The 72,089-nt window shown below is 38.5% G+C and overlaps 2 protein-coding genes across 4 annotated transcripts; both read right to left on the bottom strand.

Annotated features, from left to right (window-relative positions):
• Positions 1-21,237: 21,237 nt before the first annotated feature.
• On the bottom strand, positions 21,238-58,428 carry bub3 (BUB3 mitotic checkpoint protein). 3 transcript variants are annotated; one of them, XM_052027833.1, is made up of 7 exons: positions 58,304-58,428; positions 50,394-50,588; positions 38,000-38,069; positions 37,277-37,428; positions 30,789-30,947; positions 28,542-28,719; positions 21,238-22,119 (listed from the first exon to the last, which is right to left on the bottom strand). In XM_052027833.1, the coding sequence occupies exons 2-7, from the start codon at positions 50,586-50,588 to the stop codon at positions 21,899-21,901; spliced, it is 975 nt and encodes a 324-aa protein (XP_051883793.1). In that variant the 5' UTR covers positions 58,304-58,428; the 3' UTR covers positions 21,238-21,898. The 3 variants fall into 3 exon arrangements, with proteins under 3 accessions (XP_051883793.1, XP_051883794.1, XP_051883792.1); XM_052027834.1 differs by lacking the exon at positions 58,304-58,428 and adding an exon at positions 57,993-58,268; XM_052027832.1 differs by lacking the exon at positions 58,304-58,428 and adding an exon at positions 57,616-57,660.
• Positions 58,429-61,649: 3,221 nt separating this feature from the next.
• On the bottom strand, positions 61,650-63,541 carry hmx2 (H6 family homeobox 2). The gene is made up of 2 exons (XM_052027835.1): positions 63,277-63,541; positions 61,650-62,188 (listed from the first exon to the last, which is right to left on the bottom strand). Exons 1-2 carry the CDS (start codon positions 63,539-63,541, stop codon positions 61,650-61,652), a joined length of 804 nt encoding a protein of 267 aa, XP_051883795.1.
• Positions 63,542-72,089: the final 8,548 nt, after the last annotated feature.

Here is a 72,089-nt window from a genome sequence, read left to right as displayed (position 1 = left end):
TTAAGGCACCTCTTAATTCTTTCAACTGTGGTTGCAAATTCCCACCATTATTTTCATTCCAGAAAATAAGTTTATGAGTGCAAGTTTTTGTTTCCTACTGGGTATGTCCAGTTCAAATTGGGCTGCATTGTCTTATAATCAAAAAAGAACAGAAAAATTTATTAGAAACAATGTTTTTTCTCTAAACAAGCTTTGCTGCAGTATATTAACAAGGTAATAAGAATAGTTCTTCTTGTCCAACTCAAATCTGCACAGCGCCCCAGACTCAATGCCAGCTGTACTAAATGACCTCTAACTCTTCCTTTGACTTTAATAAAATTCACCAATAAATCTTGACCGTTGAAATGCCTAGAAAAATACAAACGTTAAGGAACTTTGAATATAGCACAGTAAACTTAAATATATTGCATATATTTTGGTGACATGTAAAAAAAGGTCTTAAATTGACATGGATGTAGATATGGCATAATTTTTTTAAAATGTTGAAAGAAAGGTACTGTTTGATGTGATTGACACAGAAAGAATTGCATCTGTGACCATATTTAAACAGCTTTCAGTTTGCTTCATGTATATTGGATTAACTGTATAGGCACATCTGGCAACTTGCATCCAGGAAGATCCCGCAGACACTGATATGATGTCCAATTAATTTGGTTATGTGATATTGATTGAGGGAAGAATGTTATTCAATGCAGTGGAGCTGTTTTCCCTTCTAAAAATAACACAGATGCTACTTCTACAAGGGATCTCCCAACCTCCCATTGTAACTTTGCTGGAAGATCAGTGGAAACCATAGACAAAAGGCTTATCTGAACTTTCCATTGCTATTCCACTAAACTCACAAAGTCTTTGTGGCTTGATATTCCTTTGCACTGTCAAGCAACTTTTCAGCATTATTAAAAAGCATATGATAGGATATTTTCTCTATTATTTTTGCACCATAAAAATTAACTGTCAAAGCTTCAATGCAACCAGTCAGTTCCCATTACTGTGAGCCAGTTCTGCTGTGTGCAAATTGAAATGTGTGGCCACAACCAAGGTATTTCAGAATATCCTCCAATTAGCGTCCCCAAACCAACACTCAAAATCGTGCTGGTATAAAAATGGTGGTTGGGGTTGCGAAGAAAAAACCCTAAAGAAGTGTCTCCCAGTAGATGTCTTTGTTGGTAAGTGGCATGGTGGTTTTGTGAAGATGTATCTGAAAAAACTTTGGAACTTTATTTATAATTTTGGTGTGCGAAAATGGATCTTCATTGTCATGAAGAGGAGGGTGAAGAATAATTAGAGGAACTCAGAGTCCAGCATCACAGAAGGTATTTATTCCTGACATGGTGATACCTATACCACTGGAATTACAAATCTTAAAAGTCAGCCATAAATCTCCACAGGGAAATGTATTAGAAGAATGCTACCCATCTCTGTGGGTCACTTGTAGAGTTGTATCTGCCCCAGGCATGCACCTTACTTCACAAGAAGGATCACTTTGTCTCTGACTAAGAAATTGAATATTGTCCTGAACTTTCTTACCACTCGATCATTCCACATAGCCTCGGTCCAGTAAATCAATATGAGCCTCAAGACTTATCTTTTTTTCCCGATCTTGCCAAATAATGAGAATAAGAAATGAATTTTCAATAAATAATTGAATTTCCCAGCAAAGCATCCACTTGATGGAGTCTGTGTCGTTACATGTTCCATAAAAGGACCACTGAACATTATCAAGGAATTAGAGTCATTCTACTAATGTGAAGAAATTGTGTGATGCCAGTCACATAATTTTGAATTTTAATGCTATTAATCTAGAGCCTGCTTTGAAAATAAACCATTGCTGCCATAAGATGGCTGACTGATGTCCAGACTCTGCAGTGCTGGTCAGAGACATCTTTCTTAGCTTCATCATCTACAGTTCAGAACATAAATAGTAAGGCTCTGAAACCCATCTCAAGATTTTACAATTGGCATCTTGAAGCCTCATTGCAACTACATTCACAGGTCTTGAAAAAACAACCATCTTTTTCCAATATGCATTCATTCTGGCCTTCACTGGAGACACAAGAGACCAGGACTTTAAGCTTCCATAAAGGCAAATTGGTTCTTGGTAGTTCTGTTTATGGGCATCCTGGCAGGTGAGAGAATCATCTAGCATTATGGTTAATCAGGCACTCACATACTGCACTCATGCTATTGTTTCTCCTGCTAATTTTTGCCCCAGTAAAGGCAAGTTGTGTGTGTTCGGCATCATTCAAAGCAAGGAATGTAGGTTCAGATGTGCTGGTTCTCAACATCTCTGGTACATCCTGAGCTCTCTGGTACCTGTCTACATTGCTCCAATGACTACAAATCTGTGATTTTCATCAACTCAATGGTAGCAGCATTGTGCTAGTGGGGAAAATGGAGAACAACTTGGACAAAGAAACTTGAGATCATTACGTACTGGTGGGGGAAAAAAATTCAAGATTAAGAGAAAGAACCAGAAAAAATACTTCCCAATGCATTGCTATGTTGTTTAAATGAACTTCTGTAAATCTTGCAGTCCCTAGTATCCCTGAAGATTGAGCATCCAGCATCCTAGGAAAATGTATCTTGGCGGTCCCCAAACTATATCACTTAAATATCAGTTTAGATCATCTGGTAACATTCCCGTTTCCAAATCAAAGTACATGGGCTTAAACCACATACTGTCCTGAACTTGTAACTAAGTCAAATAGCCTAGTGCACTAGTAAACAAGTACAACATTGTTGGAAATGCTGTCCTCTGAAAGTAAAACAAGCCCTCATTTCCCTGCCTGAGTGGACATAAGAAATTTCATGACGGTATTCAATGACAAGCAATCAGTTCTTCTGGTGTCTTGGTTTAATGCTCTTTCTCTCAACACTTAAAATATATTTTTCAAAAGAAATAGTGAATGTATAGATTATTTCAAGAAACTACTGGCTGTCAGACAAATTACATAATGGAAGGATTTAATCAAGGAACTCAGATGATACCATATACCATTATAGAAAAGCTTAATCTATTTCTTACAGAGTGTATTTTTTGGTGGCAGTTAGAATATCAATGTTTTAATGCTTAGGGTTTAATTTTGCATTATTCTAAGTCACAGGCCAACTGTAGGTGCACCTTTATCCAGGATGATATTCAAACATAAAGAATAATGACTCCAAAATAATTACTATGGAATAAATATGCAATATTTTACAAATGACTATCAGAAATTGCATAATGCATATACATTTAATCTACATAATTATAAGAATGTCTGCTTGATGGATTGGTATGTGCAACTTTACATCTCATTCCATCAGTAGCTTCACACCATTGAGAGGACAATACCATGATAATGGTGACAGCAAATATTCAGTAGACGTGGTGCTTTACAGCAGTACTGCTGCATTGTCTTAGTAGCATATGAAAGAAATAATGCAACATTCTTGCTCTTAGCTGCCTTTCTCTTGAGGTTAAACTAGAAATACTTATGGTTTTGTTATCCTTCAATGCTTTTAAACATTGAAGCCTGATATCCAAGTATTTTCAGCCTCAAATATAAACACATGAAACAAATATAAAAGCTCTCCCTACAGAAAAATTCAATCAGATTTGATCGATTTCAGTTAAAATTTTCAACCCAGCCAATTTGGTTTACAGCTAGCAAGTTGTGGAAGACTGATGACTAACCTGAGAAGCAATCCTGGTTATATCCCTTGTCCCTTTTCAGATCGTTAAAATGGGGTCAAATCTGAAGTGTTCAGACCCATGGGCAGGAAGCTGATGTTCTCCATCCAGTGGAAGTAGTTGGAGGACTGAACCATTTTCACTGTTGAACTTCACTTGAATTTGTGTGGCAAGTTGCTTGCACAGTTAGAGTTGTTCGCCAATTGGAGAAGCTGGAAAAACTCAGTGCCTCTGCAGTGGCGCCCAACGGTCCTGAAAGTGGTGGCTGGGGTGGGGTTTGAATTTTAGTGAGGGTCTGAGTTTTTGCAGGCTAAGTACATAGATGATTCCCCAGCAATCCAGGCAATAATTTCACATGGATGGATGTTCTGCACTGGAAAATGGCCTGCATGAATGCCCCTGACTTCAAAGTAATATTCAAAGTAAATTCATGCCTGCTTGAAGAACATAACATTGTATAGAATTTAACGAGGTCCAAGAGAGCACTTTGGTCAGTTTTGAAAGTAAGGCAACAGTCTGCCCCTAGAACCCTTAACGTGTTGGGTAAATTGTGTTTTTTTTCAGTTGCAGTGTGAGAAAATGAGAATTTTGGACTGCTGACTAACAACAGGGGACATTTTCCCCACATTCACAAATAAATTGGCTTTGTGTTTGTAATATTATTGGGCTGAGCAAATACCTTTGCAACCCTTTACTAGACTGCCCTGAGTGCTCTATTTTTAACCATGCAATTTTATTTCAGAACAATGTACAAAGGGGTTTTCATTCTGACAATATAAGAGGCTATGCCCAGTCTTTTATGGGATTTCATAATTATACCAAGTAAAATGATATCTACAACCTCTTTCAAAATAAATAAAACAGTCCTTGGGATTACCCTCCTGTACTGCGTATGGTGACTTGTCATGAACAAAGCATCTCATGTCTGACCACAAATAAATTAACTCCTTCAGCAGATAATTGTCAGGCTGACCCTCTTCCAGTATCATTTCCGATATTCTGCCCATTTCACAAATGTCTGATTTTTATCAGGAGTTCTGGTCAAAAGGGCAAGTACAATGGACAACAAATGAAAGGTTCAAAAGAAGTGCACTGAGATTACCCACCTTCAGACAGACAGTATGACTAGACAAGTTATTTGGTAAAATAAATGGCAATGAGAAATTCTGAGATGCTGCCATTTTAAGAATGATCAAAGCAGTGCTTGTTTGTGACAATAAGGAGAAAAATGTTTAATTCAGAGTATATTAATTTATTCTTTTTAAATATTTCTTCATTTTCTTCAGAACTGTAGATAATAACATGACAAAGTTAATCTCCAAAGGCCAAGTTTAGAATGGCCCAAGGTAATTCACGTTTTATTTTTAATTTCCTTTCCACTTGAAACCACCTTTGACTGGTCAGAGCTGTATACTGATGGCATAATAGGACTTGTGGGAAAACTATTTTGGGAATCATAGCATAATCAACATGTTGTTTCGCCACTACTTTTACCACTGAATACAAATAAATCTAATGAGGCAGAACAGAAGGAAACAATGCATTGAGGAAGTAAAAAAAAAGGACATTTTACATTCAAGGTAGCGAATACACATACCAAAAAGGTCTTTGAATATCAGCGCAGTAGAAGCTCAGCAAGTAAAAGCTTATCAAGTAGAAGCTCATCCATTGGAATGGATACCACGATGCATCAAATATCATGACACAAATTAGAAATATCCCATGTTCAAAATATAGATCTCGTGCAGGTGATAGAGGGGGAACTACAATTAACTTCACTGTTTTTGAGTTGGGGGCTATCAGTAAAAATTCTTCCTCCTGATCACAATCTAGTGACTCCTGTTGAAAAGTGCGTATGTGTAGGAATTTGGTGAAAATGGAATCAGCCTTGTCTACAATGTCACTATTGTTAAACTTCCAGTCAACAAGCATGACTACCCAGGTGAATTAGCAATTGGCCTGATTAAACCATACTCCAACAGAAGACAAAAAGAAAATATAATTAAAAATTGTAAAACAAAATGTTGAAGTCCAGCTTGGGAATTTTGCACAGTAGCATAATTGTTATACTAAACAGCATTTTCTCCTTAAAGGGATTTATACTATCTCCAACTATCATATTCAAGTTTTCAAATACATATGTTAATTAAGCATAAAAATTGCTGACCCCTGAACTTCAGTTATGATGATGGGGGAGAAGGCTAAAACCCTATTCATATTGCTTGGCATTTACATGTTGGCCTTGCTCAGTAATAGAATTTTCATCTCAGAAGCAGAATATCATGAGCTCAACTTCCAGCAGACATAATTTAAGTTGATATTTCGAGCTGCCTTTTGGATGAAATACTGAACCACAATACCTTGCACACTTTAACAAGGAAAGCCATTTCAGTGCACTGACATTTATCTTGCAATAAGTAATCATCTTCATTTTCTTTAGTGAAGACTTTCCATGTGCAAATTATCTTAAAGTATAAAAGACATGCTTTATATTTGCTCATTGTTACATCAGAATGATTTGAAAAGAAGTTGTGCCACAATCAAATTATTTTAGAAGTAAATTCAAATTCCATGGTGTCCATTTGTTTACCATAAAGCTAATGGTTGTAGATGTTGTACTGTTCTTATCATATAATTATTTGCTATTGTTAATAGTGGAGTTGGAACAGTGGCATATTCAAACAACTTTTAATTGTATTTAAAAAATAGCTTTGGTGTCAGTGTGAAGCCATTTTGCTTCATGCTATTGTTAATAAATTGTGTGCATGTTTAGAGTAAGTGTTAACTCAACTCCAGGGTAAGATGACAAGAAATTCTCTTATCTTCTATTGGAATATAGTTTAATCTGCTGCAAGGTTCTCTCACTAATACCTTCTAGGTCATAGAAGATACTTCCAGGTTTCTACCTATGCAGCTCATTAGGTAGTTCCTCTAAGATGCATAAAAACAATCAATGAAAATTTAACTTTTCTTACAACACAGATTCCCTAAGATGCACTTTTTTTTAAACAAACTTGCTTTTTTTTAAACTAGGCTATCAGGAAAGCAAACATTAATAAGGGAGCTGTGAAAGTCAGATGTGTTTGCTTTATTACAACACTAGAACTAGTTTTGAGAGTCTGTTATCACACAAAAACAACTTCAAAGCAACATTAGTTGGAATTTGAATGTACATGACTTGTATATGCAAAAGTGAAACAACAACTGTGGGTCCCTTAACAACATAACAGGACATCGTTGTCATGGAAGCTGGAAACTTATTTTTAACACATGATTAATAGAGATCTCTAAAATTTCAGACTAGCAACTTTTACGTGTTAATACTGCTCATGCTGATTGGACTAAACTGAACATATGGTAAAATGTCAACATTAGATATACTTTACAGCAGTAGTGACACAAAAATTGTTCTGACTGGTTTAAGCCATATATTAAAATAATAACTTCAATAACAGGAATGAAAAAAGAGCCATCAATTCCTTTCCTTCTTTTTCTTCTGCATTTCCAAAGTGGCAGGCTTTGTGTAAGAATGGGTATTTATTTAAAATAAAGGCAATAAGAAAACCTTAAGACAGCAACAGAGATTATCCATGGATATGATGTTTGTTACTTTTTTCAGACCACAGATAAGGTGGTATCCAAAAAAAAACAGACTGCAGATCAATATCAGCACTGGGTCACTTCACTGCAATAAGACATTATAACATCTCTTTGTTCACTCAAACTGAAATATGGAGCAAAAAGGGGTTATTGTTACTTACATTTAGCATTTAGTCAATAGAGTCGGTTAAAAAAATGAAAGAAAGATTTATTTTAATGTTTTATTCATTGATTTTGCATTCTTGTCAACAGTGCGTTTAGGGAAATTACTATTCTGTCAGATCCACCATGTGCAGGACGCCAACAGATGTCTTTTCAAAAGAAAAGAGAATTTCAAGTTTCAGGAAAGACTGCCAATTCTGTCTTTCTCATTAATTGAGCTCAACCTAGAAGAACAAACTCCAGACAGAAGGAAGCTAGAATCTCAGAAAAAAAATATTTTGTGACTGCATTCTCTAGCCATAAACAATGGCAAATGAGATTAAACTGCTAAGTTAAATTAATTATATAATTAAACACTCACATCTAGCTGCACTGGTTGACAACATATGACAAGCGTTCCTCCATCTATAAATATAATAACATAATAATCATTTCCTCTTCATCTGCTAAACCAAATAATTTTCTTCACAATTTCAATTAATTTCCCAGTTGATTTAACTTATTCTAAATGCTTAGTCAAAAGCTACACTACTATTCAGTATTCCAGATTGAATTAAAATGTTCTTTGTGTGGACACAGATGCAAAGACAAAAAGTTATGCATCTGATTCTTTAAAAAAATTATGCTGAATTGTTTTTTGATCATAGAATGCTACAATACAAGCAAATCTTTGGCTCCACATGCTGTGCCACTGTTTGCTTCTCACTTAATCTGTGCAGTCTAATCTCACTTGCCTGCTCACTCTTAATTAACAATAAGATGCCCCTTTTTTAAAAATAATTAAAGACTAGGAAGGCCATTCAACCTATTTTAATTCTTCTATATATGTAAAGATTCTCATTCTTCCCTTTTTTTAATTATTCTGTGCTTTTGCAATTCCACTCCTCTCTCTGCAAGTTCATTGCAAATATTGACAATTTTTAGGTTAAAAATCTCCTGACCTGCCTATGTACTTCTTTTACGTTTAACTTAATTCCAGATTTACCACTTCTGTACCCTAATTACCTTTCAGTCCCTCTGTAAGGTGATCTCTCAGACACTTCCACTCCAGACTCAAAGAGAACAAGTCCTACTGTATTGATTCATAATTCCAGATCTTTTACCAGAGTGGTAAGTCTCACAGTTTTATTTACTGAACTTTTCCATCAAGATAAGATATTTATTTATTAGTCACATGAACATCAAAACACACAGTGAAGTGCACCTTTTTGTGTTACTGAGAATGTCACCACTCCTCCAGCGCCAACATAGCATGCCCACAGCTCCTAACCTGTACATCTTTGGAATGTGGGAGGAAACTGGAAGACCTGGAGGAAACCCAAGCAGACACGGGGAGAACAGACAAACTCCTTACAGACAGCAGCGGAACTGAACCCGGGTCGCTGGTGCTGTAATAGTGTTACGCTAACCACTACACTACTGTGCCGCCTCAATTGAATGCCTCCCCTACTTACTTCAAACAAAATACAGAATTCTAATTAGTGTTTGACCAGAGCAATGTAAAATTTATTGATGACCTCCTCTGACTTAGTTTTTCATTTAACATTCTGTTAGATTTATTAACTGTTGTTCTGCATTGGCTGAAAATGTTAATTGCAAGCAAGTTAATATTAAAAACAAATGAACAGTTAGCCAGTAACCATGGAGTGGCCAAATGAAAGTTTCAGATGCTGAGACCATTCAGAGCTAAATCCACTTGATTATTCCCTTCACAGATGTTGATTGGCCTGTTGACTCTTTCCACAAATTGATTGAAATTTCAATCATCTGTTTCATTTTACTTTTAAAAGCAATGTTTTTAATTTCATTTTGCCAATTTTACCAGCACTTTATGATGCTGTCACGTAAGTTTTCTCCCTATAGTACTGTTTCACCTGCCATTTTCAACCCTATTTACATATTTTCAGTCCTATTTTACATATTTTCCAACTCATGCTGCAACTTTTGAACTTCCTCCTTTCATACCACTTCCCTTCCTATTTTGCTATAATCTCCAAATCTGACTAATTTACATCCAAAGAGTTAATGTAAATAAGAAACAGTTGTCATCCTGATACCGGTGCCTGGGACACCACATTCTTTACCTCCCATCTTAACATACCTCCTCTATCACACTGCCATCATTTACTTTGTGCTAAGCCAGCTGCTATATTTTCCTTAAAATGCCTACACTTCTATGGTAACTCATTAGCTGTTGAGCAGTCTAGAAAGCCTCACTTTATAATAGGTGCAATATAAATGTAGTTTTCTATCAGTGCCATCACAAACAAGGAGAGTGGCTGCAGCTTTTATATCTGCCATTCACAGACCAGATTAGAACATTCTCTACAAAATGTTTCTTGACATATTGACGTTATACAGCTCTTTAAGACCACTAAGACAATGGAAAGTTGAGATATATTTTCCATTATGGCATTTAGACTTAATCCAATTATATCAGTAGGATTCACTTCTGCTTAACGATTTTTTTTGCTACTGTGAAGTTAAAGAGAAATAAAATGGACAGGTCTTACAGTGATTAAATTAGATAATTCAGTTGCTGGACAGTCTGTAAATCCAAAGAGGCTTCAACAGAGAGGAAGTTAGCAGAACTCAGTATGTGGAGCATGGAATATGAATTATTTGAATAAGTTGTTTAATTCTTTAAGTTGCTGTATATTGTGGAGAATTTTACTGAAGACGAAATTGACTTGCAAACACTGATTTTACTTAATCTTACTAAAACTAATCACATTTTGTAAATATAAACTGAAACTTAATAAATGTTCAAAGCTGTGAAGAAGCTCATCTACACAGCAGTTACTGCTCTAGAACCTCAGACATACTTCACCCTATAGACTGGCAACAAAATTCCCATAGGAAGCCCTGATTCTGGCTATCACAATTCTCACCCTTGTGATAGCAATTAAGTACATCTACACCCAACCTGGATTCAGAAACAAGTTAATTGATCCCCTTAAAGGGAAGCATATGCTAACAGAGGAGGTACTAGAACTCTACATGGACATTCATAGGAAATAGTCTATCACTTCAGCTTGCCGCAGCAAGTTACTTTATCTGTTTCAGAACTGTTATTTAAATCTCTTCTCTGCCTACTATACATTCTTTGGGGGGGAGCTGCCACAACGTTAGGATTTTATCATTATATGTTAAAGATCATGATTAACTTATACTTGGATGGTTATTACTGCAACAGGTTTAGTCACAATGTACAGAATTTAGTTTCATGTACAGAATTAAATTTGGAAATACAGGATAGTGGGTGTACCTAAGACAAATATCTAGTAACTTCTGCACCCAAAAGCTCAGTCCAAATTTCACTAGACACTTGTTGACAAACAGAAACTCTTCTTTGAATTAAGAAATTAGATGTGAGACTACAGGCTATGAAGTTACATACATCTGTACCTAGATCATTTGCATGGAGACAACATGAACTGAGTAGAAACATCCATTTGTATTGTCAGTATTTTCATGTCAATTGAGATCCAGCTATTTCTAGGCAGTTAGTTACAGACTAATTGGTCTGTAGTAGGATAGATGACCTGAAACTTCAGTTAGAATAAATTGCTATAAATCATACATTCATTGTTTACAGATGTATAAACTTAACATAAAGAGAGACATTTGCCTACATGCTGCAGGAAGCAACAGATGGCCAGAACAAATATATTCATAAATAGGAAAACTCATCAACTTTATATTTTGATACCTAAATGGCTCATCTTACACAGTCATAATAATCAGATCTTATGATTGTCTCATAAAGTAGATGGTAACTTAAGGGTTATTTTATGCAAAATAAATTGTTGTATTGCAAGTGATTTGCATCTGTGAAGAAAAATCCAAACTGAAATAAATTGTGTTAACAATAACACCATAGACAATTTCCTGTTTCAGTATTTCTGCCAAGTGAAATCTGAATTTCAAAAGTCTACCATCTTCAAGCATAAGAATACTGTATGAACAGCTGTTGATGATGAGAAAATAATTTTCTGAAGACTGCTTACCCTGTTCCTGCAAGGTAAGGCAATAAATATTGCACATGAAGTTTTTCGTTTGGATGTGCTCATTACATTTGTTTTCATCATTTTAAATTTACATTTCCCACCAGAAACATGACAATGAAGAATACAAGTAATAAATGCCTCAGTGAGCATATTTGCTAGAATTGTGTTGCCAAGAAACAAAAGCCGAAAACGAGGCTCTAAATTTAAATTTAAATTTAATTTTCATTGTATGCTTACTTACCATCGAGTAGAAAATACTATTTTGTTAAATGAACTAAATCCAACTCTATTAAAAGTGTGATAAAGTTATTGCAATCCTCAATGATACTCCATTAATTGTGATTTAAAATACACTAAGCATCATCCTTTTGACCAGCAGAGGCCTTCAGACCAAGAGATTCCAGGTTCAATGTCTAGTTCCGCTGAGTTAGCTGATCTACGATCTGGGACTTTGAGAGTCAGAAAGTTGATGATGATGTTTCCTTAACAACTGCTGCTCTGTAGGTTGGAAGCCAAAGCCCGAATACAATCAATAAGAATCTCAAGGCATGGGTAAGAACATAAGAAATAGCAAATGCCTTAAGGCCCTGAAGCCTGCTTACAGATTATTGCTGATCCTGAGCCATCTGCTCTCCTGCCTCAACCCCATTCCCTTAGAATCCAAAACTTTAACATTCTTAGCCTTGAATATATACCTTGAAGATGAAAAATCCAAAGGTTTATAACCCTGTATCCTAGGACAATATTGATGAGCTCTTGATTCTCCAGCTGGAGGAAACGACCTCTTGGCATCCCTGTCAAATCCCCTCAGAATCACAAAGAAATCGCTCTCATATATGGGGAGAGAGTGAGAATTAATTGGCCTATGGTCAACCTTACTTGATCTCTCACCACATGACAGCACCATCAACCCAGAATAGACCATACTGCTCTGACTCCAAGGCATAAATGTCCTTCCTTAGGAAGACCAAAACTATACACAATGTTCCAAATGTACAATTTCAGTGAGGTTTTTTTGTTTTGCACTCCAACCTTCTTACCATACTCCTCCCATCAACACTGTTGGATCCTCATCTCTACTGTTGTCTTGATAGCCAACAAGAGAATGAAGGCCAACTTAGTCAGCAGACATCTCCTGTTTACATCAATAGTGCTGAGGTGGAGATGGTTGAGGGCTTCAAGTTCCTAATGTAAACATCACCAATAACTTGTCCTGGTCGAACCACGTACACCCCATGGCCAAGAAAGTGCACCAGCGCCTCTACTTCTTCAGAAGGCAAAGGAAATTCAGCATGTCCCTGTTAACCCTCACCAATTTTTATAGATACACCATAGGTAGCATCCGATCCGCATGCATCATAGCTTGGTATGGCAACTGCTCTGCCCAAGATCGCAAGGAACAGGAGAGATTTGTGGACACAGCTCAGCACATCACAGAAACCAGCCTTCCCTCCATGGTTCTGTCTACACTTCTCACTGGCTCGGAAAAGCAGCCAACATAATCGAAGACCCCTCCCACCTGAACATTCTCTCCTCCCCCCTCCCATCAGGCAGAAGACACAAAAGCCTGAAAGCATACCGCCAGGCTGAAGGACAGCAAAAGCATCTATCCCACTGTGGTAAGAGTATCAATTGGACTTCTTGTATGATAAGATGGACTCTTGACCTCACAATCTGCCCCATCATGGCCTTGCACCTTATTGTCTGCCTGTGCTGCACTTTCTCTGTAACTGTAACACTTAATTCTGCACTCTGTTATTTTCCCTTTGTACTGCCTCGATGTACTGATGTGGTGAGATAATCTGTATTGGATGGCATGCAAAAACAAAGTTTATCACTGTACCTCGATACATGTGACAATAATAAACCAATTACCAAACAGAACTTCTTTCAGGCCCTTGACACCTTATATTCTGCTGAGCATCAGAGGGAGTGGTGAGTAGTTCAGAAAAGTGTGACACAGAGAAACAGAAAGGGTATGACTGTACTGCCTTGACCTCCTGGTCATTGGATGGGAACACAGCTCTTCTGGCAGGCTGGGTGTCTCCTCAGGTTGCCATACTTTAGAAATTGTGTCAGGAGACTCATGCACAGGTGTCACATTGATTCAGATTATTGTTTTCACTCAAATCACTGTTGAATATACTGTGGTTCTGACTGCTTCTCTTCCTAAAAGAATATGTTCCTGAGTATTTTACAGTATATTTGCTTTAGTTTTGTATTACTTTACTTTCGGTGTGAGTTTAGGAAAGCTGTTGTAATTAGTAAGTGCACCAAAAGAGTAATGGCAGAGTAGAGTCTTGTCTAATTCATGAGTGTTATTGTGAAATTGTATTTTGATATGACAATATACTTACAGTTTATAATTAAGGTTGCTTAAGAGCAATTCAACCTGATATATTATGCAATCCACAGTTAAAGAAAATAAATTTCCAATGAGTTTAAATAACCATGGTCTGTGTTATTTTATCAATCTAAGAAAAATTAAAATAATTTTAAATGTTTTAAACATATTATGACCACAAACATGTTTTGTAATGCATATTTATAACATATTGACAGCATCATTTTGTTGTCATAAAATTGTCAGTGTCATGCTAAGGAAACAGTTGGGGAATGCTCAGCTAGGCTGAGGGAAATTAGTAAAAAATGTTAGTATTATGAAACAAAACAGAGTACTGGAAATGCACCAGCTATTCAGTGTGTGTAAAGAGAATATAAGGGACTACAAATTCTTTTGCAAAGTACATTGGTTTTGTGCACCATGCAAGCAAGTTTAATTGAAGACCCATTGGGTGAATATGATTGGGTCTTTTGTGCAGGACACCCACTCCAGGAAATTCTACCCAACCTCTCACATTGGAGGCCCAGAAATAGCACAAACCACTCTAATTTAAGGAGGCCATAATAGCCGAGTTGAGACCTATCTTCATTTTAATTAGAGGGACCACACTTGTACAATAGCTGAAGTGTACAAGGCAGCAAAGTTTATGCATGAAGGTTTATGCTTGGTGTTTTCTCCCACCCAGTTTCCCCACTCCATATCGCTCCGGACTCCAATATCCCTGACAACATCTTCATCCCAACCCTGGTCCTCTCCAATCCCAGCTCCCTCCTCTAGACCTTTTTCTCTACCACATCTCAGTGATCCATGGCTTGCATGATTTTCTGCACAATGCTGGAGCTAATGCAAGACCTTTGTGCATATTTGCATGCAAGTCCTATCAAGTATAGTAACTTGAGCTTCATATACAATAAAATTTTGGCTTAAATTTCTGCGTACCTGTTTAGAAATAAGAATTCAGGTTGGGGAACAGAAACCCCAATGTTGGAGAGCCTCACCAGAGCCATGAATTACTCAGCTTTAAAATTTACCTCAGATAGCATTTCTGATGATTGATCAAGGTAACAAGGCCCAATTCTTCAAGCAAGACAAGAATGCAGGAACTGGATAAAAACCACTAAGAGATCAAATAAGAAGTCTGTTGCTTCTGATTACAGTCACTAGTTCATATTGTTCTTACATCAGTGTCTGAAAAGGTTCCTGCTTTACCAATTATAATGATCACCTGTGAATGCATCTCCAATTTGCAGCTGCAATTAAATTTGGACTACTAACCCAAAACAAAATTAATAATTTTCAAATAAAAATATCACGTTTCAGATCTTTCTTTCTTGAGATCTGGAGAAATAGAGACATACCTCAATGTTCAGTTAAACTTTAAAAAAATACAAGCTTAAATTTATTTGGAAATACAAGTAAAGATATTCAGACAGCTACATTTTATGAGCCCAGTTTCAAAAATGAGCTGAGATTGGGATTCTGTATAGTCTTCTGTTAATAAATATATTCTATCATCCAAACTCTGATGCACCAAAAATGAATAATCATTAAGCTATTACACTCAATTCCTGGTTTAGGGTATTTCAGTTAGTTGCTGGAAATTTTCCTAACCCATTAAACTCATTTTTGGTTTGTTCATTAAATTCAGTTGAATAAAAATTGTCTGAGTCGACATTTGCTCTAATGCAATGCAATTACCATTAAAAAAAAATTATAAATAAGTGGCTTAACTCTGCTTTTGCCTGAGTATTACGCAGTTGCAGTCTTCCCACAGGGACCAATTGTTTGCCAATGGCCAATTGCTTCCAGTCACGAAATGATGCCACAATTACTATTAATGGCTATATTTTTGTTACCTAATCAAATTAAAATCTCAGTAATTCCCAGGAGTCCATCCTTAACCATACTTCTCTGGAACTATCCAGGAAATTGCAAGCCATCTGCTACATAGGGATGTAGAAGGCCACTTGCAAAATATCTCTGTAAATACAGACTAACCTTGTCATGATAATATTTTGATTTCAATAACCAATTCCAACAGCACAAATTTAATCATCTTTTACAACTAATTCCAAATCATTCTTGTGTATTTTACCAGAAGACAATTCCAGCTAGGAGAGAGTATCAAATTTACTGAGTTTCATGAAAAACTTACAAGCTTGTGGAATGGATGGATACATTTTGGTAAGGATGCAGAGAGGCAATGGACCGAACTGCCCTGACTGTGGCCAGCAGTTTTGTTCAGAACTATCAGTTTGCAGCCATTTAAAGTGAGGCAGTTTTCAATTTTGTTCACACGATGAGAATCCAGGTGTTGCTAATAAATTTGAACTCCTGTAAATTCTAAGGTGGGGCCCACTCTTGTTGAGATTCCCCAGCATCACAGTGTAGTATTACCAATCAGATCCTATGCCTGATCCCTGCTGATGTAGGGTCCAAAACCCTGTTGATTAACATAACTTTGTTTTTACTTCAATTTTAATAGTTTTCAAAAACCTTTCAATGACAGACATTTAAAAATAAACTCAGTATCGTATTTTCTTTGTGCTGGGGCCTTGTCACTGCTGGAGTTGAGTGCGCAGAAGACTAACAAGACAGGCCAAACCCAGCCTAGGTAAGTGTGGATGTGAGGGGAGCAAGGGCAACAGTGCCAGTTCTGCACATTCTAGCCAAAAGTAATATGAAGAGTATAATGTAGTGTGATACAGAAGACAGCAAGAACTATGTAATTGGTATAGAATAGTGATATTATACATCCTACTTAGTGTATTAACAGTGTGATATGTGCAACTAACATCGTTAAAAAACACTGATGTGGTAATGGCTAATGTGTTAAACAGCTTAATTAAGGCTTGTTTGCTATAGTGATGTCATGTGACGGGAGGCTGACTGTCTGTATATAACATTTTCCACTGATGGAGAGGACTTTGGACTGGGATTGTGAGTGGTGCCAAGGGCCATAAACCAAAAAGATACTCTTATATTCAATGTTACCAGGAGCCCAGGACAACAGAGGGAATGAGAGAACACTGATTTGATGGAGAACTGTTTGTTTCTTGGATCAATTGAGCGGACTTCCCTTTTGAACTGGTCACAAATGGTTTAAAGGGCTATTAACAACTCTTACACTTGTTGTCAGCTGGGGTCTCCTCTAACAGAAGGTCTATGGGAGTTGTGTTTCCTTTAATAGGAAACTGTTTTCTGGTCGTTTAATGAAACAATTTTCTCAAAGGCATTGAATGGATCAGATTCGTAGTGTAATAAACCCGCATTTTGCGACATCTAATTCTAATGTAATTGAGAAACAGAGACCTTCAGGCATATGTGCACAGATGTTTAAAGGTGTAAAAGTTTCACGAGTAAAATTATTTTCATGCAAGACATAAATATGATCTGGAATTCACTGCATTAGAGTGGAAACTATTCAACCATGACTTTCAAAAGGAATTGGGTAACTGCAAAGGACAAACATTGCAAGGCCATGGGAAAAGAGCTGCAGAATGGGATAAACTGGATTAATCGTTCAAAAAGCTAGCACGCGCTCAATGGGGCAAAGAGCTGCCTCCTGTGCTTGAAGAACTATCATTCTACAGTGAATTTTAAAATCAAGGCACATTGCAATTTAGCCCCACTCCTCAACTCAGATACGAACAATGGATTATAATTATGCCATTGTTGGGACTACAAAGCAATGGATTTTGTAAATGGCAAAAAGATGTTCTGTTTATCTATGGAGTCAAAACTATAATTTTCAAATAATTCTACACCATTATAATCTGCATCACATCTAGATTTAGTGCAGCAAATTACTTGTCAGAAAAGGAATCTTTCAATAGTATGGCACATTGAATGTTTAATGCAGGTGGCACTTGGGAAGTGATAATATGCTCCATGACTGCAGAGTAAATGAGTCAAGCCTATACCTTGGTACTTAGATCAAGAAAGTAGTTAATACTTAACTGCTGTCCAACAATGGAGATCAAGGAAGTGATTGCTCCTCAGTTTAGGAGAGAGTGAAACAGAAAGACACTTTGTGATCTCAGACATCTCAATGTAGCACAGTTGAAGTAAAGTTGAGGCAAAGGATGCAGCAGTTAATCTGGACACAGAATTCCCCCATCCCCAGAGATGACAAGGTAATCTATTTAAATTATGTTGGCCGAGGGGTAGCTATTGGTCAGGGCACCAACATTAACAACTCACACTTTACTCCAGCAGTAACCAGGCCCAGACAGCAGGTGAATTTCCTCTTTAAAAGCAAGCCTCTTACCGTGCATGGCTTCCAATACTGCACTGAACTACTACCTTAGATTATGTATTCTAATCTCTGGAACAGGACAAGTTCACAGTTATCTAACTCTGATGCAAGCACTAATCAGAGCAAACTGCTTAGCAGGATGCTTAAAAGCTACATTTACTATTGAACAATCAACATTCATAAACAAAGAAGCCATCTTCCAGCAAAAGTACATGACAAGACACCTTTGGCTAGAATTCTACAGTAAATCAAGCCAGATTTATTAAGCTTCAAGCCAGGATCTGTTAGATAAGAGCATATTTTGAAACATGTGACATCCAGTCCTAAATACTGCAGAAGCAGTAAAGCATCATGTAAAATATTCTTTTAAAAGCTATGAAAGGAATACGCCAGATAATACCTGCAAAATACTCACTACAAACATCTGGATGCAATAGCAATAAAGGCACTTTATGTAATGAGCCTTACTGGAACTGTTCTGCAATTAAAACCATGGCATCCAGTCTACATGTATGTTAGGTATTCTTATTCACTAGAAGCCATTTAATCTCAGGTTTGGGGGCATGAGTAAAGATATTCATATTGATAAAAATATTCTTAAAATTTTTATTCATATATTCCTCAGGACAAATTTCTACATCATCTTCCTTTCTGAATTATAATAAGAGATGAATTGCACCCACTCCTTTGATTGCAGTTGACCTCTTGCTTTCCTCTGGAACTGAACTAAAATAGTTTCCAGGGGAGATACTTTCCCGCTTCTTATCATTAGAAATGTGATTGGTCAAAGCAACTGCCAATTTAATATTGGGCACTTCAAAGGATCCTGGTCAGCAATCTCCAGTTACCTTTCTACAACCTATTTACATATTCCAAACTGTTAACTCATGCTTTACAGCTAATCATGCCCATGTCTGTCCCTACTGTAAATTTAAGAACACAATGTAAGTATGTCATCCAATCCATTAAGGTTGGACCAGCATTCATCAAGATCATGGCCGATCTTCTACTTTAGCGACCATATCCGCTGATTTTCTCAGTACCCAAAAATCTATCACTCTCCATTACCAAACGAGTCATTTTGAATGAACAATCTTGAAAATACAGCCAATTATTTTTTAAAATGGAGATCAACCACATCTACAGACAGCAAAATAAAACAATTCTGTCTCTAAAGACACATCTGACCAATGGAAAGAGACTGCAAATAAAGAGATCTCGGTGTTCCTGTGCATGAATCACAGAAAGTTACCAGACAGATGCAGTTGGTTAAGAGGGCAAATATTGATCTTTATTGCAGAGACTGTTGTTTAGAAATAGAGAAGTTTTGATACAACTGTACAGGGCATTGGTGAAGCCATACCTGGAGTACTACACACAGTATTAGTTCCCTTAGTTCCCTTACATTGCATTGGAAGCAGGCCGAAAGGGATTCACAAGGCTAATTTCTGGGATGAGAGGATTGTCCTGTCAAGAGAGGCTAGACAGGTTGGGTCTGTATTCAAGTTTAGAAGAATAAAGGGTGATCTTATTGAAACATATAGATCCTAAGGGTGCATGACAGGGTAGATGTCGAGACGTCTTCACTACTGGGAGAGTCTCAAACAAGGGGACATTGCTTCAGGATAGGGGGATGGTCATTTAATACAGAGATGCACAAATTTTTCCAAGGTTAGTGAATCTCTGGAATTTTCTACTCCAGAGAATTAGGAAGGCTAGTTCATTAGAATTTAAAGTGGAAGTAGATAAATTTTTGGAAAGATCAGGCGAGGGTTCTGGCACAATGGAATTGAGGCCTGGGTATATTAGCCATGATCATATTGAATGGCAAGGCAGGCTTGAGGGGCCAGGTGACCTACTCCTGCTCCTACTTTGTGTTCTATTTTTAACATTACAGCTGGCTATATTCTAGATTTGTCTTACCTCAACTGTGAGCCCATAATAAATGTGCAATAAATCAGTATCAAGTTCACAGCCATTTCCCTTCTTTTCTCTCCCACCTTTTAGAGTTATCTATTCTGTAATTTGGTAACCGACTTGAAACCACACTTTACTCAGGTTACACTAAAAACTCTCCCCAATTGCAACCTAATCAAAGAGCAACTACAAGCTGCTTGTTTCCCCAATGTTCAAAGCAGATGTCTAGAATACAAGTGGAAACTGCTAACGTCCAGGCTGCAAACCAAACAACAGCAAAATTTGCAGATGCACTTTCTGCTTATATAGAATACACTGCAACCCACCCATCTACCCACCACATCTAACAAGCTGAGAACCCAGATACAGCTCTGTAAAATGCTGTTTTGGGCAAAGGGGTTACCAATAAAACAAGCCTTCCAGCAGAATAACCCGTCTCCTTCAAGAGCTATCATCTTCCAAGTAGTTGTGTAAAGGATTAACCAAGATTTGAGTGCTTGAGACCAAGAAACATGTCTGCTCTTTCAAGTCCCTTTAAAAACTATGCAGACTATAGAAATCTGTAGCAGTGCTTCAAGGATTACTGATCAACCTGGCCAAAAATAGGATATGGAGTCTGCTACACTGATATTTTGATTCTGATGTTCCTTCAACAGATAGATCTTGAAGCTGATCTAACCCCAATAAAATTCCACTCATCTTCCCTTTTGTTTCTCCACTCCCAACTGGAAAGTAACTAATTGGTCACTGAGAGATCTGAAAGTGCCTAGTTCACTAAGCTATCCTGTGCAACTTCTTCCAGCATCTCAACAAGAGTGCTCGGGGTAAACAGAGCAGCTGTTAAGTTACCTAGAGGCAGGATACGAAGCTAGGCTATCTTCTGAAGTAGCTCCAAATAATGAAACCACCACACAATGTGTTCTGGACGACTGGCATTGTTACCCATTATGCTGCTCCAGTGGCTTCTGGTATATCCTCATCAAAATCCCAATTCTGTAGACATGTTTTTTAACTGTTATTTTCTTTCTCCCTTTTCTATTAACTTTTCAATCTTTCAATTCCTAAAATGTATTGACGTTTAAGGAGGTTTCATGGAGATTAATCCTTGACTATTTTTCAAGAAAACCTTGACAAATTCAAAACTTTCAATCAGTATGCATCTGGCAAACTGCCAATTGTTTTATTTTATATCTCCTTCCCCAACTCTGTCTCAGCTGATATTATGTGTAGAACCCAGCACTTAACTCAGTAATACAGACTCGCTCAAAAAAAATCATTTTTTATTAATTTCTTTATTGAATTTTAAACATAAAGTTTAAAATAAATGCATACAAGTGAACTTAAAAGGAAAAGTTGCATACACATTAACTACAGAAATGGGTTTATTTACAAACATTGGTTAAAAATTGTAGAATTACGGTAGATCGCCATTTGTCATCTTTTCGATCCTTTGCCATACAAATTCAGATTGGAAGTCTGATGAACTTTCAGCTAGACCAAGAATCAGCATATCTGAGCAGTTGAAACATTTCATATATTACCGTTTTAATTGCTGTTTATAACAGATTATTACTGCTGAAAATTGCACAGATCTCAATATTTGAGTCTTCCATAATTGAACAATGTTACACAGAAAAATGAAATTTTGAGAGAATATTTCTAATGTAAAAGACCAAATGTTTGTTGATCCAAGCAGCACTGCACAAAAAAGATACATTTGACATGCCGTCTGAGAAAACAAGTAGGCACATTTTTATCAATATGACGTCTATCATCCAACGGATATTGAAAGCTTGGGAGAACAAGATAGAATCAATACTAGCTCTGCTAGCAACTGTGTTATCTACTCAACATCAATTTCTTTCGTGAAATTAGAAAAATTAATAAATGTTTGGACAAATGGTAGAAAGGATAAAAGCCAGCTGAGGAGAAACTCACTTGGGCTTTGTTTCCGCATCTGTCACTTGCCGAATATAGATACTGTCTTCAGGGTGTTCTATTTCACCTTTTTCATACATGTATGATGATGCTATTGCAATAACAGAGCCATCGTTGCTGAAGGCAAGCGATGCAATACTGGTGGGGTAGCGGTGGAACTGACACAATCTTTTCTTATTGAAAGGATCCCAGATATTCACAAATCCATCAGAGCCACCTAAATTTAAAAAAAATGTTTACTGTAACTTAATGCTACATTTCTTATACTTAAAAAAACTGCTTTAAATATTATGTCTGCTGATTCAATTTGATGGTCACCAAGTCGGTAAGTTTTTCAATACATTTAAAAGGTCAATATATTAAATAAGCTCAAGTTGTCCTTCATTTGAAATCCCTCTCAGTCTTATTTGAAATCAGGTGCTCTAAACAAATGGGGTTTTAGTATGGTATTAGTGGTTGAATACAGGAGATAAGGACTTCAGCTTGCAAAAACTAAAAATTTCTACCAACTCTGCATAGTTCATCAGTTTTCAACGTAAACCAAGCACGCTGCTTTTTAGCCATGACTGTATTGAACGGCAGAGCAGACTCAAAGAGCCAAATGGCCTATTTTTCTCTGATTTTCTGTATTTCTAGTAAAATATACACGTTCCCACTGATCTTGCTGCTTTCCATTTCAGACCAAGATCTATAATTTATAACCTTTAGATCAGGGGTAAAAGCACAGAAATACAGCCTAAAAAGGCTTTTTAAATAGATATTAAGCTACTGAGCAGACAACATCTCCAAGAGCAACAAGGATAAGCAATCATTCCAATGAGGTCCCCATTCCATGAATGAATAAATACAATATTTCAGCCTGAAAGTGTTCAGAAATTCCCCAAACTGTCCCATCTCCTATAATCTATTTTGATTTCCAGATCATTGGCATCAAGATCCATCACTCCTAAAATTAAACAAAGGTTACTTTCAAAGTTATGGGCCTTTTGTAAATGCTCAAGATGGTTAGTGGTCAAGATATCATTGTTCACCTATTCAGACAAGTAATGAAACAATAGGGGAATGCGTTTCTGCTCAGGGTGCAAACAGCAATCTAGGTGCATAATACGTCAGATTTTAGGTGCTCTTCTCTCCCGTTTCCTTATAGATCAATTTGTATAATATTTTATGCTCAATTGTGCCAAAACCTAGCACAATCATGCAGCATCTCTAATTTGATTTATTTTAAGAATTTACTTCAGCTAATACATCAAATGGCTTGGTGCAAATATATCTGAAAATGAATTATCTTTTAAATAACTGAAAATTTAAAAACTACACTGCCATTTGCTGGTTACATTGCTGAAGTCTGTTTCCTAGGAAAACAAAAAAATAATTCTAAAGCTTTTAAATATTGCTCATTAATGTCCTTGGAGCAAGAACAAGCTTCATTTTGTGAGTCTTCATAAAAGTTCATGATTGTCTAATTAGCATAAACACTGCAATATGATTAATTATTTCTGGGTACAAGGCCAGTTGCTTGCAGAGAGCCATTTCACAGTACAATGTTTTTTTTTGAAAACCTTGTGCTGGATAATTAGCACATTCTTATATGCTGGCTTTTGCCCATTGTCAGTAAATTGTGTATAAACTCTTTAAAAACCTCTAGTCTGTGGTAATATAATTACAATATTGTCAAAATAATAAAATTTTTAAAACTGCTCTTTAATTCCCTACATTTAAAACTTCAGCGTTACCAATATATCTATTTTTCCCTATTATTCTGCTGGCTATTCATCTGCAATATTAACTGTTTTTCTCTCTCCAGTCTGCCAGATCTGCAGCCCATTTTCAACATTACCCTTTTAGTTTCAGTTCTCTGCAACAGCTCCGACCTGCTTTTCACAGCCTCTACATATCCTGCTTTCTCCCTCATTAGACTATCAAACAGATGGCTTCATTAACATCACCATGGCAACCCTGGCCTCGTCCTACCAGAGATATTCCCTTTGTCCTATCCACCTTTTCCTCTATAACTTGAAATCAGTTTACTTAATTTCCCAGTTCTGATGTTTCTCTTTCCACAAGTGCTTCCTGACCTATTGAACGTTTCTAGCATTTTCTGATTTTATTTCAGATTTCCAGAATCTGCAGATTTTCATTTTCTATACTATAGTTTCCAAAATGAAACCCTAAAAACTTTGCATTTATCTTGTTTCCTGGTTTTCAGAAAATTGAGGAACTTTCAAAATATTCCATCTACACTTTTTTCCATTAGATCAAAATTCCATTAATGGTTAGCCATCTTACACCATAGATTTCACAGGCTCAATAGCTGGATTAAACTAATCCATCAAACATGGCAGAGGTTTGCTGAACATGTCTTCACAGCACGCTATAGGCAGAGATAAGCAATCATATAACCTCTGTGCTTCTACTACATCATTTTTGGGGTTGAACAACTGGACACCTAACAATATGAGATTCCATAAGCATCCAGTACTGTATGATTGCAGAGCTAGTAAGTGCACATAACAAGGCTGAGGAACTTGCAACCACCTTCATCTAGATGTGCCAACTCCATGAAGCCCATCACCCTCCTGAGGTCCCCATCACAGATCTTCAGTCAACTCTTACTCTGTACAAGTACATCAGACACAGCAAACACTATGGACCCTACAATATGCTGACTTTAAGCAAAGACATGCTCCACTCCTCACCCAGCAGTTCCACAACAGATACAACACTAGCATCTACTCTAAAATGCATAAAGTTTTGCAGGTCACTAATATCAATCAGGAATAACCCAATTCAACCAACAACCACCCCATCTGTATATTCTCTTATCAACAAAGGCATGGAAGGAGTCATGGACAGTGCTTTCAAATGGCAATTTTTCACCAACTTGTTGATAGATGCCTGATTAAAGTTCTGTCAGGACTACTTGGAACCAAATAGTCCCAATGAGCACAAATAATCAACCCCAAGTGCAAATTATTGCCCTTTCCATAAACGTTTCTATTAAAGACGAAGTCAATGGAAATCAAAATGAAACTTCTTCACTGGCTGGAGTCATATTTAGGATAGTGGGGTATAGATGTGCTTGTTAAAAGTTGATTGTTTCAATCTCAGGACTGCACATGTTCTTCAGAGCACAGACCTATGCCTAGCTACCTCTTTCTGCTTCATGAGTTTCCTTCTAACAGAAGGATCGGAAATGGCTATATTTGCAAATAATTAAGGTTTCAGTTCCACTTGCAAGTCTTCAGGAAATGAATTAGTCTCTGCCCATGTGTTACCCTTGTTGCTATATTTCCTTAAAACATGGGAGGCTATTCAGCTTATCAAGGCTATCTATGCATGCTCACAAAATAATTGCATTCCCCCACACATTTTCTCTGATCCTATTCTTCCTACGTATTTGTCAACTTCCCTAGATTTCACCATTTACCCATGTGCAAGGGGAAATTAACCTACTAATCCACACGCATTTGGGACGTGGGAGGAAACCAGGGGGTCTATACCCATGTGGTCAACGGGAGAATGTACACACTGCTTACAGACAGCACTGGAGGTCAGGATTGAATCCCGATTGTTGGTGCTGAGGCAGCAGCTCAATTAACTGCTATTATATAACAACATGGAAGGTGACCATTCAGTCCATCAGGACCATGTCAGCTCCCAGAGGAGCAATCCCATTAGCCCTATTCCTGCTCTCCTTTATTTTCCTGTACTGCTGCAACTTATGCTCTCATATATGCCCATCAACTTCCCTTTGATTTATTTTACCATTTACCCATGGGGTAATTTATCTACCAGCATATCCTTGGTACATGGAAAGAAACCAGAGGATCTAGGAAACATACCCACTTATGAAGAACATGCGCAAATTCCTCTCTCAATAGTGTTACCGTTCCCAAAATCTCTATCAATATTTTGGAATTACTATACGTCTGAAACTTAATTTTGTCATACATTAAGCACCTTTCTGATGTTTTCCAAATGCTCACAGGCTCAACTCTGAACCAGCATCTAAGGCCCAAAGTTCTATTCTCTCCCTAACCAACCCGCCATCCTGCTACTAACCTGGCGTTCACCGGCACTCTCCTCCAAAAGTCATCTACAATTAGTCACCTTACATGTTGGAAAGGAAAAACAAGTCCAAATCACCATACAGCTACTCCAATCTATCTTCCATTTGATGGCAGCTTCACCTGTTACGGACTCAGTGAATGTCCCTTTAAGATAGTGTGTGTGTGGCGTGCTTACGTCAATAGAAGATAAAGGACGTAATGACGTTGTTGAAGAAGTCAGAAGAGGAAGAGAGAGAAGGAGAGAGAGAGAGAGAAGGAGAGAGAGAGAGAAGGGAGAGAGACACCAGCCTGCTAGTTTTCTCTATCGATGGATGAGAAACTATAACTGAAATCCATGTATGGAAGTTGGAAGTAATCCGGTGGAGTTCACTTTGTTGCTGACCTGTAGAAGGAAACAGGTATTTGTGTGTGGACGACCACGATTCGGATGCTTTTCGGGGTGAGGAAGTCACTACCGAGTAAACACTGGAGTATCGTTTGGGTTCCACTGTGGAACATTTGGATTTCGTATTTACTCTCTCTATGCTTCTCTACGCCTACGCCTTATCTTCAGACAACAGTGGTTGTTGAAGAAGCCCTTGCTCATGTTTCACCTTATGGCTTGCGGAACTGAACTTTAAGAACCATTCCTGAACTTGGAGTTTGGGACTTTGTCACACACACACACACACAAAGAGTTTAGTTTTGGGGTTAACGTTCAAGGTTTAACATTTTTGAATTCTAACATACTAACATTTTTACTTCTATTTTACATATTATCATAAGTAGTGATTAATAAAATAGTTTTTAACACTGAATCATGCTCAGTGTGTTTCTTTTGTTGCTGGTTCGTGACACACCCAATTTGAAATCCTGGTGACTTATTCTTGGCTTGTTTTCTACACCTTCAAGGTCAACAATTCTCCACAAAATTCAAAGCAAATCTCAAACTCAAAACATTACTTATCACTCACTTTTTTCCAAAATCCCGTAACCTTTTCAAAAGCTGGATTTCCTGTCTGAAGTCTTCTAAACCAGCTTCTACCCAATCCTAAAACTGTACTGACCAAAATCAAGAACTACATCTTGTAATCAACATGGATTGCATTTTAATCACCCACCTTCTGACTCACTTTTTACTGTGACATTACATCGCCAATCATTTCTCTTCCCATAACCACATGCTCACCTCTGATATTGCATAGCTTCCATCTCATCTCACAATTTTAATCATGTATGTGCTAAGCCCTCAGTCATGATCCACAAACATGTTCAGGTTCCACATGCAGACTAAGTGAGGTTAGGTGGGCAGCTTTAGTTTGCTACCTCCACCTCTCAACTGGTTCAAAAGTCTGTTGCTTAAAGTTGTTTAATTTCTTCACATTAATGCCAGGAAAATCAAATCCATTCTCTACAATTACTACCAGCAACTACATTCCCATTTGATTTATATCAAGAAAATTTGAGTCTCATCATAGAACTCCCCCCCCACACCCCAAAGTGAACTTTACCTACAACTGTCGACAAAAATGTTATACAGTGCTTTAGCATGGTGAAAATTTGCCTATAAGTATTGCTCAAGTTTCATCCATTTTAAAAACTAGCTATTGCTGACAAACTTCAATGTATTTAAACTGAACATTCAGAAGAGAAAATGAAGAACTTTTTCTTTAAGCAAAGCACACGAAGTATCATGGCTAACTTTAAAATGCTCTGCTCAATCATAATTAGATGCATTTTAGCTACTGTTCTTTGTAAATAAACTTCTAGTGTAAGAATTGGAATATTTAATGTAGCAGAATGTAAAGTGCCATTCCAGTACTCCAGTGGCAAATTACTAGCCAACAGTTAATTTATTGCGTATTATAACAAATCATCTGATCCATCAATTTTAAACTCTGCTCAATTTAAGAGGTCTTGGTTTATAGCATTGTTAGAAAGAAAAAAAATCACCATTGAAAACTGCTGATATGAAATCTAACGTCTCTAAAATTAGAGACCAAATTTACAACCTTGAAAAACATCCACAATCATGCACTATTGTTTATATTTTACATCTTTGAGATTAAAGTGCTTCCAAATAATTTTAAAGAGGCATAATTTCCCAAAAAGTAGCAAATTTCACAAGTCTGGGTTCTTGTACTTACCAACATAAATGGAAGACACATTGAGATTTGATATCTCTAACATAGTTGGGACAACAAAATTCAAAAAACAGAAAAGTGTTAACCATTCCATCACCTGACTTTCTGTTTGCTGGGATTCGAAGAAAGCACAGTAGATGTTGTGGGAAGTGACACCAGAAGCTACAAAGTTTTCAGTATACAGGTCAAACCATTTCTGCCATAAATCCTTTAATAAAAAACACTAGTTGGGGAGTCTAAAAAAAGAATCAGGCCTGGGACAAATAAATGTTTGCACATAAAATTATTCACGCATTGAAATTGTAATGGTATAAAAAATTAACTGCTTATGTTTTTTTTTAAAACCAGGCACAATCAATCTAAAACTTGAGTCTTGAGACTAAAATAGGAGTTCATATTTTAGCAAAGTTCATGAATACAGAACTTTTTAAGTTATATCTTACCTGTAGCAAAAGTATTGTGAACACTGTGAAAGGAAATGGCATTGACTGGATAGATTTGTTCAAGGTTGTTCTCTTTCAATCGATGACATTTAAAAGCATACTTTTTCTTCTGTACTTCTGGGTTAGGATCAAGGTACTCCACTGCAACACGTCCTTCAATTGAACTAAGAACATAGCCCTAAAAAGAAAATATTACATAAAATCCATAGATTACACAAACAAGGTTAAAAATGTCTGATTAGTCAACAGCTGTTAATCCTCCCAATATCTTATGATTTCAAGAAACTGCAAGAGAATCTATTCATAACTTAGCTCATCTGCTACTGTACATAATTTAGTCTGAATATAGAGAAGTATGAGAAATACAGGGAACTATATCTATGAAGTATAAGCAAGTAGGGCAGGACTGCTTGAAATTTTGTTCACCTGCACACACAAAGATCTGTTAAGTACTCCTCTTAATAGCAGATGCTCTACACCATGTCTAAAAGGTCTATTGGACCATGGAGGCACCACTGGCTTATGTAGGGCTGGAATTCCATTTCACTGCTATTAAGTCATGATACAATACTAAATTTCATATAAATAATATATAAATCTCACTTCCTAACTGTAGTACATTAACAATTTAAATTGGCTTTGACTTTCATATTACATATTTGCATCAGTGAAACTGCTTTGCATCAACTTGAAATTTCAATGTAAATAACACTGTTAAAGCGAGGCATCATTTGGTAGTTTTTCTAATCTAATAATCAATTTAGCTTTCCTTTTAATAGAAAATGTTGTGAAAGCAAAAAAATGAGTCAAATATGGCTATCACCAGATTGGCAACATAACTTTTAGCTTTCATGCGCATCAGTATTAAAAACCAATTAAAAAATTCTCCTACCTGCTGCATCCACAAGTCTGATTAAATACATCAAGAACAAATTAAGATTAACTGCAATTTTTCTAAGAGAAATTGATGGTGTCAAAACTGTTGAATTGCTGGTAACACTCGTCATTTGGCCAATCACCTCAATAAAACACTATTGCCTTCCAAGCAATCAAGTGAAACTATAAAAATAACCACACTGAAAAAAAACAAAAAATGGATGAAAGTGACCTATTGGTATAGGACACAAAATCCTAAAGTGGAAATATGCTGGAATACATTTGGAAAAATATATTGAAAAAAAACTTAAGAGTAACAGTCGATCTTTCAAAGTTATAGGAAAAGCAAATTACATTTTTAGTATAGATAGGACCACTGAGTGTAACACTGGATTGCGCAAAACTTATTTACATATGCATATGAAAATATTTTTAAGTTTTGGTTCTCTACCAACCCCCCACCCCACACACAGTTAAGATGGCAAGGGCTTGGAAAAAGGTGCAGAACTGTACAAGATATTAGTTAGATCACAGTTGACTAATGTTTTGTGAATAGTTCCAATCACAAAACAGGAAGGATTTGATAGCATGATAGGAAGTGCAGAGACAATGTATGAAGATTTTGCAAGGCCTGGAGAATTATAATTAGGAAGAGAGCCTGTCTAGACTGGGTTCGTTTACTTAGGATGAAAGGAGACCGAAGGGCGATTTAAGTGTATAAAATAATGAGAAGCCTATGGAGGGCGAATAATAAGGATCTATTTCACTTAGCAAAGTGATCAATAACTAAGGGATATGAATCAAAATTGATTGGTAGGAGTACAGAAGAGCTGAAAAAATAATTTAACAAGAGATGGGTATCTGGAAGTCACTCCCTAACAAAGCAGTGGAATTAGAGATCTCCATCACATCTAAAAAGTAACTGGAAGAACACAAACTACTGTAACCCGCAGGTTATGCAACTGACTGCTGACAAGTGTGATTAACCCATTTTAAGCTGGGGATATGGGATGAATGGCCTCCTTCTGTGCTGTAAGTGAGATTGTTATTAGATTTCAAAGCGAACATGGTAGATCACAAGGATAAAGAATCCCTTGTAAGATGTAAGATGAAAAAAAAGCTTGATTTCTTTTGCAAAGTTTGTTTGGGCTAGGTTTTAGCCAGGTAGTAGCATGATACGGGAAGATGGAATAGCATGGGTAGTTATAAGCAGCTGCATACACTGATCTTAAATGGTCAAAATATTGCTCATCATTTCCCAAGAATATTTCAGATGTCAAATATTCAGTGTACATTCAACTATAATATAACAAAACCATAGAACGTTATACTCAATGAGTACAAATAGCACTGTTAAACATATATAATTACCTGCTTATTTGGAAATGCTCTAATGCAGCGGGTCTGATACTTCAGACTAGATTCTCTCCTTTGCTGTACGTAGCCCATGTTCCTCAAGTCCCACACCAGTACACGACGACTAGCTGTTCCAACAATTAGACGATCTCCAGACACAGAAAGAGTGTACACCTAAAATTGAAGGTGTGGGGAGGAAGCAAAAAAAACTCAACTATTATCTCTAAGATTACACACGTGTAACAAGGATGAAAATGCTTTCACATTTTATGCTGGGTTTTAAGCACCCAGAAAGGTAGGATAGTTTAGCATCCTCTTTACTTAATATTGGTGGCAGCCATCTTAAGCTAATTAACTTTTAGCAAGTCATACAATACAAAGGTCCAACACATGAAGTAAATTATACTTGATAGCTTAAACTCGGAAATTATTGCACACCATACACCAAATGCATGATACAAAATAAGATTTCTTTATTAGTCACATGTATATCGAAATACACAGTCAAATGCATCTTTTTGTGTAGAATGTTCTGGGAGCAGCCCGCAAGTGTCTCCACTCTTCCAGCGCCAACATAGCATGCCCACAACCTCCTAACTCGTACGTCTTTGGAACATGAGAGGAAACCGGAACACCCGGAGGAAACCCACACAGACACGGGGAGAACGTACAAACTCCTTACAGACAATGTCTCGACCCACTTATAAAATTATGTACAGGCAAAAACCTGTGCATTATAAGCCCTATTTAAAGTGACATTCAGTTATTCAGTACACAAAAATTGCGAATCTGTCCTTTAAGAGTCCATTTTTCAATTAAAACAACACTTGAAAAATATTGAGTGCTTAAGATTTTTGACATTAGTGTATTCAGCTTGAAAAAGTCTTCAATGAAAGCAAATTGAACACACATCCTTAATGGTCTTACATTCCACTATTTTTCTGCCACATCTGATAACATTTCTTGTAGATGATTTTCCATTACTTCAATTTATGCCTTCAAATGGGAACATCAAGGGGTCGTTGCTTTATTGATAAAATTTATCATTTAATTTTCTGTAGAATATTGCAGAACATTTTTTCTTTATTGACCCATAATTTGGATTTCTACCTAGAGATTGCAAAGTTGATGGGACAGTTGCATTCTGGGTATCATGAAGAGCAGTATGCTCAACAAGCCATATGATTTGCTCCTGCCTAACAATTTTATACATTTGTGGGAAAGTAGGGCACAGGGCCCTGTAAGTTAGCAGGGTATCTGTGTCAGACTGTACATAAACCAAAATAGGAGTAGATCTGCTCCCCTATGGAGGCAGCCGCAACACTTTCTCAGCCCAGAATTTTAACATAACTTCCGCACCATGCCACACCCCACCCTTAAATGTCTCTTTTAGACATTTTACCCTTTATCTCCTGAAGGCATTCAAACCTTCCCCACACTAGAGGGCAGAGAATGTCAAGCACTAACAATACATTTAGATTTTTAAACTGTGATGTTTCCAGTAGTGGGAGAATCTAGGACCAGAGGGCACAGCCTCAGAATAGAACGATGTCCCTTTGGAATTGAGATCAGGAAGAATTTCTTTAGCCAGAGGGTGATGAATCTGTGGAATTCATTGCCACAGACGGCTGTAGAGGTCAAGTCATTGGGTATATTTAAAGCCGAGGTTGATAGGTTCTTGATTAGTAAGGGCATCAAAAGGTTACAGGGAGAAGGCAGGAGAATGGATTGACAGGAAAAAGAAATCAGCCATGTTTGAATGGCAAGCAGACTCAATGGCCTAATTCTGCTCCTATGTCTTATAGTCTTATATTTGATTGGGGAGGATCCAAGCAATGGTCAGTAATGCAATAAAGGGAAAACCATAACCAAACCATAATCAATTCTTAATGTCTCCTCATCAATGCTCATTCAACCTTGTGCTGTACATTTGTCAGAAATCAATAGGTATTCATTGCATAAATATCAAAAAATATTTTAAAAAGCAACAATATATAGCTTCAGTCTTACAGATTACCAACACTGCCAAACAATTTGATGGCTTCAGTGAATTTCACAAATTGTCTATTTTGCTGCCCTGTAAATCATTAAGGAAGCTTGGGAACCCTACTCATGACTGAACTACATTGGGGACAAATTTTCTACTTCAGTTCCCATACCAAGAAACTCAACTTCCTCAAACAATCTTGTAGCAGTGTCACAAACCAGCAACAAAAGAAACACACTGAGCATGATTCAGTGTTAAAAACTATTTTATTAATCACTACTTATGATAATACGTAAAATAAAAGTTAAAAAAAATGTTAGTATGTTAGAATTCAAAAATGTTAAACCTCGAACGTTATCCCCAAAACTAAACTCTTCGTGTGTTTGTGTGACAAAGTCCAAAACTCCCAGTTCCGGAATGGTTCTTAAAGTTCAGTTCCGCAAGCCATAAGGTGAAACATGAGCAAGGGCTTCTTCAACAACCACCGTTGTCTGAAGATAAGATGTAGATGTAGAAAAACATAGAGAGAGTACATACGAAATCCAAATGTTCCACGATGGAACCCAAACGACACTTCAGTGTTTACTCGGTAGTGACTTCCTCACCCCGAAAAGCATCCGAACCGTGGTCGTCCACACACAAATACCTGTTTCCTTCTACAGGTCAGCAACAAAGTGAACTCCACCGGATTACTTCCAACTTCCATACATGGATTTCAGTGGCAAACACAGATATTGTTTCTCATCCATCGATAGAGAAAACAAGCAGGCTGGTGTCTCTCTCCCTTCTCTCTCTCTCCTTCTTCTTCTTCTTCTGACTTCTTCAACAACGTCATTACGTCCTTTATCTTCTATTGACGTAAGCACGCCCCACACACACATACACACACACTCTCTATCTTAAAGGGACTTTCACTGAGTCCGTAACAGCAGCATTTCATTCATTTTAGCTAACACCTAGGGCCTCCCAATACCTTTCACTAAATACTAGACTTATTACATCAGAGGAAAGATTAGCAGGCTAATAAATGGGATGTACATGAAAATAAGATGTGTGATGATCAAGCGCAGAATGTTTCTAAATCACTCAGTTTCAGACGATACAGTCAGAAACTAAATGATAAGCAAATATCTACAATATTGTAGATGCATGAACATTCGTGAACCTGAATGCGCAATTAATCAAAGCCTAGCGATGGATGGTGAGCAGCAAATATTCTCACTACAAGCTCAAACTCAGTTTCATTAAAACTAGCAAATTCTGTGCAAAAATAGAAAAATTAGAAAAAACTAAATGGAGAAAATAGGGGCGGCACAGTAGCGTAGTGGATAGCACGACGCTACTACAGCGCCAGTGATGGGGTTCGATTCCCGTCGCTGTCTGTAAGGAGTTTGTACGTTCTCCTGTGTCTGCGTGGGTTTCCTCCGGGTGCTCCAGTTTCCTCCCACATTCCAAAGATGTACGGGTAGGTTAATATGGGTTTAAAATGGGTGGTGCGGACTCATTGAGCCGGAAGGGCCTGTTACCACGCTGTAAGTAAAATGTAAAAAATTTAAAATGTCATTCAAGTGTGCAGATGGCAAAGGAAACAGGATTAAAACTGGTGATCTCATGGACCTTGATGTTTTTCAAAGACTTGTACAACGCTGTTGGCTTCAATTAAGAAAAAGAGTAAAGGCAAAGGCGATAGCAGGAAAGTAACTCGAGGGTTGCCAACAAACATGGAGAAATGGTTTCCAAGTAGAAAGGCCTAATGAAAAATAACCAAGATGTGAGCCCGCAGAAATTGATGAGCATAGAGTATAAATAATGTGCTACAGCAGTAGTCAAAAGAGTGGAAACTTTACAAAGGATGGAAGGCAACTGAAAGGACTGAGACATGTTAACAAGCATGTGGATAGGATACTGCAAATACCCAACTCTTCTACCCCCCAAAATATCCCTGCACCTTTCTTACTGTTTCATTTTATTTTTGATGTAATAAAACATTACAAGGCAGCACTGCAACTTCAAGCCTCAATACACACAGCACCTTCTATTTTACTGTTCCCAATTAGTCACTCATTTACCTGATATTGATGAACCATGGTAAACAATTTCAAAACTTACTTTTAAAAATCTACAAAAACTAAAAGCTAGGCAATATAATAGTTAAGTCAATCTTATATGTCTCCTGGGACTTTGCAAATATCTAAAATATCTACTCAGTGAAAATTATGCACTGCATCATCCGTGGATAGCCATTTTTTTCTGTTGATTTCAAGGTGGCACTGTACTTAATTCTACCTCCCTTGGTTATTTGTTATTGTCACTTTAGCATTTCTTTTTGCACTACAATCTTTGCACCATTCTGCTACTTTGCACTCATCATTGTATTTATTGTTGTATTTATGAATACCATGCATAGTGTTTACTCTGTGAGCTTCATGCTAGCAAGTAATTTGACTGCACCCTGAGGTTTATGACAATAAACTAATCTGAACTGGAAGCTTGCACCAGGTCTATCTGACAAATCTGAGAAAGTCTGCCCAAGACCACCTCAGCTTTAAGTTTGCTGGAAACTCCTCCAGTACAAAGGCAGGTAAGCTAGGGCTGATACTTAATTGGACCAGACTAAAACCACATAATACACTGAAGTTAAGATAACATACACATCCTGGAATTCCAGATGGAAAACCAACAGTCTTTTATATCTATATATATATATCTATATATCTATATATATATATATATATATATATATATATATATATATATATATACACACATACATACATAAGCAGTTTTAAAGAAGTGATTTTGCTGATTTCAAGCTTGCAATTTGTATCAAGTTTAAATTACATATATTTCACGTGCATTTTTGAAATACTGGTTGTCAGGTATTTTCCGCATTGCAAGTTTGATATTCCCAACTCCTACGCACTCATAAATCAAATGATAGAGCTGATGGGTCATGCAGATTCTGCCAGTCTACTCTGTGCACACATTCATCAGGAATAGTATTACTCAATCAGATAAAAAACCTGATGCCATAATGAATCCTAGTGAACCAATAAACAGTTTCATCGACAATGCCTGTCTGTTCCACTCCATTCTGTCACAGATTCATCACTGGCTCTTGAAACCTAACATGCTATAAATCATACCCTCATTCACCACTACCCATTTTCACTAAACAAAGATCTTACTAAAAAAAAATTAGGCTTAGAGTAATGGAATAGCTTCATGGCCAGTTAGTAGATATTGCAGTAAATAATGATGTAGTAATAGGGTGCTTAGGGCAGGAGGTTAACTTCTGAACATTATATTATAACCATTATAACTACAAGATTTGAACCTTATCTATATATTACAACTTGCAAAAGGTGAAAATTACTTCAAGACAATTGAAAATGCATCTGTGTGCTGGTAACATTTAAGGTTCTACAATGCAAATACCAATTATACCCCAATTTGGAAAAAAAAACCTAGAGGAACAATAAATAATGTAGAAGTTTATCATGTTTCCACTGTTGCCTCAAAATATACAAACTATGTATAATAAGACTCCACGTGGACACAGGTTAAATTCTCCCATCCTCTAGACAAAGGCATTATTCAACTCACCAAAATGCCAAAAAGATACATGAGGATAGCTTAAGTCTAATAAACGTCGTCAGTGTCAAGGACACCAAAACCTTATCTTTCTTTTTGTAGATACTGACCGTTTTCTTCTGCGTCTGCAACATTTTCTGCATGTGTTCAAATTCCCAGCATTTTACTCCCATATGCAAAATTATTCAACACTCGGAAACAAAACTTTACCCCATTCTAAAACAGATTTCAGTAATCAACTTGGAAAAGATTTTACATATGAAAATGGGAACATAATCAATTATCCTTATTACTCGAGGCAAAGACATGGATAAATTTCAATATACCAATACAAAACTAAGGCAAGTTCATTGCAAACAAAATTTTACATAGAAGGAGTAGATCATTCAGCCTCCTCAAGCCAGTTTGGCCAGTGAGTTACATCACTGCTGATCATTAACAGCATCTACTCACATTACATGTATTACCCTTAATAATTTGTCAGAAGTGTGTTTTAAAAATGTCTATTCATCCAGCTGTAACAGCTTTTTGGGTGACAAGAGTTGTAGATTTTCTTTACCGTGCAAGGAGGAATATTTTCTTGCATCATCCCTGAATAACCTAGCTCTAATTTCAAAATTGTCCATCTTTGTTCTGAATATGGAGGACTCAGTTTGTCTAACATACCAATTCACTTAATATTTTAAACACTAACAAGTCATGAATTTACCTTCTGCACAAGGGGAATATACACTTTTGGACAAGAACAGATTTATAAATAACAATCCAACTTGCACTTCCAAAGCCAGGTTTCAAAACACTGCATTTTGAATAACCTGCATTTTTTGGTCTAAGAAATGCTACAACCATATATTTGCTTATATGGTGTTCAACAGTCAGGTTTTATTTAAAATATTTATTTTATAACAATAGCACTGCGTACCCTTTCTGGCTGTGCAAATGTCCCAGCATTGCACGGTGTTCTAGGATCCCACAGCTTGACTGTTTGATCCCAACTTCCAGTGACCATTACGTTCACTTCTGGACAGTATTCAACACAACGAATCGAAGCATCATGGGAACCCACAACAGATTCTATTTGAAAGATAAAATTAACTGACATGAGCATCACATCAAGGAAACACAATATTTGTCCCAACACAAACTGTGACTATTTTGTTTAACAAAAGCAAACTTTAAAAACTCATTTGTATCATGGATGATATTCTGAAGGTTCTTGAGATAAGCCCTTCTAATTAGACAATGTACAGTACAGCATTCAGTTTTCCCATCTGCACTAGCTATACAGATATATACCATGGGATCTCAAAGACCAAAATTAGTATAAACTAGTCTTCCATTATTTTTCCACTCACCTCAAGCTGCTGATACTAGCAGATGTTCTCATTCACAAATTGTTTAGCACAAACCAAATAAGCAGCAAATATGAATTGCAGGTGAACAGTGAAATTGATTTGGATTTGGAATTTAATTAAAATAATTTAAATAATTTTTGCTCAAGTATTCTTTCCCCACTTTAATTACATTAAAGAATAACCTCATGAAAGGCGATTAAATTCATTGCTGTCCCTACACCACTTCAAAAGAGTATTCTATCACATTATGCACCTCCTTACGCAACATGTTTAACACAAACATTTCTCACCTTGGTCCGTGTTTAAGTCACGCATTTTCAGTGAAAGGTCCAATCCACCACTCCATGCATGAGTTGGATCCTGTTTAGAGTGAATAATAAAAAATTAACAATCTGCCTATTACCTAAATACAAAACCAAATTCTGTAGGTGCTGGAAATCTGAAATAAAAACAATGCTGGAAATTATTAGCAATTCAAGCAACATACCTGTATGTGGCGAGAGGAACAATTAACATTTCAGGTCAATGATGTTTCAACAGAACTGGGAAATCAAACATGTTTAAAGTTGCAGACAAGGGAGAAGGGAGGTGAGAACAAAAGAGAATCTCTGTGATAGGCTGGAGATCAACAGAGAATAAATAGCAAAGGTGGTATTGGCAATGCCAGCTGAGAGGGTAATTGCTAATCACAGTTGATGTTTATGGAGGAGATATAAACCAAAGATGAAAGAGAAGAACAGGGAGGTGGTAAAGAAAACCATGCTGAAATTGAGATACTAACTGCTTGATATGCAAAATAAAACAATGCTAAAATACTCAACAGGTAAGGCAGCATTTATGGAGAAAGGAACAAAGTAAACATTTCAGTTTGATCAACTGGAAAACTGATTATCTGAAACTGCTGAATTAAATTGAGTCCTAAGGGCTGTAATATGCATAAAAGATGAGACATTGGAAAAATGCCAAAGGCCAAAAAAAGATGTAGAAATGAAAGTAGGATGAAGAATTAAAGTGACAAATAGAAGCTCAGGGTCACTCTTGAGAGCTAAAGGGAGTTGCTCTACAAAGTAGTTGCCTAATCTGCCTTTGATTTTTCCAGTGCAAAGGAAGTAATGGCATGAAAAGTGAAGTGAATGTAGGCAAAAACTGTAAGTACCAACAATGAAACACTGCTTCACATAATGGGACTATTTAGGTTCCTCGATGGTGGGAAGAGGTAAAGGGATAGGTGTTGCATCTCCTGCAGTTCCAACGATAAGTGGGTGAGGAGCAGCATTAGCAGAAACATAAGAGGGAACCACTTGAGTTGTAGTAGGAATAGTCCCTTCAGTATGCTGCAAGTGGGGGGGAGGGGAAAATGTATCTGGTGATGATAGAAATTAGAGGAAGAGCCACAGAAGCAAGATGGTGGGAAGGCAGGAACAAGTAGAACCCTTTCCTTTCCGTGATGGTGAAGGGAGTGAGAACAGAAATGCAGAAAACGGAAAAAACACAGTTGAGATCTCTTTAAATATGAAGGAAGGAAAACTATAGTTAAAGAAAAGACAACATCACAGAAACACTAATATGGAAGGTGTCATCATCAGGTGAGATATGACAGAGCTGCAGAAACCACGAAAATTGTACTGAGGTCTTACGGGAGGTAGGTTGGGAGGAGGGATCACAGCAAGGGTCTCCCTTGTCACCATCTTCCACCCCAATAGCCTACACATTCAACAGATTATCCTCCAATTTCTGCCATGTTCAACCTGATTCCACTGCCACATCCCCTAGGACAGTTTAAAGGGAAGGGAGGACTATTCCATCCACAACTCCAATAGTACAGTGGTGCAGCTAGTAGAGATGCTGCCTCACAATGCCAGAGACACAAATTAAATCCTGGCCTCAGCTGTAGGTGCATGGAGTTTACACATTCTCCTGATGAGCACATGGCTTCCTCTGGTTTCTTCCAACATCTCAAAGACATGCAGCTTGGAAGGTTGATTGGACACTAATTTGCCTCTAGTGTGCAAGTCAGCAGTAAAATCTGAGGGAGTTGATGAGAGTGTGGGGTGAATTAAAAAATGCTATCAATGTAAGATTAACATATGTGCAGACTCAGTAGGCCCAAGGGCCTATTTCCATTCTGTGTCTGACTCACACTTCTATTTCCACCAATACCCAACTCCTCTTTTCATAGAATTTTCCCAACTGCAGGAGAAACACATTTGCCCTCTTATCTCTTCCTTCTGACCACCCAGGAATCCAAACTTTCATATAGTTGAAGGAAAACGTGACTGCTCCCAATTCAGTGAAATGCATTCACTGCTCTCAACATGGTTCCCCCTACACCAGAGAAACCTAACACAGATTGAGCGTTCACTTTGCAGTACACTTCCATCTTGTCTTGTCAGCTTTCAGTCACCTGTCAATTTAATTCTCTGCCCCACTCTCTCTGACCTCCATCTTCGACTTCTTACATTTTGCCAACAATGACCAAGTACGTGGAACATTTCACCTTCCCACCAGGCTTTTTACAATACCAAGGACTCAATTTTAGATTATTTGTTTTCTAGTCTGTACAGTCATCAACCTGTAATGTTAACTCCATTTTTCTTTCCTGACCTGCTGAATATTTCCAGCATTACTTTGTTTCAGATTTTCAACATCTGCAGCATTTTACACATCATAGAATTGGCCTGGGAGATGATAGAGCAGCGGGTCCCAAAGAGGTACGGACTAAGTATTTAAAAAGGCTTGAGTGTTTGCGCGGGCTTTTTCCCATAGAATCGGCCCGGGAGACGTTAGAGCAGCGGGTCCCGAAAAGGTACGGACTAAGTATTTAAAAAGCTTGTGTGTTTCATGCGTTTTTGCAGACTTTTTTGTTCTTGCAGAATTTAGGAGGGCAAATAAAAAATAGGTATTGTCAAGCGGAGCGGCCATTGTCGGAGTGGACAGAGTCAGAGTGACTGGCTTTGGCACAACAGGCTTCAGCATCAAGAGGCGGAGACCATCTGCAACAACACTGGTGAGTAGCTGGTAAGTAAGTGTAAGGTTTACTGTTATTGTTATAACTTTTAAGTAGACTACAGCTAGGTAGGAAACATAGTTCAGATGGAGGGCAAGGCAATGTGCTGCAGCTGCATGATGTGGGAGCTAGTGGACCCTGCTGGGGTGCACAGTGACCACATCTGCAGTATGTGCTTGAAGCTGGAGGAACTCTGGCTCAGAATTGATGAGCTGGAGTCGCAGCTTCAAACACTGCAAAGCATCAGGGAGCGAGAGAGTTATGGAGATGCTGTGCATCAGGAGGCAGTCACCCCATTTAGAGCAGGTACTTCTAGGGTCCAGGAGACAGATAGATGGGTGACTGTCAGAGGAGAGAAAGAGAAAGGGAACAGGCAGACAGTGCAGGGGACCCCGGAGGCTGTTCCCCTCAAAAACAGGTATTCCGCTTTGGATGCTGTTGAGGGGAATGACCTACAGGGATCAAGTGGCAATAGCCAGGTCTCTCGTACTGGGACTGGTCCTGCTGCTCAGGAGGGAAGGGAGGAGAAGAGGAGGGCAACAGTGATAGGGGACTCGATGGTCAGGGGAACAGACAGGAGGTTCTGTGGACATGAGCGAGAATCCCGGATGGTATGTTGCCTCCCAGGTGCCAGGGTCCAGGATGTCTCTGATCAGGTCCATAGCATTTTTGAGCGGGAGGGAAAGCAGCCAGAAGTCGTGGTACATGTTGGTACCAATGACATAGGTAGGAAGGGAGATGAGGTCCTGAAAAGTGAGTTTAGGGAGCTAGGCAGAAGGCTGAAGAACAGGACCTCAAGGGTAGCAATCTCAGGATTGCTGCCAGTGCCACGTGATAGTGAAGGTAGGAATAGGAGGAGATGGCAGATGAATGCATGGCTGAGGAGTTGGTGCAGAGGGCAAAGTTTTAGATTTTTGGATCATTGGGATCTCTTCTGGGGAAGGTGGGACCTGTACAGATTGGATGGGTTACACCTGAACTCGAGGGGGTACCAATATCCTTGCAGGCTAGTGTGGTTCAGGAGGGTTTAAACTAGTTTGCAAGGGGGATGGGAACCAGAGGGATAGGTCAGTGGAAGAAGTACATGGAGTAAAGCCAGATCTAACATATAGAGAGGCTTTGAGGAAGGAGGAGCAGAGTATAGGGCATCAAAGTAGTAAGGTGGGCTGAAGTGCATTTACTTAAATGCAAGAAGCATCAGGAATAAGGGTGATGAACTGAGAGCTTGGATAAGTACATGGAACTATGATATTGTGGCTCTTGCAGAGACTTGGCTGTCACCAGGGCAAGAATGGATACTGAATATTCCAGGATTTCAGTGTTTTAAAAGGGACGGAGGGGGGATGGGGGGGGTGGGGAAGAGAAGAGGAGGAGGGGTAGCGTCACTGGTCAGGGATACTATTACAGCTGCAGAAAGGGTGGATAATGTAGCAGGATCCTCTGTAGAGTCAGTATGGGTGGAAGTTAGGAACAAGAAAGAAGTTACTCTACTGGGAGTATTCTATAGGTCCCTGGTAGCAGTAAGGATACTAAGGAGCAGATCGGGAGGCAGATTTTGGAAAGATGCAAAAATAACAGGGTTGTAATCATGGGAGACTTCAACTTCCCAAATATTGATTGGCACCTGCTTAGTATCAAAGGTTTAGATGCAGCAGTTTGTTAAGTGTGTCCAGGTCAGATTCCTGTCACAGTATATTGACATGCCGACTAGAGAGAATGCCATATTAGATCTAGTATTAGGTAATGAACCGGGTCAGGTGACAGATCTCTCAGTGGGTGAGCAGTTGGGGAACAGTGACCATCGCTCCCTAACCTTTAGCATTGTCATGGACAAGGATAGGGGCAAAGAGGACAGGAAGATACTTAATTGGGGAAGGGCAAATAATGAGGCTATAAGGCTAGAACTTGCAAGTGTAAATTGGGATGACATTTTTGAAAGGAAATGTACTATGGAGATGTGGTTGTTGTTCAGGGATCTCTTGCAGGACGTTAGGAATAAATTTGTCCCGGTGAGGCAGAGAAAGAATGGCAGGATGAAGGAACCATGGGTGACAAGAGAAGTGGAACATCTAGTTAGGAGGAAGAAGGCAGCATACATAAGGTTTAGGCAGCAGGGATCAGCTAGGGCTCGAGGATTATAAGGTAGCAAGGAAGGAACTTAAGAAGGGGCTGATGAGAGCAAGGGGACATGAAAAGGCCTTGGCGAGTAGGGTTAAGGAAAACCCCAAGGCCTTTTTCACTTAAGTGAAGAACAAAAGGATGACGGGAGTAAAGGTGGGAAGATGTGCCTGGAAGCTGTGGAAGTGGGTGAGGTCCTCAATGAATACTTCTCTTTGGTATTCATCAAGGAGAGGGGTCTTGATGACACTGAGGATAGTGTTGGTAAGGTTAATGTTCTAGATCATATTGATATCAAGAGAGAGCATGTGTTGGAGCTGTTAGAAAATATTAGGACAAATAAGTCCCCGGGGCCTGACAGAATATTCCCCAGGCTGCTCCGCGAGGCGGGGGAGGAGATTGTTGAACCTTTGGCTAGGATCTTTGAGTCCTTGTCGTCCGTGGGAATGGTACTGGAGGATTGGAGGGTGCCAAATGTTGTCCCCTTATTCAAAAAAGGTAGTAGGGATAGTCCAGGGAATTACAGACCAGTGAGCCTTACGTCTGCGGTAGGCAAGCTGCTGGAAAGGATTCTTAGAGATAGGATCTATGGGCATTTGGAGAATCATGGTCTGATCAGGGACAGCCAGCATGGCTTTGTGAAGGGCAGATCATGTCTCACAAGCCTGATAGTGTTCTTTGAGGTGGTGATCAGATTGATGAGGGTAGTGCAGTAGATGTGCTCTACAAGGATTTTAGTAAGGCATTTGACAAGGTTCCACATGGTAGGCTTCTTCAGAAGGTCAAAGGGCATGGGATCCAGGGAAGCTTGGCCATGTGGATTCAAAATTGGCTTGCCTGTAGAAAGCAGAGGGTTGTGATGGAGGGAGTGCATTCAGATTGGAGTGCTATGACTAGCGGTGTCCCACAAGGATCGGTTCCAGGACCTCTGCTTTTCGTGATTTTTTTTATTAATGACTTAGATGAGGGGGTAGAAGGGTGGGTTAGCAAGTTTGCAAACAACACAAAGGCTGGTGGTGTTGTGGATAGCGTAGAGGATTGTCAAAGATTGCAGAGGGACATTGATAGGATGCAGAACTGGGCCGAGAAGTGGCAGATGGAGTTCAATCCGGAGAAGTGTGAGGTTGTACACTTTGGAAGGACAAACTCCAAGGCAGAGTACAAAGTTAATGGCAGGATTCTGGGTAGTGTGGAGGAGCAGAGGGATCTGGGGGTCCATATCCACAGATCCCTGAAAGTTGCCTCACAGGTGGATAGGGTAGTTAAGAAAGCTTATGGGATGTTAGCATTCACAAGTCATGGGATCAAGTTTAAGAGCTGCGAGGTAATGATGCAGCCCTACAAAACTCTGGTTAGACCACACTTGGAGTGCTGTGTCCAGTTCTGGTCGCCTCATTATAGGAAAGATGTGGAAGTGTTGGAAAGGGTGCAGAGGAGATTTACCAGGATGCTGCCTTGTTTAGAGAATATGCATTATGAGGAGAGATTAAGGGAGCTAGGGCTTTACTCTTTGGAGAGGAGGATGAGAGGAGACTGACAGAGCCCAACTGGAAAAATGGGCCAGAAAATGGCAGATGGAATTTAATGCAGACAAGTGTGAGGTATTGCATTTTGGAAGGACAAATTAAGGTAGGACATGCACAGTAAATGGTAGGGCACTGAGGAGTGCGGAGGAACAAAAGGATCTGGGAGTTCAGATACATTACTCCCTGAAAGTGACGTCACAGGTAGACAGGGTTGTAAAAAAAAAAGCTTTTGGCATCCTGACATTCATAAATCAAAGTATTGAGTATAGGAGTTGGGATGTTATGGTGAGGTCGTACAAGACATTGGTGAGACCTAATTTAGAGTATTGTGTGCAGGTCTGGTCACCTAACTATAGGAAGGACATCAGTAAGATTGAAAGAGTGCAGAGAAAATTTACTAGGATGTTGCCGGGTCTTCAGGAGTTGAGTTACAGGGAAAGATTGAACAGGATAGGACTTTATTCCTTGGACCGTAGAAGAATGAGGGGAGATTTGATAGAGGTTTACAAAATTATGAGGGGTATGGACAGAGTAAATGCGAGTAGGCTCTTTCCACCTAGATTAGGAGAGATAGGTATAAGTGGACATGGCTTTAGGGTGAAAGGGGAAAGGTTTAAGGGGAACATTAGGGGGAACTTCTTCACTCAGAGAGTGGTGGGAGTGTGGAACGAGCTGCCATCTGACGTGGTAAATGCGGGCACCTCTCAAGTTTTAAAAATAAATTGGATAGATACGTGGATGGGAGAGGTCTGGAGGGTTATGGACTGGGTGCAGGTCAATGGGACTAGCAGAATAAAGTTTTGGCACAGATTAGAAGGGCCGAATGACCTGTTTTCAGTGTTGTAGTGTTCCATGTTCTACAAAATATTAAGAGGAACAGATAGAGTGGACAGCCAGCACCTCTTTCCCAGGGCACCAATACTCAATACTTTAAAGCCATGCCCTCTTGTAATGGGTGGGAAGTTCAAGGGAGATATCAGAGGAAGGTTTTTTTTACCCAGAGAGTGGTTGGGGCATGGAATGCGCTGCCTGGGGCGGTGGTGGAGGCAGGTACATTGGTCAAATTCAAGAAATTGCTAGATAAGCATATGGAGGAATTTAAAATAGAGGGATATGTGGGAAGAAGGGGTTAGATAGTCTTAGGCGAGGTTTAAAGGTCAGAGCAACCTGGTGGGCCAAAGGGCCTGTATTATACTGTTCGATGTTCTGTTCTGTTCTACATTTCCAGCATTTTCTTTTCCCTTTTTTCTTGTTCTCCTTTATCTTCTCCAGAGAGAACAACTGTGATTAAAAACTTAAAACCACTCTCAATCTGCACCACGTGTCATTCAGTTTCAGCCTATCATTCATTTTGTTCTTTCCACCTCCACTCTCCCTCTTCTCAACTAAAAACATTTGATTTATAACCTTCCCCCCCAACAGAATGAAGAAATCGGACCTAAAACATAAAAACTGTTTCTCTCTCCAGTAGCTGCCTGACCTGTTGAGTATTCCCTGAATTCCGCTTTCAATTTAGTATACAACCTAACTGGATTTTTAACTAAACATTTTCAATAAACTACCAACATCTGTGCTTTTTGTTTTAAAAGTTCTCCTATACTTTTAAAAATGCACCTACCTCAATTTAACTAAAACACTACAATATAGATTAGCCACTTTATGATATTCTGTAAAGGATTCAATGAAAACCTGCTATTTATCCTTAACATTTTGCTCATCTCCTGCTAATTCATGCATTAAGAATTCAAAAACAATGATTAGTATTTAAATTACAGTTCCTAATGCTGCACTCAAAATAATTGGTCAAGAATTGCAAAGCGTTCCATTCGTTGTTGAAACCATATTTCAAGCACACCATTTGCTCTAAATATTATTAAAAGTTGTGACCTACTACAGGAGCAAATTTTAATGTCACACTGATGTCAGTTACTGGGAGGCACACAGGAATGAATTTAATTCCCCAAGGGGATAAATGGCCTAAAACAGATATTGCAGCAGAGAATACACAAAGGGGTGAAAGAAGAAAATCAGATGTAAACCTGTGCTCTGAGGAAATGTAACCAATTTGCCCCTCCAGGTAACTTACTCCATTCACAAATTGGACATGTTTATATCACCTTAAGTTCCAAGACCATATGTCAGTTCATTTAAAGAGGCAGCAGAGGATGCAAAATGGATTTGTAGAAGTATTTAGACTGGCTTTTCAATCCAGAGGCTAACAACAAACTGTAGTCGATATCAAAAAATGCAAACATTCTTCACAGTAATTAAAATTTTCTCAGTGTAAACATGTATTGAATAAAAATGAATTAGCATGATGGCTGCATGAATGAGAATAACATCTGTGTAATTCTCTTAGGCAAAGCACCAAAGCATTACAAGTGAACAGAATACAAAAACAATACAGTACAATACAAACAAACAATATATTCAAAGACTGAGTGCTAGTCACAGGCCAAAATTCTTGTTATCCTGGTGACATCATAAAAAGTTATGCATAGGAAAAATTGTTATCAGAGATATAGACATTCATTTTGTAGCTACAAACAAAATTCAAACATGGGCCATTTACCCCTCCATCCCAGAGGCCGAGGCGTATTAAAACAAAGGATCAAGTGTTACGGACTCAGTGAAAGTCCCCTTAAGATAGAGAGTGTGTGTGTATGTGTGTGTGGGGTGTGTGTGGGGTGTGCTTACGTCAATAGAAGATAAAGGACGTAATGACGTTGTTGAAGAAGTTAGAAGGAGAGAGAGAGAAGGGAGAGAGACACCAGCCTGCTTGTTTTCTCTATCGATGGATGAGAAACAATATCTGTGTTTGCCACTGAAATCCATGTATGGAAGTTGGAAGTAATCCGGTGGAGTTCACTTTGTTGCTGACCTGTAGAAGGAAACAGGTATTTGTATGTGGACGACCACGGTTCGGATGCTTTTCGGGGTGAGGAAGTCACTACCGAGTAAACACTGAAGTGTCGTTTGGGTTCCATCGTGGAACATTTGGATTTCGTATGTACTCTCTCTCTGTTTTTCTACATCTACATCTTATCTTCAGACAACGGTGGTTGTTGAAGAAGCCCTTGCTCATGTTTCACCTTATGGCTTGCGGAACTGAACTTTAAGAACCATTCAGGAACTGGGAGTTTTGGACTTTGTCACACACACACACACGAAGAGCTTAGTTTTGGGGTTAACGTTCGAGGTTTAACATTTTTGAATTCTAACATACTAACATTGGAATGAAAAATGCTCCGGCAACATTTCAAAGAATGATTAATTCAGTGATTCATGGGTTAAAACATACAGATGCCTACATTGACGACTTAGTGACTGGGAATGATACATGGGAGGATCACATCTCTGCGTTAGAAAGGTTGTTTGAAAGACTTTCCAAGGCTAACCTTACAGTTAACTTGGCTAAAAGTGAATTTGGCCATGCCACTGTGACGTATCTTGGTTATGTTGTAGGTCAAGGCAAGCAAGCTCCTGTTCAGGCAAAAGTTCAAGCGATATCTGAGTTCCCTATTCCCACAGGTACGAGGACTGTTAGAAGATTTTTGGGAATGGTTGGATATTACCGAAAATTTTGTAAAAATTTTGCTGATATTGCTCTTCCCCTAACTAATCTTCTGAAGAAGGGAGTAAAGTTTGTTTGGACAGATTCTTGTCAAGAAGCATTTGAGAAGCTGAAAGCCATTTTATGCTACCATCCTGTGCTCAAAACACCTGACTTTGAAAAGCCATTTTCATTAGCAGTAGATGCCAGTGATGAAGCTGCAGGAGCTGTGTTGTTGCAGAAGGGTGACCTTGATGATATTGACCATCCTGTAGCTTACTTTTCAAAGAAATTTAATGAGCATCAAAAGAATTATTCCACCATAGAGAAAGAATTACTGTCGCTTGTTTTAGCCTTGCAACATTTCAGTGTATATGTTTGCACTGCTCAGAAACCATTGACTGTGTATACAGATCATAACCCATTGGTGTTTCTGAGCCGAGTCAAAAACAAGTACAGAAGGCTGTTAAACTGGAGTTTAATTTTGCAAGAGTTTGATCTCATGATAACTCACATTAAAGGCAAAGATAATGTGATTGCTGATTGTCTTTCTTGATGTTAAATGGGAAACATGTATCTGTACTAATCTGATAGTCTGTAGTTGTGTAGCATGATAATTATTAACATTACTAACTGTATGCGCGGTTAAATTTTTCTTGGGAAAAATTTTTTTTTTTAGGTGGGAGGTGTTACGGACTCAGTGAAAGTCCCTTTAAGATAGAGAGTGTGTGTGTGTGTGTGTGGGGTGTGCTTACGTCAATAGAAGATAAAGGACGTAATGACGTTGTTGAAGAAGTTAGAAGGAGAGAGAGAGAAGGGAGAGAGACACCAGCCTGCTTGTTTTCTCTATCGATGGATGAGAAACAATAACTGTGTTTGCCACTGAAATCCATGTATGGAAGTTGGAAGTAATCCGGTGGAGTTCACTTTGTTGCTGACCTGTAGAAGGAAACAGGTATTTGTATGTGGACGACCACGGTTCGGATGCTTTTCGGGGTGAGGAAGTCACTACCGAGTAAACACTGAAGTGTCGTTTGGGTTCCATCGTGGAACATTTGGATTTCGTATGTACTCTCTCTATGTTTTTCTACATCTACATCTTATCTTCAGACAACGGTGGTTGTTGAAGAAGCCCTTGCTCATGTTTCACCTTATGGCTTGCGGAACTGAACTTTAAGAACCATTCAGGAACTGGGAGTTTTGGACTTAGTCACACACACACACGAAGAGTTTAGTTTTGGGGTTAACGTTCGAGGTTTAACATTTTTGAATTCTAACATACTAACATTTTTTTTAACTTTTATTTTACGTATTATCATAAGTAGTGATTAATAAAATAGTTTTTAACACTGAATCATGCTCAGTGTGTTTCTTTTGTTGCTGGTTTGTGACACAAGTACAAAAGATTTCAGAAAGTTAACAACCATAAGTCATGAATGGTATTGAAAGCAGTAAGCAGAATTAGAACGGAGACACCAGAAGGGAAGTTTCTACACTTACAAAATAAAGAAAAACCTAACTGGTAAGTGAAAATCATACTGCAGATGCTGGAAATCTGAAGTAACAAAAATGCTGAAAACATTCAACAAATCAGGCAGAACTACTGATGGTCCTTTGACCTGAAACACGAATTCTGTTTCCCTTTCCAAAGGAACAGTCTGTCTAGCATTTTGTCTTTATTTGTACCTACATTGTAATTTCACAATTTTAGTGCACTTCTGCATCTTTTGAAGTGTAGTTATTGTTGTGAAATAGGAGCACTGAAACCAATTTGCAAACAGCCAACTCCGACAAATACCAATATAATAACCAGAAAATCTGTTTTCACATTGAGATTAAAAAAAATCAGCCACGACTCCAGGGATAATCCCCTAAACCACAAAAATTCAATAAGATTTTTTTTACATCTATCCAAGAGTGTACAGTCTGAATTTAACAGTTCATCCAAATAAGAGATTTCTAACAGAGTGGCACTATATTGGTACTGTACAGAACAGTCTATATTTTTGTGCTCCAGTCTCTATATATTAAACATATGAATTTCAAGGGAAATAATTCTCAAGAGTGCTCCTGATGCATGAAAAAATATACTGGAATTAAAGGAATTAAATAATAGGAGGTTGAGATTGGAAAAAGATAAATTTTGGAATCCTAAAATATAGACAGTATAGGCTAGAACTTGAGCTTGCACCAATACCTTTAAGAGGAATTTAAAATGTGGATGGAAAAAAAAACTCAGAACCAAAATGCAAAAGTGATGGCAAAAAAATGAAATGGAGAATAAATCAAGGGGGGATTAAAATTACTTGAGAGCATATACGAGTTTATTTACATACACAAAATATAACACCCCAACCCAGTTCATAATAAATGAACATTTTTGTTATCACATGGCTTGAATGTTAAAAGAGGAAGCATTTTTTGTTACTCAAAACTAATGTGGTAATCACAATTCAATGACAAAGTGAATAGTCCCTTACATGAAAAGCACAGTCCAGGACAGCTGCTGAATGTTGGTACTTTAGGCGCATATTATTCGATGTGATATCATACAAACGGACGGTGCAGTCCCAGGATGACACCAAGAGGAACTGAGAGGTGTTAGGGCTGAACTTAATAGCGGATATTCCATCCTCAGGACATTGATTTAGTTTGAATTCATTTGAGCCAGTCATCTGAAAACAAAACAATGACGTCTCAATAAAAATCTTCACTAAAATTTGACAAACTAAGAGGGATTCAAAACAGACAATTATTACAAATACCAAAACATATTACTATTTCCCTCCTGGAAAATCACTCAGTACTTTGGGGAAAAGCAAAGACAAGCTTTGAAATCATTATCAAATCCAATGCACCAGAACTTTTTATTGTCTGATTCTAACATGAACATGGCTATAATAGCATTTGCTTCCATCACAGAGAGTTTGAAATGTAAAAGTTAACTTGAAGTAGAAGAGTGATCTAAAAATAAAAATCAACTGGGTACTACCTTACAAAGAAAAAAAAAGTCCAGGAATGACATACCAAAAAATTCTCTTAAAACCCTAACAGATGTGCAAGATCAGAGAACAATCTAGTGTCCCCGACAACTACGTTTGCAGCAAGTGTGTCCAACTGCAGCTCCCCTCAGACCGCACGAATCAGTGGGAACAGCAGCTGGACTCACCAAGTAGCATACAGGAGGCAGAGGGTGTCATACATAGCCGTTTCAGGGAGGTGGTCACACCAAAGGTTCAATCAGGTAAATGGGCGACTACCAGGTAGGTGGTGCAGGAGTGTCCTGTGGCTATCCCCCTCTCAAACAAGTATACCAGTGGACACAGTGAGAAGGGGAGTAGGGGGGTGGGTGGGCATAGCCTCTCTGCGAGAATAGCAAGAGCAGCCAGATCAGTGGCACTACAACTGACTCTGTTGTAAAACAGGGTAGGGTAAAGTCTAGGCAAGCAATAGTGACAGAGGACTCCTTAGCCAGGGGCACCAAGAGACATTTCTGTGGCCGTGAGCAGGACATCAGGATGGTGCGTTGCCTCCCTCGTGCCAGGATGTCTCGGAGCAGGAACAGAATGTTCTGAAAGGGGAGAGTGAGCAGCCAGAGGTCATGGTCCATACTGGTAACAATGACATAGGCTAGAAGTGAAATGAGGTCCTGCAAAGATAATTTAGGGAGTTAGGTAATAAATTAAAATGCAAGACCTCTGGGATTGCAACCTCAGGATTACTCCCCACGCCATGGGCTATTGAGGTAAGAAATAGGAAGATAGTATAGTTAAATATGCGGCCAAGGAGCTGGTGCAGGAGAGTGGACTTCAGGTATATGGATCTTTCGGCTCTCTTCAAGGGTAGGTGGGACCTGTACAAGAGGGACAGGCTGCACCTGAAGTGGAAAGGAACCAATATCCTGGTGGAGAGATTTACTCGTGCTATAGGGAGGGTTTAAACTACAGCAGGAGAGTGGGATCCGAAGCAGTAATGTGGCAGATGGGAAAGTTGAGGCTAACATAAACGTTAGAGCAAGTTCAGTGACAGGACTGGTAGGGGCTCGACAGGGAGTGAGTAAAGTATTAAAGTTTTATTTTAATGCAAAAAGTCTGACAGGTAGGGCAGAAGAACTCAGGGCATGGATTGGTACATGGGACTGGGATATTATAGCCATAACAGAAACATGATTGAGGGAGGGGTGGGGCTCAATCTTCCAGGGTAAAGATGCTACTGGCAATGATAGAGGTGGAAGTAAGACAGGAGGTGGGAGTTGTGTTTTTGATTAGGGAGAACATCACAACAGTACTTAGGATATTCTTGAGAGACCATCCAGTGAGGCTATATAGGTGGAACTTAGAGATAAGAAAGGGATGATCACTTTGTTGGGATTGTATTATAGGCCACCCCAATAGTCAGTGGGAATTAGAGAAGCAAATATGTAGGGAGATCGCAGATAGCTGCAAGAGTAATCAGGTTGTACGTAATAGGTGATTTCAACTTCCCTCACATCGATTGGGATTGCCATAGCAAAAAAAAGGCTTGGATGGGGCATAATTTGTTACATGTGTCCAATAAAGTTTTCTCAAACAATTTGTAGATTGTCTTACTAGAGAGGGGGCAACACTGGACCCCCTACTCAGAAATAAGGAAGGGCAAGTGACTGAGGTGTCAGTGAGGGAGCACTTTGGGACCATTGACCACAATTCTATTAGTTTTAAAATAGTCATGGAAAAATTTCAAAATTTGCCTTGCCCCAATTTAGGACTGGTTCACAAGTCCAGAAGATTAGATCACATGGGATCCATGGGAGAGTCAATTGGATACAAAATTGGCTTGGTACAAGGAGTCAGACGGTGGTAGTGGAGGGTTGTTTTTCAGATTGGAGGCCTGTTACCAGTGGTGTGCCACAGGAATTGATCCACTGTTGTTTGTTATCCATTTTAACAATTTGGATGAGAATGTAATTGGCATGGTTTAGTAAGTTTGCTAATGACACCAAAATCTGTGGTATTGTGGACAGTGAAGTAGGTTATCTAAGATTACAATGGGATATCACTAAAGAATGGCAGATGGAATTTAACTTGGGGTTGTACTTGCGCAAGTTAAACCAGGGCAGGACTTACACAGTAAATGATAGGGGCCTGGAAGTACAGGTACATAGTTCCACGAAAATAGACAGAGTGGTGAGGAAGAAATTTGGCACGCTTGCCTTCATCAGTCAGGTCATTGAGTACAGGGGCTGGGACTTCATCTTATAACTGCACAAGTCTTTGCTGAGACTACACTTGTGGAGTATTGTGTGCAGTTCTGGTTGCCCAGCTATAGGAAGAATATCATTAATCTGGTGCAGAAAAGATTCACAAGGATGTTACCAGGAATGGATGGCATGAGTTATGAGAGGCTGGGACTTCTTTCCCCCGGAGCATAGGAGGCCAAGGGTTGTCCTTATAAAATCACAAGGTGTATAGACAAGGCAAATGGTCACAGTCTTTTACCAAGAGTAGGGGTATCTAAAACTAGAAAGCATGGATTTAAGGTGAGAGGGTAAAGAATTAAAAGGGACCCAAGGGGCAACTTTTGCCACACACAGGATGGTAGGTATATGGAATGAGCTGCCAGCAGAAGCTGTAGAGATGGATACAACTGCAATGTTTAAAAGACATTGAGACAGGTACATAGATAGAAGAGGTTTAGAGGAGGATATGGGCCAAAATGCAAGCAAATGGGACTACTCAGAAAGACAACTTAGTCGGCATGTACGAGTTGGGCAGAAGGGGCTGTTTCCATGCTGCATAACTATGACTCAACATAATCAGCCAACTGCTGGAACACTGGGAATAAAAGTTAAATAATACCCAACCCATTGCTATTGATTTTTATACAAGATAAAACTATCAGCATGAAATGTTATAAAAATGAAAGTTATAGTGGTCAAATTTACATTTGTTCAATATAACATATTCAGAATATCCTCCTGGTGGCCCTGTGCCCACTTATAATTTCAGTATAGCAACCTACCATTGCTTTTCTTTCTCTCCACACCCAGAGAGAGAGAGGAAAATAATTAATATGGCTTCAGACATATTTGCCCTGAAACCCTTCACAGGAATATGTTGTTACTTCCATTTTTGGGGGCATTAATGAAAAGTTTTGGTATCTCTGCCTTTTAGATTGGTTCTTTTATACAAGCTGCAGATATCTCCCCAGACATATTCTTTTAAACAAGTAATGAAACAACTCCCAGGATGGCATAACATCCTATTCAATATTAGTATCAGCAACCAATCCCAAATCTTTTGCCATAAAAGAGAATCTACTTGACCTGTGATTTGTTAATCAAATCCATATGTACATTAGGTCACTCTGTGGCAGAACCTCTCAATCATGCTATTATCACTTGGGCCAAAATACTCATGCTACCTTGTCTTTTCCATAAACTTTAACACCCAAAATGTTGATCCTTATTCATAACCTATACCAAGCATTGGTCTTTCATCCCCAGTGTCTGTCAAAGCCCCATCAAAAAGCATTCCCTAAAAAATCGATATCTTCATCCTTGATTGGATGCCTCCATCATCTGATCTGTTATCTCAACTTTCTAAGATCACTAAAGCATCTTGTGCATTCTCCCTCCCAACATGGACAGCTACATATTCAGTTATCCAAGTCAACCTTTAATCTATGTCTTTTACTATCTCATCCTTTATCACAGTCCACTTTTGTCTTGTACCTGTGAGGCATCAAGAGACTTTTCTTATAGATGCAAGAGACATGATTATGTATTTTAATTATCAGAATCCACTGCCCTCTATCACAATACACAAAAGAACACAAGAAAATAGGAGTAGCCACCTGGTCCCTCAAGCCTGCAGCACTTATTCAATATAATCATAGCCGATCTATGCTGGCCTCTTCTGCATCAGTTCCCCATTACTCTCAATTCCTTGATGGAGTTATACAGCACGTAAACAGGCCCTTCGGCCCAACTGGTCCATACCAACCAAGATGCCCCATCCAAGCTAGTCCTATTTCCCAGCATTTGGCCCATAACCTTCTAAACCTTTCCAATCCATGTACCTATCGAACTGGTTTTTAAAAGTTATTGTCCCTGCTCCAACCACTTCCTCTGTTAACTCATTCCACATAGATACCAACCTCTGTGGTAAAAAGGTTGCCCCTCAAGCTTCTCTTAAATCTTTTCCTTCTCACCTTAAACCTATGGCCTCCAGATCTTGATTCCCCGGCTCTGAGAAAAAGACTGACTGCATTTACCCAACCTATGCCCCTCATGATTTTAAACACCTCTATAAGATCATTTCCTATGCACTAAGGAATAACATCCTAACCCGTCCTACCTCTCCCTATAACCCAATTCCAATTCCTCACGTCCTGACAGCATCCTTGTAGATCTTTTCTGCACTCTTCCCTGTTTAATAACATCTTTCCTATAGCAGGGCGACCAAAACTGAACACAATACTCCAAGTGCAGCCTCACCAACACCCTGTATAACCGCACCATGATCTTCCAACTTTTAAGCTCAATGCCCTGACTTATGAAGGCCAGCGTGCCAAAAACCTTCTTCACCACCCTGTCTACCTGTGACTCCACTTACAGTGAACCATGTACTTGCACTCCAAGGTCCCTCTGTTCTACAACACTCCCAGGGCCCTGCTGTTCACTGTGAAAATCCTACCTGGATTTGTCTTTCCAAAGTGCAACACCTCGCACATCAGAATAAAACTCCATTTGCCATTCCTTGGCCCACTTCCTCAGCTGATCAAGATCCCCCTGTAATTTTTGATAACCTCCTTCATTGTCCACTATACCACCTATTTTAGTGTCATCTGCAAACTTACTAACCATGCCTTGTACATTCTTATCCAAATTGTTGCTACAGATGACAAACAACAATGGGCCCAGCATCGACCCGAGGCACATCACTAGTCACGAGCCTCCAGTCCAAGAAACAACCTTACACCATCACCCTCTGCTTTCTACCATCAAGCCAATTGTGTATCCAATTTGCCAGCTCTCCCTGGATTCCATGCAATCTAACTTTCCAGAGCACCCTATGTAGAACCTCATCAAAAGTATTTGATCTTTCAAATATTATCTATCGCCACCTTAGATATATCTAACAATCTGGCCTCCACCACCTTTGAGGGCAAAAAAAAATTCCAGAGGTTCATTGCCCTCGAAAGAAATTTCTACACAGTTTTAACTGACCGGCTCATTACTTAGTAGCTATGTTTCCTTGTTCATGACTCTCCCACTAGTCAAAAAAGCTCAACATCTACCCTGTAAGCCCCTTTAGGATCTTATGTTTGAATGAGATCACCCCTTTCTTCTAAACTCCAAGGAATACAGACCCAAACTATTCAGCCTCTCTTTATAGGACAACACTTTCATCCCTGGTATTAACCTGGAGAATCTCCTTTAGACAGCCTTCAATACTACTATATCCTCCTTTTAAGCAAGGGGACCAAAACTATGCATACTATTCCAGATGTGGCCTCAACAACACACTATACATCTGTAATAAAACTTTCCTATTCCTAAATTTCAACTCCTTCGCAATAAAGTACAACATACCATTTGCCTTTTTAACTAGATGTACTTGCCTGCTAACTTTGTGATTCATGCACTATAACACCTATATCCCCCTGAACTTCACTCATTTGTAGTCTCTCTCCACTTTTTGATTCCTCTTACTGAAGTATAAGACCTCACACTTCCCTACATTAAACTCCATTTGCCAGGTTTTCACCCAATCACTCAATCTATTAATATCCTATTGCAGAAACACAATGTTCCCACAACAACATGCTCTTCTACCTATTTTAATATCACTGGCAAACTTGAAAACTTTACATTTCCTTCTCCTACTTCACAAATAGCAAACGGAGGATCAAGAACCAATGTCTGGGGTACTCCACTAGTTATATCTCTCCAGCCTGAAAAGGACCCATTTATTCTAACTCTTTGTTTTCTATGTGACAGCCTGCTTTAACCAAGCTAACATACTTCTTCCAGCACCTTGAACGCTTATTAGGCACCATCCTCTTATGTGGTATCTTGACAAATGCCTTTTGGAAATCTAAATACACAAGTTCCCTCTCTATCAACTTTTCCTGTCATATCCACAAAGAATTCAAGCAAATCTGTCAAGCATGATCTACCTTTCATAAAATCACATTGACAAGGTTTGATTATATTCAGCTTAACTAAATTATTATTTCCTCTTTGATTATTGACTCTAGATTACCAACAATTGATTTTAAAGAGACTGGCCTATAGTTCCCCACCTTCTTCCTTCCTCCCTTTTTCAGCAAGGGAGTCACATTGGATGGTTTCCAATCTTCCAGTACCCTCCCAGAATTTAGCAAATGTTTGAAAAATTTCAAACAATGCATCCACCAGCTCAGCAACCACTTCCTTTAAAAACCCTTGGGTGCAGGCTATTGCATCCCAGCAATTTTTCCCCTTTTGACCCCATGAGATTCTCTAATGCATATACCTTGTGATTCAGATTTCTTTCATAAGTTCCTTGTTGCTATCTGAAGTTAGCCCATTTGTTATCCCAGGGATATTTGCAGTGTCCTCCAGAGTGAAGGTTGATGCAAAAAAAATTGATTTAACATATCTGCCATTTCTTTGTTTCCAGGATACTTAACCGTATGGGAAACATTTGCAATATTCTATGCGTGAGAAGTACTTACCAGTGGCAAAGGGGAAATAGCAATGTACGTCTGAATTGGTTGCTTACTTTTGTTGGCCATATTAAGTTATAATTTAACTAATGAAAAAGGAGAAGGGGAAAGTAAAAGCAACATCATCCATATATGATAGGGTCTTTTAAGAGATTTTTGGATAGGTACATGGAGCTGAGAAAAATAGAGGGCTATGGGTAAGCCTAGTAATTTCTAAGGTAGGGACAACTTCGGCACAGCTTTGTGGGTCGAAGGGCCTGAACTGTGCTGTAGGTTTTCTATATGACCAGAAGAAAAGCGCCGTGATTTGTACGTTAACTTTACAGAGCGCCGCGCCAAGTTACTGAAGGGAATCATCCTGCAGAAAGGCATCAACGGATACTGACCAATAAAATGGCCGCCAGATCACACTGGTGTCTGATCGGCGTTCAGGTTTCCCCCCGAACCCCAAACCGGGCCGGCGCCCGTTGAAGGCCGAACGTTTGCCGGAAGTGTGCCACCGGACTGTTCGAATCAACTCGTTTAACCGGGAGTTAGTCCGTCCCGCCCGACCCCTACGGTCAGCAGCCAGCAGCCTGCGGCCTACGGCGGCTGAACCGACATCAACCGCCCCGATGCGGGTGCTGGAGAAACCCTCCGGCGGCACCACCGCCCTACCGAGCGGATGCGTCAACCTCACTCCACACCCGTGACCTACCTCGCCGCTCCCTCCTCCTTAACCTCCCCTTTCAAATCACAACTGAAAAGCACCGAAGCCGGAACGTCGCAGGGCGCCTCACTCGTGGGTCGCCGCCACTCACAATCCTCCCTCCTGATTGGCCAGTTTGAAGCGGGGCCGCTCTGACGCGCCTCACGTCGGTTAGGGATAAGGATGTGACGTAAGGGCTCCACCCTGGTGGCCGGGGGGGGGGGGAGTTGTTCACGTGACGCTGTAGTTTGTGCAGGTTTGTCCTTTCCAGCTGCAAAATCTCAACTTCAACTTGAGCGAGGGAAATTGCCAATAAAGGATAGGGTTGCATTCAAACAAAAGGGTTACGTTCAAACACTTTCTTTAAATAAGATCAAATACTGTAAAAGGGAAAATCCATTGAGAGTACTTTAGAGTTTTCCGTTTGATGCCAGAATACAACTTTGTAACATTTAGCAGATTTAGAGGGTTAAAATTATCCAAAGCGTAACATTTGTAGATCGTTAATACTGATGCAAATGTTTAAACCTCGTAAGCTACTACATTACTACATCACCATGATTTCGACTTCGCCTGCGGAGGAAGTAATTCTCCCAGTTTTAATGAAATTGCAGCAGGGTAACGTGAATGCACAGAGGATATATTGACGGTATCAGTAGTATTAAAGTAATTAAAACGTAACATGCATACATTATGGATGAAGGTTACCTTAGTACGTTGTTATCTAGTGTTATCTGGATTTTCAATACTATGCATTTTTAAACATGTGTGTTATTCAAACTTACCTTTGCATAACGCAATTCATAAATGCATTCACGTGACTTGTATGTACAGATCATAATTTGATTTAGTCTATAACATATGTTCTTTAATTCAATTTATGTTTTTATTTGCTATCAGTAATAAATAAATGCATTTGTGCGGTTTTCTGTAATTTCTGCAAAAAAACTATTTTTCTCAAAAATGATTCAGTGAACTTTAATAAAGATTTTCTAATTATTCTCAGTGCACCATAATGATGTTTCTTGTCCCCACACGCAGTTGCCATATTTGTAAAACACTATTTGCAAGTAGTACATTTCAAGATAAATATCAGTACTGGTTGATATTGTTTTATTTAAATGCAATATGTGATCTATAAAAGAATCCTTACCATTTTGCATCTGGAGTTCCACTCCGATATGACTGGATATTTACGGATTACTTTAGTGATCCATAAATGTCCAGTCATAACGTAACTTGAATAATAATCTGCAAAGTGAAAATATAAAAAACTTCTCTTGTGATGTATATATGCTTGTTACAACACAGCATGAGGCCATTCGGCCCATTGAGTCTGTGTCAATTTTCAGTCAAGCTATTTCCCCCGCTCCTTCCCCACGCCCCTGCAAATTATTTTCCAGTAAGTGCTACCGAATTTCCTTTTAATAAATGTTACTATATTTAAGCATAACTTATATAATTAAAATTAGTATTATGTGTTGCAGCCTTTAACGCGTTTATGAAAAATTTGATGCATACAATCATTTGGGAGATCGTAGGAAACATTGAAAATACGATCCAATATTCTAACAGGATAGCAAATTAATTCTTGGTGCACCGTGATGCGCAATTAAGCAACATGAAGCTGGAAGTTCACACTTACCTATCGGGTCAAGGCAAAACATGCATAAGGCATTTCATAATGAAGGTAAACATTCAACAGAATATAAAAAATGATACCACATTCGCATTTTGATAAAAGTTTTTGGAAATATAGATGTCCATTTCAGTACAAGGTCCTGATTGTAGTACATCCAGCTGTTGATTAAACAATATTACATTTCGTTTAGACAATAAATTTTGTGCCAATTTGATTTATATTGCTGAAACATATTTCTATGAACGGCAGGCAGAACATGTGAATTTTCAAAAAAAATTTTAAATGATCGTGTATCTTAATGATCAGTTGATCTCACCGATAGTTGATGGCACTGATCGTTCAGTTAGAATTTTTAAGGTAAATATTACGTCTGTGTTACCAAAATATAAATGGTTATGTGTGCATTGTACTTAGCATATGACCGTTAAAAAAGTTATACATGGAAATATCTCTCTATGTCACTCTTGCAGTATCGTTGATTATTTGCTGCATCAAAAATACACGAATACTTTTCATGAACTGTTATAAAACACATTTTGAAGTTTTTTTTAAAAAAAGAGATGTGTTACGTTATCTTAATTTGATGTGATTTTGACCACTGACTAGTTATTTCATGAATGCAGATATTTCCTTTTTCTATTATTTATCATTCAGTTGAGGTAAATAATGAAATGGACTTTAACATTTTTGCAACTAAATTAAGAAGCGCCAAAGGGTGCCTTTATAGATTAAGAAGTACTGCTAGTTTAATTAATTAGTCTGAATTAATCTTTGCCCAATATATTACTCGGAAAACGGCAAACTAAATTTATTTCTCCGATTAAAGGCACTAGGTTCAAGACCTTGAAAAACGTTTTGGATGTCTTTAAATGCGTTATTAACTTTTCTGTAAAGTTTGTTGTTAATTGTTTGGGGTCTCATAACAAGTTATGAGATTCTGAACTGTTATTTGTGCGTATGTTTTGTACAGAAAATTTCATGTTTAGGTGAAGTATCGCATTCAGATAATTTTTCTTGATAAAAGTTTAGGCAACATTACACGCAACGCTCTACTTACATTTTCAGTTTCATGTTTTCAATTTATTAATTTGCCCTAGGAATAAAATATCCTTAAGGTTGTACTTGCCAGACACACCTGTCTGTATTTCCTGATGCATGAACTATAACAAGCGTTACCATATAAATGTTGGTTTCCGTGCTGCGAATTAAATAGCATTCAACGTTTTCTGAAAGCAAACCATGGGCAACATCAACATGTACAGTATCCCTTCTCTGTCATTGTTCTCTGTTAATTCCCCTCGTCATAAAAGGAATTATTGTTATGACAAAAAAATGAAACCTGTTACGAAATTCGAACAATAGATTCAGACCAGATGTATATTTTGTGATTTCCTGCTACCTGTTAAGAAATATTTCGACGATGAATGTAGTGCTTCGTTTTCTTTGTGTTTTTATATCCTGAGATACCTGTTTTGATATGACCATTTTAGCGCAATTAACTCATCTTCATTTATAGGAAAAAATTATCAAATAAGAAACTGCAACTTAATCCATATATACATTGTATATTTAATACAATTTATAGAGAAGCACAGTCTTTATAATTATGCAAGTGATTGCATATAAGAAAGATATATTTTAAACAGATACGGATATTATATAAATATACAATTTAATTGTTAAACAATTATAAAGAGACGTGGACAGAAAATGTCAGTATTCGATTTTGTTGTAGAGATTGTAGAAGGGAAGAGCTGTAACGTTGCTGCCTGGATAGTACAAAGGAGCTGGGAACGCAATTGATCTGGGGACTGGAACCCTCAAAAGGGAGTTGTCTCTGAAAACTAGAGGCATTCCTACAAGAGTCTGCGCTGACGCGTGGGCCATATTAGCTGCCTCGAGTTCTGCTGAGAGCTGCCGCTTCCACTTGTTCCTACGGTTCTGGAACCAGGTTTTGACCTGGGTCTCTGTGAGCTGGAGGCTGGTGGCGAGGCAAGCTCTTTCCGAGCTGCTCAGGTAACGTTTCATGTCGAACGTCGATTCTAGTTGGTAGACTTGGCTCCGGGAGAAAACCGTACGTGTCTTCTTTTTGGCCGGATTCCCCTGTCTGTCTGTCTCCCTCTGTCTGTCTGATGATGTCTGCAAGCAATTTTTCTCCTTTTCTTCCTTGTAAATCTGACTATCTTGCGACAGGTACGGCTGCCTCCTCTCCGTGTTTTCCTGCCCAGCGGTGCCAACTCCTTTAGAATTACCTAAAATGTAGAACATTGAGACAATTTTTGAGATATTCTTTCACTGGTCTTTGCATTACGCATATTTCCACTATTCTTATCAATTAAATTAAAACTCTCTTGCTGTTTTTATGCCAAAAATAATGTAACGAGACACAGGGTTTACGTTCATTTAGTTATTTTTTTCTCCTTTGAATGCAGGGGCGCCTGAAATGCACTTTGCTTAAAACACGATAAAAGGAACTGCCATTAAATATAATTAAAACTATTATCGGGAAACATAGGAGAGCAAGGTGAATGGAGTTTGAAATATTGGGTGGCAAAGAAACAGTTTTCATCTCTGAACTATCATTCATAGGCCAACATATTGTAAATTGTTCTACAGTAATATGCAACCTTTAATATGTCTCACCTGTATGCGCAACATTTACTGTCATAATTTTGCTGTAAGCGGCTAGTTGATTCCATTGTTCATACTTAGTAAACTCTTAAAGAAAGATGAAGAGGAAACGCATTCCCTAATTTGTGCAGTAACTTATAGTTGATGAAAATAAATAGTCATGTAAGTACATTATAAGATCAGTGTGGTGTGAACGATGTCAGGAGCAAGGCTGCTGTCGTTGTGTGATACCATATCTGCCACAGTCAAATCCTTGAATTCTTTTTACCAGACTGTTGTATGAATTTATGAAATACCAAATTGCATGCTTCAAAAATCAATCGTATGGTTGTTTCCCCCATCCTCAACAAAATATGCGGCTATTGCTCTTTATATGCATTTAATACACCTCCATTGACTATATTAATCCAAAGTGTCAGCGTCTACGAATGGTCTAGCGAGTGTTTGCAGTATTTTCTTTTGTTTTTTTTATATAATAAATCATTAAAATGTTAGTATATGCGTGGGCATTATCGTCTAAGAGACATCTATGAGTTACCCCACGCCACTATATATGAAACTAAATACAAACAAGCAGAAACGTTTCAATTTAAATACGATATTAGAAGCAAGCAATATTTTCTCAAATAAAATTACTATATAAAACCACGCACAAAAAGGCTAGAGGATAATAGTGCACGATAAATATAAAACATTTTGCTTTACTTACTCACACACGTGTAGCTGATGGTCTGGTGTCTGCGACAGGGCTCTCCCGGGCCAGAGTCAGAACAGAAGCAGTCTAGATCTTTGTATCCTTCCTCGGTTAACTCTTCGTCCGAGGAATCGGACAAACATCGCTTCCTAGCATTTACTTTTGCATTGTCTTTGCAACCTGTGCGTTCTTCCTTCGACGAGGTCCCAAGTATGGACTGGATGGTAAAGCTGGAGATCGGGGCTGGGGAACACTTTGTAATGTCGTCTTTGTTGCTCATTCTGGGTTCATAAAAAAAGAACACAAACTTAAATGCCTTACTGTCGCTTGCAGAAGTGTTAATGGACGTATATTCTTGTGGCTTTGTTCTGCGGTCGTTTTCCCTGAGCATGCACGGGCTGAATGCATTCTCTGTGTCCCGTAAACCTGTATTGATCTCCTGCCTAGTCGCTGGCGTTGGCTGATTTGCATGTAGGTTTGAGTTGCAGCCAATCAAAAACAGCAGTCAGTGCCGGAAATTTTGAACTTTACACAAGCTAAGGGATGATTAGGTTAACCTAAGTATCTGATTGATTGTTGATGTTTGTAACATTATAAACATATTCTTACTTTGGAGGAATATGATGCAGTACAGTGTGACAATAGATGCGGCCCAATGGGCGCACGTGGTGACACTGATGTGTTTGCTTGTTTTATGTTTTAATGAACGATAGGCTGCGGTATAGGTCACTTGACTATGTGACTGTCTTCCTAAGTATTAAATAGTTCCTGCTCAGTGGAAATCAGGAAATGGAGCCATTAATAACTACAGAGTTTATAAAAGGAGTTAGATTAAGTTGATAACGTGGGATAGCCACAAATCACAGCAATTATAAAATGTTTATGCCAAAATTTTAAAAGAATCTAATCAAAAAAGAATCTATATTGCAAACTTCCTTCTGATTATACTGCTGAGAATATGAAAATTCGAAGAATTCTTCACATCATTCTGTCAGATCTCTCTCGATGTGGGGCGTGCCTTTTATTTTTACAGTGTGATTTTGAAAATTCGTGGCCCGAGCAGCATAGAGCTGTGAATGGAGCAGCCTAGCGATCCAGTGATATCAGCAAATGTTATGTTTCATTAATGGAACTAATTTGGAAAATGTTTATTTCTGAAAAATGCAAATTCGATGGCAGTGACTTTTATTTGGGGGCGGGGTAGTACGCGGACGGAATGCAGTGATGTTATTTGGGGCCTTCCAAGAATATAGTGGAAGCTGTTTGCACATTCAGCAGGAGAATAAAGCCATTCAATATTTTGAATTAGTTTGGTTTTGTCTGAGGTTACGGATGGCTGCAGACTATCTGGTACTTTGGATTAACCCTGGTCACTGGTCTGCAGAAGATTGAGCGGTTTTGGCTGGGTTGCTATTAGGCTTAAACTAGTAATAAACCATGATTGATTTCGGATGGTGACTATTTCTGGTTGTTGCAGGTAGCGTTGGCTTCTAAAGGAGTTTAAAAATACTTAGTTAGTATTTTTCTCAAGCAGAAGGTTGGCTAAACCTTATTGTTTAACAATACCAGCTTTCGAGATAAATATATGCAATAATATTGGTTGGAATGGAAAGTGGTTTAAAATCGATCACCGTGGGCAAGTTTGTATATAGTTAAGTTTTCTAAACTTTACTAAAATCTGCACGGTGACCAGGGAGTGGTGGTGTGCAATCTGTGCTATGGGAATAGGTGGTAACAAGACTCACTGGATGTGAAAGACTGAGATTTGAACAACTGAAGGTTGCTCGCCTTTCGTTTGTGGTGAGTTTGGCACCAGAGTTGTATTAGCACACGAGACTGAATGGATTAAGTTGATCTTAGTTTTAAATTGACTAAAAATCTAAGGTTAAGTGCAGTTGGATGGGTCATGTACAAAGTACAACAACTGCATAGGATGCTCATTTCTTGGCGTCAGGCATAATGGCGACGCCGAGAGAGATGCAACACGAGATCACAGCAGACGTTCAAGAAATTATTGATATGACAGGAATGGAACTAAGATAAACAACTTAGTAAACGTAATTGATGTCAGTATTTTTAAACTTTGCATTAGTATTCAATCGGGCTGTGATTATCGGTGCCCAGATACCGTTACCTTAATTTCCTATTGGAATGGGCGAAATTGAATAATTTATGTCAAATGAACCCTCTTTTATCCTTAAATCGATTGCTAATACGCCACAGACTTGCAGTGTTTTAACCACTTCAGTCCTATATCCATGAGATCAGGGATAAAGAGAAACTGATTGGAATTAAGTTTCTGGAAGAGAAGTTCCATGAAAGCATTTTGAAAATATGTTGGAACGTAGAAATAAAATTACAGATTGAACCACCTGCACCTCTCCACTCATTTAATGCTTTGTATTTAATGATGTATAATAGAATACAACATTGAGCCAAGTGCACGGGAGAAAATGTATTCATGCATGTGAAGTACAATTTTTTACAATATCCATATACAAGAACATTCTAAGCCCAACTTCTCTTTATTGTCGCGGCACCATAAATATCACTGATGTTTCGCAATAGATACGATATTGCACCCAATGTGCAGTTGTGGTCCGAAACATTGAACATCTCTACAATTTGTATATAAACTACTAACAAGATAAAGACAAGCGTGAGGAACACACAATATATTTAACGTCCACTGGACCGACAGTTGATTAGTGAATAAATTAATCAGTTCCTTGATCAATGGCAAAACCTCGAACATCGCTGCTAGATTAGTTGAAATAGACATACCATTAAGAAGTGGATTAATTTATGACTGTCTAATTGAATCCTGAGTTTAATTAAGGAACTAGCCAGTTAACCGGTTGATCGAAGTAAGATGCACCTATCCAGTATTCAGAGTATTTCATGAGGTACTGCTGGTGAACTAGTAAAATAAGGCATCAACATGTGACCAGTCAGAATGAATAGGGCATATGAATTTGATAAGTAATTAAAGTATCTGGTTAATAAACAAAGCTAAAAATCGTCTGTTTAGGAGCGAATTTTGGTACAATCCTCCCCAAACTATCACATTTGTGATTTAACCGCCAGTTTCAAGTTCGCCATAAAGTTTTTTATGTTGTTGAAATATTAGCAATATTTTTCCATCAATTATCTGATTACTCTGTAAAGTTTGGAATGCAACAGACGTCTTTAGCCTTCTTTAGGATAAGCCAGTCGGCTTTCATCCCTTTACTGATTAACTTCAGACTTTGATGACTGTTTTTTTAACTGAATGTCCCATGTATATAAAAAAAGTTGCAAAACAAAAGCATCTTGATTCACAAATACAGATCGATTGACATATACAAGACCCTGATACAAATGCGTCTTTTTTATATTGAAATACAGTTGTTATTTTAAACCAACTCTAATAAGATCGCTTCTTCCCCCATTAAGTGCTTCAGATTAAATGTCACTTCTGCTAATACTTTTCCTCTAAAAATGCTTTCCGTGGCAAAGCTGAATCGATCTTATTGGAGTTCGACTGTGTTTACTTGATTATTTTGCTGGCTGCTGAAAGCTCTCGATGGAAGGGGCCGGTTAATTGATTGATTGGCAGGGGCTGCGCTCTTGTCCTGCTCCGGGAGGCAGGTGTGAGAGTCCTGCTCCGTTCTACCACATTAACCTTTTCATGCTTTCACAGGGTCGCGACACATTACAAATGGTCAGCTTTAATCATAGTGTCAGCTCGTTAACGTGGCGCGCCCCTGCAAACAGAGCTGGATGATCAGTCTTCATTCTGCTCTTAGTCAGGCGCTGGGGCTCAGTCCAGTGTTTAAACCACAAAAAGAAACAGCAGTAGCTTCAGAAAGTTACAAACGGGACGTAATTATTCTACGTGTCCCTAATGTAGGCATTAAACAGGGATGTGGTGCTACTTGTTGGGGGATCACGTCAGCTACCAGAGTTTAATTTAATCCATTCGGAATTTTCGAATAGTGCAATTTTTAAAAAAAACATTTGGCCAAAAGCATATATTTTCACCCCGTTAGATCCTGCTGACTATTCATTTGTTCCAAGTATTGACGTCAAGTCTTCATTACCCATTGTGATAATGTTGGACAAATTAAAGATGTACTATTCCTGATGATTAAGTTTCTTTTTGAGTTACCCACCCAAAATCCGGATTCGCTGGGCATATGTGCATAGGAGCAAACATTTTGCTATGTGATATATTGCCGACAGCCAAGCAGGACACTGTGTTTGAATGGAGTTTGGAGGCAATAAAGATAAGGCGTGAAATCTACATTGACGTATTAAATAGGCACATTTTGCGAACCTTAACTGTTTAAGAGCCTGTTAAATGCCCGCATCTGCTCGAAGAGAACTCTTAAAATTATATTATAATAAAACGGGTTCGTTCTAAGACCTCTGCTCTGCTTAATAACGCAGGGATCACGTCTGTAGATTTGAGGGGCTATCTAGTATTTTCTTTTGTAATCCAGTTAGAGAAAGCGTACCTCAGATACATCTGGTCTGTAATCACTGCCACTGTATCATGTCTGTGAATGCTTTATAAGCACAGATTGTGTGAGCGCAGAAAATGGAAGCATTCTCCATCCCCCCCCCCCCCCTCCATCTCAAAAAAGTATAGAAAATGTCAGGCGCGCATTGTCCCTAATGAAAATTGATCTTTAGTAGGTTTATGCTGCTCGAAAATAGCCTCCTGACCGCCTATAATATTGCAAAGGTTCCACCTGCAGTGACAGATGAAGTCATAAACAAGTTTGATCTGCGAATCAAGCTTCGATAAATATTAAACACAGTCCTTTACACGTGTGTATTATGATGTATGGCGCGTCGAACTTTAAAATAAGGAAATTACCGAAGAAAATGATATCAATAAATTTTCTAAGTATAAACGTTGATTATGTTTCGATTTTCATTCAAAAGCTTGCTGTTTCTGGTACAAATGACATCTCACAACGGGCTGCAAAAGGGCTCCCTATTCCACGGGAGCCTGGAGGTGTACAATTTATGTAATCGGGGCTGGAAAATGAATTGTGTAATTTATTGGAAAACAGAAGTCATCGAGATTAGATCAGCATAGCCTATCAAAGGGCTACAATCCATCAAGTTCCAATTAACAACCTAAGACGCGTAAACCATAGAGCGTTAATGGGTTTCCAATCTACTGGACTGATAGACTCATCAATTCCTCGGGGATGAATTAAGAAAATCGACCGCCCCGTAGCGTGCAGTGTCATTCCTTTCTGCAACTATATGTCAAATTAAAAACACAATTAAAATTTAAACTGTTTCAATCAGAGGTGCCCTGCAACCTATGTTTCACTTAATAGAACTTTGATGAAAATCTGATGGTTACACTCCATCATTGAGGCGAATGGGACTCAGAGGTGCAAAGGATTCTTTAAACTGCATTTCTAAAAAAAATAGACCCGGGTGATGTACTGCAGAGTTCACGTTTAAACCAGGTAGCGCAAGGTACTGGTTACCATCTGAGTAGTATGTTCTTAGAACCTGCTGTTTATTATGCACATGTGATGAAGTTGTTCTGTTGACTAAAACGTCGGGCCCGTTACAAAGCACGAATCAGGGTTAATTACTGAGTAAACCGATTTCAGAACTGTCTTTACAGGAGTCTAGGGTTCGAAATGCACACCACCAATGAAGATGTTTAGTATCTATGCTGCATTCTTTTCACCAAAGCACGTTGAGTCTCACCATAATTTGTTGAGTTTTCGCGTGAAGTTTGAAGATGTCCTAATTGTGTTTCCCCCTTTCCCCTTTCATGCTAACAAATCAAGGTCACAACAATCTAGGAGCGTACGATGAACAATGCAACTCATTGAAACAATATTTTGCAGACATTTTGCGATCAATAGGAACTAAAGCATAATGCTATGCCAATCTATTAATGCTCTTTAATGGCCCCTCGTTGAGTTTGCATCGCTCTAGTCAATAAAGGAACGTGATTACCTCGAAGATACTTTGTCGGTCGCCCCTTTTATTAAAATAAGCACCTTTTATTAAGGAAAAATAAAAGTTTGTAAACACACCATACTGACCTGCCAAGTGTACCGTTTCCTTTCCCAAAATCGCTAAGTATCTTTAGAAGAATAGAACAGATCAGCGCCAGGGTTAAACACAGATTTTGGATAGTTCGACGCAAATTAGTGTAGTTGTTAAACTGTAAAATACCCGCAGGCCACTGGAGCCGTACTGAGCTCATCCACAACTGATCTGCATGGTGGTTCGGAAGACTATTCTGGGCAGTAATGGAAAGGTTATATCTGTTTGGAATGATTGGAGTGTTTGCTATACAAAAGTTCCCCGTGTTTTGTACCAAATAGAAAAAATACATCTGTGTGTAGGGGAAAAACACGACAGCAGTCATATTTACAGAAATGAGCAGGGTTCACAATATATCAAACAAAAGCAGAGATTTGGAAACTGGAGCGCTTAAGTGCTAAGCAGGAACTGTTCATATTTATCATTAGTCCTTGCACTGTAAGCGGTCTCTCATTTCTGAGGCGCCACTCTGTGTAACAATGACAATGGTTTCTTTGTCCCAACTACATATCAGCATGGCCTTTAAATCTGGCTGTTGTTTTATATTAAAGATATATATTTTATACTTTTTCAATATAATGACACAATTGTTCACTTGCTTTACATAAAACAATGATTGAAACCATCTTATAACCTTATATCTGTTTTAATCGTTTACCAAAAGTTTGGCAAAATGACGTAAAAGTTGCAATACTATTGAAAAGGACTTCATTTTAGGTAGAAGGTGTGTTAAGGGTTTAATGGCTTCTAAGCTAAATGTTCTGAATAGGAATCACTTCATTTGTGCAGGAATCTGAAATCGTTTTTGGAAATTATATTCAAATGCAATTTCCCTCAACTGTTCTACCGGGCCGTTAATTCAGCTACAGAGCAAGAATATTATTTATGTGGGTGACAATTAGTGGCGGAATCGGTTATGGCGAGAAGAGAAAATAATGTAAAACCTATGGATGAATGATAGAAAATTTTTTTAAAAAATCAGCCTAGGCTTTTCTCTGTTTTGGTTGGGTCAGTAATCGTGATACAGCTTTTAGTATAAAACTCAAGTAGAAACAAATGCCTTTAACCTAAATGGTGTAGAAAATTTGAAGAAACTTATATTTATTGTTATCAAAACCAAAATACGCACGAGAGAAGAAAGGGGAGCCCACAAAATTACTCAAAATAGACTTAAAGAGCGGTAGCATTGCTGCAATAGATTTTTTTTTCCAAGTCGGTTAGGACAGTTTTAGCGTGTGTGAACTGGCCCCTATATACAAAAGCATGATTAAATCTTATCATATCACCGTACTGTGCGGCTGAGCAAGCTAATTGTAATTTTAGACATTACTGTAATGGCTACAAGTTTATTTTTCAAATATTGTAGGGGCGAAGGGGAGTCGTTGTTGGGTGAACATAGGGTGGGAATAGTGGAAAGAGGAATGTCACGTTGCCAAAAGATTCAAAATTTGGCACTAACCAGCAAATTTAAACTGATATTGAGATATTGTCGATTTTATTTTGGATCTGATGAAGCATCAGATATACAATTGTATCAGTAAAGAGTAATAGATACCACGCCCTTTTTGTGCAAGTGTGTAGCTCAGTTAGTAAACGTTTTGAAACTTGATGAATTTTGAAACGCTGCTCAAGTATTATATAATTTTGTTTATATTGGGCCGCTTAGTTCTTGGCAGAGAACAGATTAGGTTGGATTCGGGATATTCAATACAGAATGAAAATACTTTTGCATATTTTTGCTGTTTTATGTTGATTAAACTGGTTGGTGTTTACTATATAAACGGCTTGAAAGTTCATATTGACAATGTTGTCATAAAGTTAGTATCGCCAACAATACAAGGTACCATTTTGTTGCCTCTTTACACAAAGGGGAACATATTTTGGCCTCCGCGCTGTTTATTTTCAGCCACGACGCATAACAAATTTAAAAAAATCAAAGCACAGAGACACCTATTTAGTGCCTTGTCACTTGTGAATCATCTGACAGAACCGTTGACAGGGTTTCACGCGATAAAGGCAACAGCAACGCTATCTGGAAATCAGAACACGGCGCTACTGTTTTTTTTTGGACGTCAACCATAAAAAAAACATAAATGGAATTATCTAGAGTTGTTCGTCTGTAAAGGACTTTAGCTGTGACCTTCTGCAAAAATTGGAATAGTTAAAATATATTTTCAGTATATAAGTACCGGCATTTATCTGTGCAATCAAGGGATTACTAAACGCGGACGGTCCGTACTTGATTCAACAATGAAATCTGACATGTTTGTTTCACCTTGTTTGGGACCTGCCATTGAAATTTCGCGCTATTGTCAGAATAGAAGCTGTCCTCTTACTTGTTGGAACTCTCCTTTCAATAGCAATGACTGTCACTTAACATAAAGAGAATTATTTGATGCATAATTAAATATATTCTTATCTTTTGTGTGTCCAGGTACTTGGCAGCTGAAGTGCAGTCACTGACTGCTCCAACTATTGCGACATGCTTTCATCTACAGGTGATTCTTCTAACAACCGCTTACAGTTTCAGTTCCGCAAGCCATTGGCTAATAAATCAATACCACCACTAAGAGCACCCACCCCCTCCCTTGAACGTTCTTCATTTTTTTAAAAAAAGAGAACCGTTTGAAATAAATGTTCTTATTGCAATGAATTTAATTAATTATTTTCTGAGATTTCAATGTTGTGAAAGTAAAAATTAAATGGCATTGTGCGGCAAAACAAAAAAGACAGCAATCTGCAGCGAGCATGAAATA

The sequence above is a fragment of the Pristis pectinata genome, chromosome 12 (genome assembly GCF_009764475.1).
Source record: "Pristis pectinata isolate sPriPec2 chromosome 12, sPriPec2.1.pri, whole genome shotgun sequence".
NCBI classification, from domain to species: domain Eukaryota; kingdom Metazoa; phylum Chordata; class Chondrichthyes; order Rhinopristiformes; family Pristidae; genus Pristis; species Pristis pectinata.
This window is presented reverse-complemented; position numbering and strand designations above follow the sequence as displayed.

Excerpts from the sequence above, each read along its gene's own strand:
- hmx2 (XM_052027835.1), bottom strand. The coding sequence starts at position 63,541 with ATGAGCAACAAAGACGACATTACAAAGTGTTCCCCAGCCCCGATCTCC. Across the intron at positions 62,189-63,276 it reads CATCAGCTACACGTGTGTGA|GTAATTCTAAAGGAGTTGGC; the intron begins GTAAGTAAAGCA and ends TCTACATTTTAG.
- bub3 (XM_052027833.1), bottom strand. The coding sequence starts at position 50,588 with ATGACTGGCTCAAATGAATTCAAACTAAATCAATGTCCTGAGGATGGA. Across the intron at positions 30,948-37,276 it reads CATTTGCACAGCCAGAAAGG|GTGTACACTCTTTCTGTGTC; the intron begins GTACGCAGTGCT and ends CTTCAATTTTAG. Across the intron at positions 28,720-30,788 it reads GAGCATTTCCAAATAAGCAG|GGCTATGTTCTTAGTTCAAT; the intron begins GTAATTATATAT and ends TTTTCTTTTTAG.